The 58,658-nt window shown below is 40.0% G+C and overlaps 1 protein-coding gene across 1 annotated transcript; it reads left to right on the top strand.

Annotated features, from left to right (window-relative positions):
- Positions 1-966: 966 nt before the first annotated feature.
- Positions 967-58,309, top strand: cntn3b (contactin 3b). The gene is made up of 23 exons (XM_088422953.1): positions 967-1,292; positions 8,188-8,322; positions 10,913-11,048; positions 18,044-18,219; positions 22,796-22,894; positions 32,263-32,466; positions 32,659-32,761; positions 33,040-33,224; positions 34,513-34,649; positions 35,739-35,868; positions 36,954-37,104; positions 38,966-39,093; positions 39,720-39,895; positions 43,466-43,583; positions 44,346-44,504; positions 44,715-44,864; positions 45,467-45,537; positions 45,866-46,100; positions 46,487-46,596; positions 49,443-49,629; positions 50,628-50,740; positions 50,832-50,997; positions 53,844-58,309. The coding sequence occupies exons 2-23, from the start codon at positions 8,268-8,270 to the stop codon at positions 53,933-53,935; spliced, it is 3,081 nt and encodes a 1,026-aa protein (XP_088279079.1). The 5' UTR covers positions 967-1,292; positions 8,188-8,267; the 3' UTR covers positions 53,936-58,309.
- The last annotated feature ends 349 nt before the right edge of the window (positions 58,310-58,658 follow it).

The raw sequence follows: 58,658 nt of genomic DNA, 5'->3' as shown, positions 1-58,658 counted from the left end.
ACCGCACTTACTATACATGTATACAATTAAAAAAAAATCATAAAAGAAAATATAGAAAGGAATTAAGTACCTTTATGTGACAAGCTTGTTATGGCCATATTCCCTCCTGATGGTTGCCTAGGGTAGGCTATCTTAGCCTTCTTCGTATTTTCTCCAGTTTCGTTTCCATTTAAATCATCTTCATGCTTTTCTCTTTAACATCACTAGGAATCTTGGAACCCATGGTTCACCCATTCAAGTTTGAATTAAGCAGTAAAATGCACAATAAATAGTTATTTTAAGCACACCGTCAACTCCAGTCCGTAGCATGCCGCCATTTTGACAGTGACGCCAACCAATAGAAGACCAGCATCTGAGTGGTGCGTTGCAGCGCAGGCAGTTTGACGGGACCAGAAAATAAGAGCAATTACCTAAACGCGCCTTAAGATGGAGACACAATAAAACAAATCCAGCCAACCCCAAGGGTCATGACAGTTGTTTTTGATGTAAAGTGGGAAAATACCTTAAAGAGGGGATGAAAAATGGTGCACATCACGTAGTAAGATGAAAAAAAAAACGTAAGGCATAGATGTGGTACCTCAGGGGTCCACTGTATAAATTTTTTCCGAAATTAAATATCTTTCAGACTCAGACAACACATAAAACGGAATTAAATATGTCCTGTACCATTTGACTCACTGACTGGTACGGGCGAAACGCTAGTTGCGGACCCCTGCCCTAATGTAATAAAAGCGAGGCACCTCATGCTTTTTGGGGGGTGGGGGGGTACTTTTTGGGCACAGCAATGTCCTCCACTTTCAATGGAGTGCATGTGACGGGAAGCAGGTGCTGGTGGCGCATTAGGCTGCCGCAGCACACACACAAGCAGCGCATTTTCACGCGTCACCAGTGGGCGCACGTTTCTGCGCCTCGCACAAAGAGAGAGAAAGAAAAGAGAGAGAGAGAGTGGAGAGAGAGAGAGGCGAGTGAGAGAGATCGCGCAGATCCCGCTGTGGGATGCGCGCATCGAGCATCGCCGCTCACTAGCACCGCTGCCTGATTTTTTGGCCGCATCTCGCGGAGTGGCAATTGGAGGAGAAGCTCGAGGAACACGGCGCTAAACTGCGCCAATCACCCACCGGCAGTGAAATCTCGGCGTGGCGGTGGTGGTGGTGGGGATTTCTGGAGGTGGACGCGCGCACCCAAGAGGGAACGGGATAAAGTCAAATAGCGCATGGAATAACATTTACAGCGGATTGTTGGAATTACAAATCCTAGCAGTTTCTTAAAGAGCAAAAGATTGCATCACAGAAGTAAGTATCGATTCTGCGCTTTTGATTTGGCACGTTAACACGTTTGAGGGATGCCAAGTTGCCGTGTAATTTGTGTTGAAATGCAATCACAGGTCATTTCACCTCATGTGATCAACGCGGTGAAATGAATGAGTCTTGCGGCCAGAGTCGATGAGGATATCTTAATGAAACGTTGTTAAATGGGAGGAAGGGGGAGCATCGATTTGGGGTGTGCACGTTGATAGTGCATGGCCACTCATGCACGATGCTGATGATTGCGTTTGGAGACAAGTCTCGAATGGTTTAGATGGTCCTACTGGGATTGGAATGGATGGGGCTCATTTGCTTCATCCAGCACAAATTCCATATGGTACCACGTTACTCAGTCACGCAGACACATGGCAGAAGGTCCGAAAGAAACTACAACTTTTTGTTTTTGAATCACTGTCTTTCTCAATTTTCTTGTTTGCCAGCTGTTCATTGACGATAAAGCCATAATATTCTTTTATATTGTAAAATATAGCCTCTGGGTTTTTCCAGGAATTGCAATGTTATTGCCTAATATAGTTTTCATTGTTATTACACTGTAAAAAATGCCGGACTAAAAACAAAAAGAAGAAAAAAGGCAAATGTTCTTATTTTAAGCAAAAAAAAAAAACATGTTTTGAAATCTGATTCAAGAGATTTTTCTAATGGTTTTAAAATCAATCTGAGAGCAAAACAAGTCAAAAAGTCTACATTTAAGCAAGAATCAAGTCAAATTTAAGCAAAAAAGTTCTCAATGAAAGGTAATTTTCTTCCAAATGTAGCTTACAATAATTACATTTTCCCCTCATTTGAGCATGAGTTTAAGTAAATGGTTTTATAATACTGTTAATATAAGCAACATTTTCTCATGAATCTCAAAATTCATCCCAGTTTTTCAAATTGCATTCAAGCAAACCTATGAGATCTATAAATTATTTAAGAAAATCTTTAGTCATAATTAGAATATTTTTCTCCAGATTATTCCCATTCAAAGCTGCTAATTTTTGAACTTATTTTTTTTATTCGAACAATGACAACAGTACATTTGAGTAAACATTTGTCATTTAAATTACAGAAAGGAAACATAAATCCTAGTTGGTTCTTATGATAAGATTTTAAGATTAATTGAAGAAGTCTTGGTTTTAAAAGATATTTCAAACAATTCTTTTGTCATCTGAAAAAATATAAATTTATTGCGCAGTCATCTCAATTGGAAAATGTTTCATTTAATATTTTTAAATTAGCATTCTTAAGCTTTTTTTTGCTACACAAGTTGTTTTCCCTCTTTAGAGAAAAAAGAAAAAAATATTTCCATTTTCACTTTCATAAAATTGACTTTTTACAGTGTGCTAATTTACTTCAGTTGCTCTCAAGGTCTGCTATTATTTCCGCCTCAAATTTAAATATTCTGGTCTGCAAACTTTGTTTTTACTCATATTACCGACACAGAAAAAATATTCAAATGGGATTATAATCCATCTGCTTGACGTTCCTGTTTATTTATAGTCCTTTGCGCACAATTTGAGAATATCAAGCAGCAGCTAAATGGGAGGTGAAACATGTCTTTGAAGCCATGCAGCAAATGTTTTCATAGCCCAGCAAAATCCAGCATGGCATTGCAGGATTGACTTTTTGCAGCACAATTTGCTTTCAAAACTCTTTGAAAGAAAATGAATGGCAAGAAAAGTGATGATGATTCGAAAGGCCCGGGACTGTCAGAGGATGGAGATTGAAAGCATTTACAGCAAATGCTGAGGTCCGATATGATTTTTTTTTTTTTTTTCCCCCTCACAGACCTCAAATATGTGACAGCACTCCCCCAGCCAGTTCTGTCAGAGTTTGTCGCAAAACTGTATAATGATTTGGAAAACTAGACCAAGATACTGGGGTGGGGGCAGGGTGGGGGGATCAGGGTGTTCTTTGTTGGTCTTAGTTGAGCGCCAGTCATGTGTTTGTGGCAGTATGTGAGATGAAGGTCTGGGGATGTGCCTGGCTGATGATGGGGTTGCGAAACGGATCACTGCTTCGCTGTCTTTTAAGTGCGCTCACTCCCGTTCTGGGTGTCAAGCAGCAGCTGAGTGTTGCAGCCATGCTCAACGCAGGAGGGACACAGCCCTAATACATATATATATATATATATATATATATATATATATATATATATATATGGGTAATAAAGGTTAAAGTGTGATGTCTTTGAATAATTATTTAAAATAAAGGCATATATCATGTATTAATTCATAATATTCACCTTTTTTATTTTGACCGTACATTATCCTTTATTGTCTTATCTTCTTTTCCTATCCCAAACCACGGGTGCTATGTTAAAGGCTGTGCCAGTTGTTATTAGGTCAGTGATCATATCAATGCATGGCGTAGCCTACGCCTGTTCACAGATCAGTGAGGAGACTCCAATTGGTGTGCTGGTGTGGTCAACAGAACATTGCATAAAACCATGTGAAATTGATTTGATTGCAATTACATTTACAGCAGAGCATGACGAGTTTAATATACTGTCCAAAAACCAAACATGGAAGGCAGGCACTAGCATGAAGGCTAATAGCAAATCAAATGCAAATGTAAAAAAAAAAAACAAAAAAACAAAAAAACAAAAAACAAGCCCTTCAAACTTGACAGGCATAATCGTTGACTCAAACTCGTTGTAATAAATGATTTTTAAAGGTTTTTGAATAAACTAGGGATGTCCCCGAAGTCACGCTTGATCACATGAAATATATATATATATATATATATATATATATATATATATATATATATATATATATATATATATATATATATATATATATATATATAGATATATAGATATATATATATATATATATATATATATATGTATTAGGGTCTGTTTTACGTAATGAAAACTCACTTAGTTTTCACATAAAACCAGCTCAAATGTTTGCCCTTCAAATATCGCTTTCATGCGTGTTGAAATAAAAATATCTTTGGAAGATTTATCCGTTGTGAATGAGAGTAGTTGTATTAGGCATGTTGTTGATAGCGTGTCATGCAATTAACTTCTCTGATGGAAACGAGCAAGAACAAGCAAAGTCGGTAATAAGAATGTGTATTTAACCATTTTTTCCAGGCTTCTTAATATTTGATCTTTTAAACGTACTTCGAGAGTAGAGGGCAATTAAATAAAATACGGAAAGTTTATTTCTGAGATCCGCCGAGGTCATAGAAATCCGAATTTGCCGGGCCAATGATAAGGCGCCAGAACGGCCCAATCAATATCCAACAATTACTTCTCGGCTTTTCTTTTTCATCAAGCTTTGTGCTGAAGCCGGTGAAAAAGAGACATTAAAGCCTGCCTTTATTTGTTAATCACTTGAGCTATTTTTCCGTGCTCCCCGGATTATGTGAAATGGGCTGGTGCGCAGGTCCTCAGTCAGAGTAAATTAAGAGGCATCAGTGCACCATTGACTGCGAATCTTCCTTCATAGGCAAAGCGCAGCTGTGCGTTGCAATGCCTGGATGCCGGATGCTTGTTTTGCAGCTTATTTGACACGATGGATGGCTGCATACTTTCAAAGACAACAAGTCATTGAAAGGGAGTCAGTCGTTCAACGGTGATTTGCACAAATTCTTGAGCAAATTCTAAATAAGTGAATAATTGGAAGTGATCATCAGTATACCAAATGGAGGCCAACAACAACAGCCACACAAATCAACAAACCGTCCTATTTACTTTGAGATTTGGCCAGGAAAATGAATCGATTTTAGACGATTACGACTAAACCCAATTAAAGGTTTGATGTTTTTATAGTATACATCCACTGAAAGATATTTGGACAACGACCATGTATACTGATTTTACAGTTTTAACGTTAACTTCATTCATTCAACTTCTAACATTCATAGCTTGTGCGTAGCTTAGGTCTCACAATAAACTCATTCAATTCCAATGACATACATTTACGTATGTCGTATATTTACTTTCATGAATTGAGGCCAGGGGTCACCAACTTGCTGACAAGCGATAGAACATTGTGATTTTCTAAGAATTTTACAAGCGATTATACATATTATATAATTAAGTATTTCAATCCCTAGTCTGGATATTTATTTCCATGCACTCATTTGTGTATTAATTAACACATAACTTGTTTTGTTCATTTTTATTTTACAAACATTACATGCACTAACATCCACCTCACCATGCAGAGGTTGTGGGTTTGATTTTATGGTTCCAGTGTTTCTGTATGAAGTTTGCATGTTCTCCCCGTGCCTGTGTGGTGTTTTGCAAAGAATTCACAATATCGGAAAATAGTAACATGTGTTTCATGTTCCAATTTTCCCTCAATTTGGAAAGAGTACTGTACTTTTTGCCGTCGGGGCCTTTAAATTGTGCTAGATCCATTTCAGACTTATTCAAATCAGGTTTATTTGTATAGCCCTGATCACCAAAGTCTCAAAGGGTTTCACAGGTGAAAAAAAGTGATACAGAGGCTTCTTTTCATCATAAATAGACAACAGCATCCCCCGAACAAAGCTCCTAGAAAGGGGAAGAAAAAACAAAAAAAAAAAACAAAAAAAAACAAATGGGGACAATAAAAAACCTTCAGAAGTGACCCCAGGTGGGAGGAGACCCCTTCCAGGCTCAACAGGTTGAAGTTGAACTTATTATAATGTAAAAGAAATAAATGCTTTGGGATACTACTTCCTGTTCATAATGGTATAATGTTGATAATGAAATTGAAAGACCGTTTATTGAAGTGCAAATCCGGGAAAATTTAACAGCTTTTCTCAGCACTTATTTTGTAAGCTTTACAGGCGTTCATGTGAGGTTCTCACAAATGTGTCAAATCAGCAGAGACATCGTGTCACAGAAAACAAGAAAACATCAAACTTGCAGCCAAAGTATTTCTGGGCGATATTCCCTACTGGAACCTGAGGCTATTTGAACTGATGGCTGAGGAGGATACTGGAGTTGAATCCCTTAGAGAGCGGATGGCAGTTAATACCAAGCCACTGAGAAATCCAGGCTTTTTTTTTTTTTTTTCGTGTATGGTCAAATCCAGAAGCGTGTAATTCAATGTGATGGGTTTTCAGAGTGGCAAAATTTCGAAATACAGCAAATCCACTCTTGCTGTGACTGCATTTACGTCACACTAGGAACGCTCTCCACGACGTTAGTTACAACAGCACGGGCCATTAAATGATGATGGAACTTTTAATTTACTCTCACTGTATGTGTCTGCTCAGCACCCCGACGTTCAGCTCCTCGTTCTCCTTTGCACGACGGCCGGTCGTCTCACGTCAAGGCACGATCCTGCATTTACGAGTTGTGACCGCTGGTATTTTACGTCAATTTGAGAAATTCCAAAAATAGCCCGGGGTTAATCACCACAACCGGGTTATGTTGTAAGGATAAGGGGCCGGGTTGCTTTCTTAATCCTGAGAGGCATATCACTTTCCACTTACTGTGATGTAGGTCAGGGCTTGAGCAAAGCCCCTTCTGTGCCACGGATACCACAATTACACAAGTCAAGGTCCCATGCTCATCCATACAGGAAAAAAATTTGGACTATTTAGGTCATTTGTTGGTAGGTGGGATCTGGTTGATATGTTCTCAATGCTAGATAGACGCAAAGTCTAGCGCGGGAATAATAAATTCTGGCGTGTTTAATGTATTTTCCAGAAGATGAGGCACATTTAATATCCTTTCATTTTCTCAAAAATTGAGATCATTAACGCTTGTGGCCTTATGTTACAAATGATGGAAATTCCTTTGATTTTTTTTAATGATATCGTAATAGAATCACCGGGGGAAAACACGGGAGCTGAAATTTCCAGCAGATGATCAAAACATGGAAAATTTCAAAATGCAACGATCAAGACATTTCTACACGATTGCAGCGGGACGTGTGAGATTTTGTGTACAAATTTTGGACCATATAAAACCATTTTAATGACAATTTTTGAGATGCATTTTGAATTGAACAGAATAAGAAGTTCATTGTGTAGTATTACTATGCATATGACAATAAAATGTTGCATATTTTTTAAATATAGACCAACCTTGCTTGCTGTTTTTGTTTGGTTTTATTGCCTACCTTATTATTTGCTCGATTATGGAATGTAGTTTGCTCGGAGAAGTGAACCGAATAAGAATTTCATTGTGTGGTATTACTATGCATATGACAATAAAACGCTTGAATCTTAAAATTTGCGTTTTCACCAAGTGGTCCCCTCCTATTGGCTCGTATCCAAACACTGGTTTTAATTTATATTGCAGACATGAAATGCCTCTCTAGAGTCATGAAAGTCATTTGTTTTTATAAGCTGACCAGATGTGATTCTTCTGAAAATCATTTTGAGACCCTTAAATGTTGCATATTCTCCAAATATGGACCAACCTTGGAGTTTCTAGCCCATGTTCATTATACTTGGCATCAAAAAAAAAAAAAATACATATACAGACATAAACGGAGTTTGCATGCTCTGCCTTGAACGGCAAACTCTTTGTTGAATTGTGAAGCGGCATTTTGCAGAGTGCTGGTATACACAGTCTGCCAGCTCCTATTAATAGTCAAATAGGGAGAGAGTAAGTATCTTTTGAGGTCATTCATTCCCTTCCTCACTTCGCTTTTAAGCCGGAGATATGAGCTTGTTAGGCAGGATGAGAAACAAGCATAGTAGAAGAAAACACACCCATTAAGCAGCTGTTTCTTCTTCAGTGCCACCTGAAAATTGCATCCCAGATATTTGCAGCTATTTTCCCCAATGTTGCTTCCCGCTTCCTTTTCACTCGCTTCCCATATTTTGACTTTTGGAGTCCTGTAATCACAGTTTCTTTATTTTTATGTCTTGCTGTATTTCTAACTGTCAAATTTTAATCACATCTATAATTGCTTCCCTTCAGATTCAAACTTGTTTTCACAAGGAGAGAATTCCATTCACAAGTAATTGGATGAGAGTCCCATTATCCCTTCGCAACTAAAGATGATGTTACTATGGAAACAAATTGTTCTGCTATCAATCACGGGATGCCTTGCAGGTAAGAGACTTGAACACAGTGTCCTTGTTGCCATAGATTTTCAGATCTCAAAACAAATGATGATTTTTTTTTAAGGGATATTTGTGCTTCTTCCTCAAGGAGTTTCAAATTACAAGTCTCATTTCAAATGTATGGAATATAAAATTCCTAATAAGGTAGAAACCCAATTAGCGCATCTGTAAACAACCCAGAGACATCTCCACAAACAGAAATAAAGTATCCGTACAGCACGGTGTCCTTCGCGTTCCCTAAAGGAAAGCACACATAAGCAGCGAGCTGTCAGGGCCAACTGGGAGTCCAATCACCATTCCTGTTTCATGGACTGTCCAGATCATTATCGGGAGCCATGCAATGAATCGAGCCAGTCATTTAAGGCCTATTCAACTCCGTTTCTCCCTCTGCCCCCGTGGACACTCGGGACTAAAGAGACCGGCGCAAAATAACGAGCTCAGTTCAAATGACTTGGAAATTCTATATGCTTTGCCTTGACTCGTGAAGTGATGAATCTCAGTACGTCAGAACCTCTTGAAAATCACGAAGGCTGAGCTCATTATGGTTAAAATACAGTATATATTGTTTGGCTATGTACTGTATGGAAATGTGAAGATGCACATGTGGAGTGAAAATGTTTCGACACCTTGAAACGCACCAGCAGATAAGTTGGAACATGATTTACAAATACGTTTGAAAGTATAATTGTGTTCTAGTTTAATTGCAAATACGTAAACTACATTGGAAGCTTGGAACATATTTAAGTTATGTTCAAACGTGCTTGAAAATAGCACTCAAATGTACAATTCAAATATGTTTTAAGCTTATTAACAAATATGTTGCAATGTAATTACGTTGAATACCAACATACTTGCAAATACATTCAAGTGCACTTTAAAATACGCAAGCTTGGAGCATATTTTAATATATTCAAAAGTCATTAAAATATTTTTAAATACATTTATAAATACAGTTGAATGCACTCACAAATAAATATGTATTTGAATGCCGGATTTTCACCCCATATCCCAAAAGATAATACAATTTTCGTAGCAGTTGGTCAGTATTGTAAAATTTGAAAATTAAGTAAACATTGTTTTTTAGTCATTTTTATGGTTTTATTATGATGCATTCTCTCCCATAATACCATGGAGGATACACATTTGCAAGTATATTAATAGTGGTGTTACTGGGGGAAAAAAATGCATTTTTTTTCTCAACATTTAGCTGAAAAGTAAGTAGGCTATGCATTTTTTTAAATGAATGGGTGCTGTTATTAAATATTAATTGAAATGGAATGGCATGGAATGCAGCATTGTTATTGATCCAATAAAATTAGCTTTACTGTTTTGACTGTACTCGCAAATATTTGCAAATAAATATTGTCAAACCATGTATATATAAAAAATGCATACTTGACATTAAAACATATTTAAATGCATTCAGACATACAAATACGTTCAAACACACTTAAAATAAATTAAATGAAACATATTTGTGGGCAAAATGCTAAAACTCCTATTTTTCCTAGTCGTTTTCAACATTTTTAACATTTAATTAATTTATACAAATACCTGTAAAAAAAAAAAAGGAAATAATCATTGTTTTTTTGTGGTTTTAATATGATGTCGGATATTTTCCTCGATATTGCCACAGGGTAAATACCCAATGTCTTTATGGGAAAAAAATTCTATGTGTTTTAGCATCTAGCTTCCAAATACTTTTAGTGGCATTTGTAAGAGTATCAAACGGGTTTGCCAGTCAAAAATGTTTCCTCCACATTGGCCGTTCCACACTTCAATACTTTATATATGAATGTTGTTCCTCCTATTAAATATGAGTCTGTCACTTGGAATGGCATGAAATATTTGCTACTAATCTCACACAAGCACGCACTGAACTCCAAGCCATACGCTGCAGCGTGTAAGCAGCCGGACACCAATTAGTTCTACTTTGGCCGCTTGTTTGCGCTGTCTCCATTTGATGCAGATTTTTGTTCCACTTCTCCACCTTTGAAACTCTAAAAGATGAGTACATGCATACAGCCCATAGTTATGTGCATGCTGACTCTGACATAGATGGCATGAAAATGTCTCACTTTGCTTACTTAACAACCACGTTGCTTACAAGGAATTATTTATTATGGAGACCGTGGGCAGTGTTTGCTATTATATTCTTGCGATTACTCACGTGGCGCCTGTGTTCTACACAAATGTACAGTACACACTGGTTCAATTGTACCTAGTGTAGTATTTTCACAGTAATGTAAGCGGTATATGACTTATTGCCAACATTTGTAATCATTTGCATTTTCGTTTTGAAGCACCGTGATACTGTGGAGGCAAATATGTCTGCATATGCAGTTAAAGCTCGAGATAAGCGGGATGCATTTTCCCCGCTGCAAGATAAGCAAATAATATACACACTGCACCATGGGAATAAGTCCTATTGCATTTGGTCTTAGAAAAAGCAGCCAGGTTCGAGAATCAGTCGTGAAAAGTAAAAGAGGCAAAATGAAAAGAAAGTGAATACATGAAGAGTCATTCGTTGTTGTCATTTGGTGTTCTAAGTCTTTGTGGTTTTGGTAACTTTCGTGCAGCCTTTACAGACGATGTCACATTTCAAGGGCCGAAATGGAGGACGGAGCCGGTTGACCTCATTTTGCCCATCAGCTCCCCCAACCAGAAAGCCACCATTATGTGTGAAGCAGAAGGGAGCCCTATTCCACAGTACAGGTAAACGACCTAGAGCGAATTTACGGGCCCGTTTACACAATGATGCTTGCGGAGAAAAATGAAAAAATACTCTATCGAAAGTCATTTTTGTTTAGAAGGTGACGGTGTTTCGGGGGCTTAACCCTTGTGCAGTAGTTTGACCATTTTTGGGTCATAGCTCTAGCCAAGGGATGGCACAATCCTGGTGGTGTGATAACTAAGTGATCGTGCCATGATGAAATTTGACATGTTGTCACCATCTGGGTAAAATTTCACCTTTCAATGCTTTCCCTTTGATGTGAAAATCCCTCAAAGGATCGGAAAAAATACTGCACAAGTGTTAAAAATGAAAACATTGGAAACCAGCCTACAGAGTGGAAAAGTTGAACACACTCCGCTATGGGCACAGCCGAAACGCAAAACTCGGCTTAGACCTGCTCATATATATATATATATATATATATATATATATATATATATATATATATATATATATATGAATCATTGTCCATCTACAGTACTCAATGACATGTTTAGCATGATGGCTGTTCGCTGAGGTGAACAGAGTAAGAATTTCACTGTGTAATAAAAAAATTAAAACAAATCTTTATAATTTACAATGTATGTGTTACATGACAAACAAGATCCATAGATTTGCAGAATTTGATTGGCAGGACTCCCAGTCACTGCTGTTTTGTGTTTTGTTTAAAGTCTCTATATTTTAACCAAATATGTGTTTTTTTTCAAGTGATTACAGTATTTGCCTAACCTTGACTAGATTTGATCAAAAATGCAGAGGCTGCCATCTCTGAAATGAGACAAGGCTAATGCTATTTATTGTAATTCTCCAAATATAAGACACGGCTGTGTATAGAACGCACCCCTAATTTGGGGGTTGAAATCTTTTATTTTCTATGTTAGCGTTTTTAAGACTAACTCTCATCTTCCCAAACCCTTCAACTGAGTGGAGACAGAGATCCTTAAAAATAGATCAATCTCGGGAACTGCAACATTATCCACACCGGCTAATCAATTTGCCGAAAACTTCCAAACAGATTGAGGTCGAAGACTGTGGTGGTTTGGTTTTGTAATCAACATGACCTAAGAAAAGGGCTCGTTAGTCGACTTTGAAGCTCATGTTCGGTAGTATACTGCAAGCTATTTCCTGCTTTGGGATTCTGCCGAAAAAGATGCCGTGGCGATGTTGTGGTAGATTGTGTTTCGGTGCTTGGTCAGCACCACGTAGATGCACAGCTAGCAGGAGAGCGGGTGCAGTAACCTTGCGAGTGACATTACTTGAAACCTAAACGTATCGCAAGAAATGTGCTGTGAAAAAAAAACAAAAAAAAAAAAAAACAGGACCATGATACTTTTGGAAAATTTTGTTACACTCCACCTATCAAAGCACTGTAGTATATGCACATTTTATTGAAATTATTAGTATTTTTTATGGTTTGAAAAATGGCCTGGGAAATGATCACAGGTTACCATTATTTTTCATTCTTACCATATTTTTCAGACAATACAACACACCCGGTAATAAACTGCACCGGGTTATAAGACGCAAACAGGTACAGCAAATAAAATAAACTTGATTGAGAAAAATGATATTTTTATTTGATTTATTGAACATATAAACAGAAAACAAAGGGGAACAAAAACAAATAAAAATAGAACGAAATGAAAAAAAAGCATCAACGACGGATAAAGTATTTTAATTGTTCAAAGGAGTAGGAAGAAGTTGAAGACTTTGTCAGTTCCTACCCCTTGTTTTCGCTATAGTATTACATGGCATTGAAATAGTAGGTACATTATATACTGTAAAATAAAATAATGTCATACAGTAAATAAACCAAGCAGAAATACACCTTTGAATTCTCCATTTCCTACAGAATATCATAGGCGATTCATGTATTTAATTAACTGCTTTCAGAACCTTTCTTTGAACATAGTACTGTATGTTTCACATTCTTTCAGATCGATTCCATAATTATTCCATAAATGAACACCCGAGACTTCAATTCTAAATTTAGCCCCATCAAGATTGTATTTTTGATAACGTGTACCCTAATCGTTTGTAGACAGATGTTCAGTAAAGTACCATATTTTTCAGACCATAATAAGAAAATAAACAAGATCGGAATAAAAGATGACAACTTGAAAATACAATAATTAAACTGTATTTAACTATAAGCTCTAAATCAGTTTGAAGAAAAAAAATATCTTGTCTAAAAGCCAAAACAGGATATGCCCAATATGGATGTACCATTTCAGTAAGTGAAGGGATTAGGCGCACAAAAAAATACTAACTACCCTGCACCCACACACAAACATTTTAGCTTAATCGTACTGTATAATCAAAAACTTCATGCTTGTTACATTGTTCGCTGCCAGTTAAAAAAAAAAAAAAAAAGACTATAGCTCTGCTTACCTTTGGCTTTGAGCTAGTGCTTCAGCTGCCACTTCAAAATTGTCTTTTTTTTTTTTTGCTATTGAAGTTCAGCTAACCAAGTTGAAGTACTGTGGAGGAAAAGGGTTATTATTTTAATAAGCTGTCTTATAATAGTGCAGCAGCAGTGCAGAATATCTCACTCAGACATTTTCAGAAAGAAACAGTTAAATCGAGATTTAATTGGTTGCTAAATTTCACACTTGATGGGTCGGCAGACACTCCAGAGACATACTCCAACGTGTTGTATGCAAGATATTAAAGAGTTTATTTCTACGAGAGTGGTTCTCAGCTTTTTTTCAACCGAGTACGCCCTGTCGAAAAATCAGCATTCATATCAAACTTCACAAGATGAACGCATACCCTCTAAACACTTGGGTTAAAAATAACCAAAGGATGTGTCTAACAAGAACTGACCCAAAATTTGGGCCAAATTGACCCAACTTTCTGGGTTGTTTCATTTAAAACAATCCTGCAAAGTTTGTCAAAAAGGTCAGACATTTTTTGATTCAATTTGACCCAACTCTCTGGGTTATATCGATCAATAGCTAGCTAGCTAGCTCATTAGCTTGATATATATATAGCTTGATAATTAGCTAGCTAGCTAGCTAGATAGCTAGCTAGATAGATAGATAGATAGATAGATAGATAGATAGATAGATAGATAGATAGATAGATAGATAGATAGATAGATAGATAGAGAATATTACTGGTGACTAGTAATTTACAATAAAGAAATTATGAATGAGTTACTTCATGTTCCAATCTATTTGTTCTTAATTTGAAAAGACAGTTATCACAAGAATTGCATTTACGTACCCCCATGTGACACAATTTGTTCGATAATATCCCATCGCTACAGTAATCTATTACATCATCTATTACTATCATTTTTTTAGCCAACACTGGGTTTCAAAACTATTGTTGGAAAATGTCAGGTCAGAATCCAAAGCTACTAAGGTTTCTAGAAATATCGAAAGAGTGAGTATACAGTAATTGCTCTAGGAAATATTGTCGCTATTACAAAATGTGACAGTGTAAGCTACAAATAATGTTTGATTGGATGTCAGATAAATTTGGACATTATATTTCGTTGAAAGATGTTGCGTTAAGGTTTACAAGAATTATCACTCTATCACAATCCAAGCTCCTTCTTCGCAAGTGCAAAGGCGAGGAGCCCTGACAGAGTCTCTTTTGATAAATAGTCCAGCGAAGCCGCGCGGCACACTGCGGGGCTGCGAGCCGGGCTTTATGAATACACCTGTCACTGTGTTTACTGGGAATCTGCTGTAACACAAGATCAAGGACACAGCAGTGATTGGGAACCAAAAAAAAAAAAAAAAAACTGGATGGTCCGCTATCATGGAATGCGACTTCAAGCAGATTAATGACTTTGGCTGTGTTTATGGCTCTGCACCAGGCATAATTAGAAGTGAGGGTGTGTAAAGATGAAGATGTTTGTTCGGAATCCAGTCACAGCACTTGGGCAGAAGACAGAAACTCAAATTATATAACCCCTTGAGAGACCGCATATGCGCAAAATTAGCTTATGTTTGCCGATATGACTATTTGCCTGGACTTGAGTAAGTGGCTAGCACATTAGATGTTCGCAATCACGAGATTATTGAAGTTTTGTTTAGGTTGACCAGATGTCACGGCTTAACGGGGGACAAACCGGGTTCCAGCCTTGTCTCCTGACAGATTTTGCAACGCCTTTTGTTTTGTCTCACTTTTACGAAGTTGCGCCTGGATTTCACCTTTTTTGTTCAGTCAGGAAGGTAATTGGGTGATGTGTACTGTATGTCAGTCACACAGTTGTCATATCAATTCCTATGATAAACTAATTAACATAGGTGGGCAATTTACATTTTTTTGCCGGTCCGTCATTCATCAGAGCCCCGCCCCCTTCCCGTCATCACTGAATCATTTTATATTCTTGCCACTCACCGCCGTAATAAAGTAATCGTTTCTCTCCTCGTTCCATAAGTGAGGCTCTTTGTTCGGTCTGAATTTGGGCCCGTTTGTTTATCCCGCGAAGGAGAACTTAATGTATTCAATTAAGCTCCTTAGTAGCGGTGACTTTTTTTGTTTACCTCTTTTGCTCTGGTGCATAACAGTATTGTGTAGCGTATTTTAAGTACTTTCGTATTGAAAATAACTAATTGTTTGTAGTTGGAGCATGCTCAGAAGACCAACTTATGTTTCAGTAACCCAGGCAGTAACCCAAACGTGTTTGCATTACCACATATGGGGGTTAGAAAAGCGGTAACATAAGAATATAATTCGGTATATGAGCCTGTACGGGTAATTGTGCGCATTTACATTGCATTTAAAACCCGAATATTGCCAATATTGAGAAGACCAACTGTCAACGAATTGCACAATTCCATTTAGTGCCAGTTCATTCCATGCTCTGCTGTTTATGGCCTTACATTAACCGTATTTTCCGCACCGTATGGTGTGGTGTATTAATATGTATAGTCTCGATTATAGGGTCTATTTTGATACCAAAGTAAGGAATCGAAATCAATCTTTCATATGATACCAACAATATTTACATAGACATAGCACACAATATTCTGTCGGCCTTGAACGATGAGTGAAAATGGTAAATATGGTGGCCCTCTCGAGGTTTCCTTTTCCAATAACGATTGTCACTGAAAGAGTTAAAATGGTGCATGCTCAAACATACGGTAAAAAGAAACCAAATGTAAGTTCTCTGAATGATTTATTGCTTCCTGTATGTTTATCGTACAAAATACATGATGTTCTATGACCAGTTTATAATTCAAGAATTATTATCGGAAAATAGTTATCGGAAAAGGAAACCTCGAGAGGGCCACCATATTTACCATTCATATTCCGTCCCCGTGTCAAAGGGAAACTGTCCAAAAGTCAGTCAAGTTGAACTCCTACGAAAAAAAAAAAATCCAGATTTTTTGGCTCAATGCACACACAATAAGAATTGTGCGTGTACCATATATTTTTGATCAAATGAAAACCTTTTATTTGCGCGATATGATACTGAAAATACGGTATCTTAAAACATGTTTCCTAGTTTTCATAGCACAGCAATGATAATCTCAAATATAAATGAAGATCCTAAGGAGCAATTTTGAATTAACGATCTGTGTGTGGAAGTGCACGATTTATGGCATGAGCAGTCTCTGAGGGTATCTGGCCTAAAGGAAAGCCAGATGAGGCAGCTTTATAGTACAGTCCCCAGTCTATTTGATGAGACTTCATGCAAAATGTATGTGAAACCCAAGGTTATGGAGAGGTCACTCTTCAGAATCGGGTCTGGCTGTGTGTATGACACAGCTCAAAGAAAATAGGACTGTTGGACTTATTGTATTCTCCTCTCGCACAGAAGCTGTATTTACATTTGAGTTTTATGCTCTTTTACGTTGAACATGTACAAGAGAAAAGCTAATTGGTTTTCCCGTGTTTGAGTGATTTAATCCGAGGTTTCAGCACAAAATATGGAATCTAATTAAACACGTATAAATGTCAAAATGTGTTTTACTTTAATGTCATCTTTGTGGACAGATATTTTTAGAACTGTAACTTTGCTATGACAAGAGGGCTTTTAAAAGTAATATCGTCACTGGATTATACAAAAATCGGGCAGATGACGGGCCTGCCACAGACTTTTGGATGAATCGTGCAGTCATCAAGATGAAAGACAGATGTGTCTTTTGTAGTCGGTCAGGCAGGAAACTCGGCGAACGTTGACGGGGTTTAAGTCAGCGTGAAGCATCGTTCTAACTGCCTGTTAGTTTGCCTGGGAGAATGAAATAAAATGGATTCTTTTTATTCTAAATGGCAGTTGAACAATTGTGACGTGATGCCTCGGCAAATATGAATATTCACACATCAAAGAGTCATATTTTAGCAGCAAAACTGCAGTTTTCTATTCAGATCTTAAAAAAAAAAAGAAATGCAATTATTCCAAAGACCACCAAAGACAGCATTTTTGTTCTTTTAATATTGTATTATCAATGCCCTTCTGGGATCTTTGTTCAGAGGATGCCGGTGTAAATTTGTGATGTTTTCTGTGATTTTTTTTTTCTTTTACTTGTGAAGCCCTTTGAGAACCTGTGGTTATTAAGGGATATACAAATAAATTTGACTTGACTTGATCAAAGAATGTAAGCCATTTTCAACACCAAGGACTGGATAATAATTTAGAAAAAAGGTATGGACTGTGAAAGATGTCCATACTGCCAAACAGATGCAAGGGTGTGTATATATATATATATATATATATATATATATATATATATATATATATATATATATATATATATATATATATATATATATACTGTATATATATATATATATACATTGTTGTTGTTGTTTTTTAAGTAAGGGAAATGTATTCCAAAAACACTTTACACAAGTTATGAAACGTACGTATGTATTCCAAATGCCAAGATGCTCTGAATTGTACCCCAACTTGTCTGTTAACTGTGGGCAGAGCAAGATATTGATCGTTGTGATAAATACTGAGTGTGCATCTCCCGGGGACTCAGCTACTGATTGTGTTTGCGTTTTTTTTCAGATGGTCACTCAACGGAACACTCATTGATCTGGAGAATGACTACCGGCGTCACATGTCTGGGGGCAGCCTGATCATTAGCAACCTGGACAAGGACCAAGACTCTGGGATCTACCAGTGTAAAGCTTTCAACACAAGGGGCTCCATCTTAAGCCGCAAGGCGAGCGTCCAATTTGCATGTGAGTACGGAAATCTCTGGCAGGACTCTTGACGCACTTCATCTGGGTATCTCTTGCAGGTCGACCTGACGTGCATGTAATAGGCTTGTGGTCTACTTTAATTTACTATTTAGTTTGCCCGGGAATAGATTTTCGAGCGCCTGATGGTAATGGAATGAAATGGCAGATGCAACAAACACTGCGGGAAAAGCAGCTTCTGAACTCCATTGATTGTAATTAGTGCTACCAGATCTGACAGCATGGGTGCTCAATCTAAAGTGACACTTAGTTCGCCAAGTAATAAGAAAGACACTGTGATCCATACTTTCAAGGAGACCATCTCAAGTCATGCATTTGTTGATTATCTCACATTCAGTCCCATCTTTCGGTGTATTCTAGAGGGCACGTCTTAATGATAAGCTCTTTATTTTATCCCTTGTGCAGTATTTTGTCCAATCTTTTGATCTGTACAACAAAGGCATTTTACATCAAACGAAAAGCTAGGCAGCTGAAATTTCACCCAGATGGTGACAACATGTCAAAGAGCACTTAGTTATCACATTACCTGGAGTGTGCCATCCTTTAGCTAAAATACTCTGAGAATGATGTGGAATAAAATGACTGCACTATTATTTTACCAATTATGTGAATTCAATGTTTTTTTTTTATGATATCATTTAGGAATCAATGGGAAAAAAACATTAGGGAGCTGACATTTCTAGCAGATGATTAAAACATGTTAAATTTCAAAATGCAACAAATCTGACATTTCTATGTGATTGCAGCATGATGTGCGAGATTTTGTGCATGAATAGTCATTGTCCAAATTTTGGATCATACAAAGCCAATATATTTACAATTTTTGAGATGCATTTTAATAAGATTTATTACGTTGATTTTTCTGCGATTTTTGCCATATTCCAAACTAAGTCAGCAAACAGAAAATTCTTTGTTGACTTGTGTTTCATGTCAAGACAGTAGGTGGCAGTAGAGACCAGCTATGTCTTTATCACGTCAAAGACTACAAAGACAAACCATACCATGTTTCAATTTTTTGTGGGTGTTAATAAATGTCACCTACGTATGTATGGATAGAATAGAGGTCTCTGAACGATTTGAGTGGTTGAAGGAAAACAAATATTCCTAAATAAATTTATCACGCCTTTTAAAGTATTTCCAAAATTAAGGAAAAAGTACAATGTGTATAGTTTGCAAAGTGTGTGTGCAAGGGTTAAATAAGGCGTTCAGAAAGTGAAGTCATCCTCATCCTGATAAGCATCACAAAGTAACCTCTCCTCTTGATCAAGATCTCTGACTATTGATTATGTCCCAAGGATGATGACCCTTTAACTTCCTCTCACGAGCGCACCTGCCATTATCCACATGGTCCTGTGATGAATCGTATACAATATGCGTGGGCTGGATGAAAAGGAATGCTGCTTGACATTTATTGTCAGCCAAATGTACAGACGGGGAGGTGACAGAGATCACCGTGGCTGATGCAGTTTTTCAATGTAATGAGGACATTGTCCTCATGTAGGAATGTTGTGGCTCCTCTCTACCGTGCCCTTTTGAAAGTCTCAAAACCCAGCAAACATTACCGTAATATTTGGACTATGAGCAGGATTTTTTTCTCATGATTTGAGCCCTGTGTCTTTTTTTTTTTTTTTGATAGGCACCAGGAGACAGTCCACCCGTAAATCAAATGTATCTATTCAAGATGTCAACCTATGGAACAACTAATAATTAGAAATGAAAAAACTGTACATTCAATGGCTGTATTCAAATAGAGTTTTAAAATGATAGTTTAGATATAAAAATTATGTATAAAATGATAAAGATCATTCATATAGGTTGGTATGTATATATATATATATATATATATATATATATATATATATATATATATATATATATATATATATATATATATATATATATATATGAAATTAAACAAAGAGAGGCAGAAGATGACAGTCGAAGTATTGATTTTGAGTTTGAACTGACATTTAACTCTGCAATATTCTGCTGTATTCAGTCGGTGTTAGGTTGAAAATATACATCCATCCATTTTCTATTAATATTTTGGTGCTAAACATGCAGGTATGTTCAATCTGCTGAAGGAAGGATTTTTCTGTTAGCCAGCAATTAAAAAAAAGTATTTCAATAAAAATAAAAAATGTCCAAAATTTCAATATACCTTTAGATGTTGATATTTTATTATAAACCTTTCAATTCTAAACACTTCCAATCTCCTTTGAATTTAAATGATCCAAGACTAAATCAACAAATGTGTCGCCTATTTTGCATTTAGAGGAGTACTACATCAGATGTCTTTTTGGTGAAAAATGTGAAAGTCCGCGATGAAAAATGCTCAACAGCATGAGGCTTGTGTTATTTGTGATTGACTCATCCAATGTTCTGCCTTGTTTGTGTTCAGATCATTTTGGCTGCTGAGTCAAGTTAATAGCTGTCACAAACAATTCTTGAATATTCTGCTTAACACTGGAGTGCTGGATGGCTCCTGCATGTACGATTGCTTTTGTTTGTTTTTTTCCGTCTTTGAGGAAAAGAGATTCTTCAAGGAATCACTGCAACTACTGCGAGGTTAGCCTCAAGCAGATACAGTGTGTCATCAGTTCACTCAAGTGAAGACCTACAGCATATTTTTTCCTGTTCTGAAGCCCCAGGAAATGGTCGGTCTGTTATAAAACAACTCTACTCTTTTTTGACAGGTTTATGCTTAATGAAATTGTTAGAAGTTTTTCAATTAACAGTTCTAGGGGAAAAATAATATTTACAGCGGAGAGGCATTCACATTTTTTTTTTGTATTTAGTTACTTTTTATATTGTTAGCATTTTACTTCAATTATGGAGTTGCTTTTGCTAAACTCGGTAAAAAATAAGACAAAAGAAAGCCTTATTAATGGGATTATAAAGTGAACTGTCGATTTGGGCAAATTAAGGGATTTTAATTACTGTATATAGCCCGAAGAGTATATAAAAAATAATAAATGACTCACGGCTAAAGATATTCTAATCCTTTTCTAAGCCCTTTAAATATAAGATGTGCATGAAAATGTAACACTAACTAAAATTTCACCTACACTTGACTATATTTGAAATGTGTATACATTTTAGAAAAATACAAAAATCATGTTTTTTTTTCCTGATTATTTCAATTGATTTTAACAACAATAGGGCTGTGCCAATCCAATCAAATTGTCCAGTTATGGCCATTTAAACATAGGACAAAAATAATCAGTCAAAAATACCCGCAGTAACTGAAATCTGTGAAATAGCGAACGTTTTTTTGTTGTTGTTGAAAAGGTAAATACATAAAATCTATATGTATATTTTTGTCTGATCTGAAGAAAAATAGCAAGGTAAAGCTGCAAAAGATATGGTCATAAATGTAAACCCATGAAGTGGATGTTTTTGATTATTAAATAAATAAAGTTAAGTTTTTGGGGTAGGGTGAAACCGCAATATCCCAACCACGGTGCGTTAAGAAAATAATCAATGAAATCAGCGATAGAATAATCATCTCTAAAGTCATCCCATCGTGACAGCTCTCGAGCCAAATACTCTGGACGGAAAGAAAATAAAAAACGGATTTACCGCCAACGGAAGCCAAAATCTTCCTCGGTCTTTCAAGAAGAGGGCAGTATTTTGCAATTTTACAGGCCAAAAATGTCATATTCATGGTCCGTTTTCGCTATCAGCTGCGTGTGTGACTCTCACCGTTCCTCATAAATGAATATGTGATGAACTCATCACGACAGTCAGCCCAGATCACAAGGAAGTCACCTTTGTCTGGATTTGGAGTGGGCCATCTCCTCCTGTGACCCGGGTGTCCCGTCGTGACTTGGCACCGTTTGATTCCACCGCGGTCATCGGAGCGCCTCTCATTAATCTTACCCGTGCTCTGTCCCACTTCTCGCCATAATCTTCTCCCTCCTAATTTCCCTTATCGGTCACACTGACTTTCTTTTGTTTATGTTTGGAAGGCTCGCACCAGTCTGTTAGCCAGCGGGTGCAGGCAGATTAGAGAACGGACAGCGGCGGCGGCTTACCTCCATCACTCACAAAAGTCAGAGGTGCTTTATCATCGCAGGTTGGGCTTTTGTCTACCAGAAAGCGCTCGTTAATTTGAAAGGGATAAGTTGTGCTGCGAGTATGGATGGGGGAGCTCATGCTTTTAAGTGCAAGATTACACCACATTTAATAATGATGCTACTTATGGCTGCTGGCGGCGCAAACTCATTTGTCATGCATGCTCCCTGGTGTTTGTTCAGTCCGCGCGCTGCCTAATCTTCTCCTTGTGCAAAACACTAAACGTCATACAGCTATATCTCTCTCTTTCATCAGCACTCCAGATGCTTTGAAAGCATTACAGGCTGCCAGGAGATGTCCCAGGGCAGCCAATGATGTCCTATTAAAGTCCCATGGCTCAAAGTGTAACATCAAATACATGCCTCAGTGAATAAGCAGAAGCTGGGGACACGCACGTGATCCCCAGCAGATAGTCCGATACTGTTAGCGATTTCATATTTCGGAGCTGCAATCTAAATCTATTTTTACCCTATTTCCTCAGATCTGGATAACTTCAAAACGCAAACGGTGAGAAGTACCGTCAACGTCCGAGAAGGTCAAGGGGTGGTTCTCTTATGTGGACCACCGGCACATTCTGGAGGTAATTTTTTTTTCAACACACTTTTAGCATTTGTAATTTTCCCTATGGCTGCGTTAATCCATATACTGTAATTTTTTTTAACTACGTTTCTGCAGTCAGTCAGACAAAGTATTAGGATGGATGGAATGTGGGTTTTCATCAGTAATTGTAATTGTCACTCACCGGTAAAGGCATGGTGGGCTAGGGTGTGGAACCAAAGGCAAGGAGGGAGACATGAGGGGTGCGCCCAAAAATAAAAAAGATAATAAAAAGAAAACCAAAAAAAAACAGGCTCAAAGGGAGGACAACGAGGAACTGACATCAACTATGACGCAACATCGACAACAACACGGACTCAACAATAACTCAAAAAGAACTGAAAGGAAACAGGAAACTAAATACACTCAAATCTGACGAGACAACGAGGAGCATCTGGACAAGACACAATTGGAACAGGAAGCTGATTGGTCAGCACATGGGAAATAGACACTGACACGGGGGGATGAAAAACATGAACTTAAAAACATGAACAAAACCCCATAACTCAAAAGGACAACCGCACCAATAAAAGCCCAAAACAGAGGGAACAAAACATCCCAATACCAACCCACAGACAACAAATACCAACAGAACAAAGGACAAACAGCAAACCAGCAAAAATATGTAGCGGGGTAATGACAGCATGGGTGAAATAAAAGGATGGTCTGATGGACGATTACAATTTAGTTGGTGTTGAAAAGATGTCAAACTGATGATCATTGCTACTCGCTTACATTTCAACCACTAAATCTCAAGTACTTTTGCCAAAAAATGTGTCATTGCCTGACAAATGAAAAATCAAATGTGATCATAGTGATCTATGGCTTTCTGAGGAAATGAGGAACTGCTTTCACTTCAGAGCGAGCAAATAATGACAAAGGCGTTGATACACTGCCCAGTTAGCCTTCATTGACTGATTGCTTAATAGGTTAACATAATGCTAATTAGTCACCTATAACGTGACCAAAAACTTCATCTGAAGAAAATGTGCTTCAGTTGAATGGTGAAAAAAAAAAAAATCTGATTTTGCATTCACTTGTAATAGTTAATTTACTACTCAATCCAAGCCAGCACTGATTCACTCCATGCTCTAATATATATATATATATATATATATATATATATATATATATATATATATATATATATATATATATAGTATAGTATAAGTATTTTCTGTCATAAAATGCGTTCTGCATGATGCGATATGCCATCCGAAGAGAAAACAGTCCACTTTATTTGGGCTCAGTCACATTGCAGTTCCCAATGTCAATGTCATGCATGTCACTGCCCTTTTTCCCCTCATGTTCTAAATGGTCATACACCCATTCTCACAAACTTACTGACCTTGCAATTCCTGACTGTGCTTTTGTGTGTGTGTGTGTGTGTGTGCGTGTGTGCGTGTGTGTATCATGCTATTTGGCTGCTGTCTGTAGTTTTGTCTTCTGGAATAAGTTAACTGCAATAATTCACCCTATAAAAATAAACTGTTTACACCATTGTTTCAGAAAAAAGGCCAAAAAGTATTTTTTTAAATGACACGCCAAATAAAAATGCAGTTTTTTTTTTTTGTCACCCGTTCTCTGTGGGCACCCGAGCGCCGTGAACAATGGCTGCTGCCGAGTTTGTCTCTGGCTTCATACAGTAGCTTGCACATTGGAACACCAATTTCCCACACAAGAGAAGCGTTTGTAGAACGGCGCATTGTACAGCTGCTCTATGGGATAATGGGACAGAGGAGCCTGTGTGAAATACAGTTTGACAGCTTTCTTCTCTGACACAGGATTCTGCACAGTTGCCTGCTCTAACCAAAGCACTATTCTGGATTCTCACATTTTCAAAAATGAATGAAAAGCAAACTGTGGTAGCTCGCCGATGCTTTCTTTAATTGTCCGCGGCTTGCCGCTTCTAATTCGCATCTTGAATGAAGTGACGTGAGGGTAAACTTTATTTGACACCTGCGATGCCTCTATAGATGGTGCTCAGGGATTTTTAGTGGGCTGATACAATGTTGAATCAGGGACAATTTCAATTATTCGGCATCATTTATTGCACAGTGAAGAAGCCTAACGACAGTTGGTCAAATTGTTGTTCAGTTTCTGACCAGCGTAGATGAAACATGTTTCAGCTTAAGATATGTCTGACGGAAAAAGATGTGTGAATGCTGAAAGCAGTTGTTCTGCTTCTACTCCCACATAATAGATCTGATTCACACCACTTACATTTTGACATATTGCAAAACAACACAGCAATCAGTGTATTACTTTTCTTTGTCCACATACCTATTGCCTTCCCACAATTCAATATTTTACATAAAAATCATCTCCATTCGTTTTCATGGGGCCATTCTTTCTACTTTAACTTTCAACTTCAGTTTGATGCTTTTAGTCCCAACAAGTTTTAGAGCTTCCTTTTGTCAAAGTGTTGAACACATTTTAAAAACATATGCTGTATTTTCCGCACTATAAGGCACACCAGATTATCAAGCGCACCTTCAATGAATGGCCTAATTTAAAACTGTTTTCATATATAGGGCGCACCGCATTATAAGGCGCATAGAATCGAAGCTACAGTAGTGGCTGAAATTGTGTTATGCATCCATAAGATGGAGCTGCATTAAAGGGAATGTCAACAAAACAATCAAAGAAGTCAAACTTTATTTATAGACAATCAAATTAAGAATGAAGATGATTTGTGGAAAGTGCGATTAAAAATGGGGAAAAAATACCTCTTGATTGCATTAAAAGCCTGTCCAATGCCAAGATGAATCGATATACTTATGATTCAAATTATAACCTAAAATCTTAAAATGTATTGTTTTGTTGATTTAAAAACAGTTTCTGCATTTATTTTTAAAAATCCAGAAACTGTTATTTTGCGCCTGTCCCCATATAAATTGCTTCAAAATTGGAGTATATACAACATTTCAAAATTTCAAAGTGTTAGAAAAAAACAACTGTAAAAAACATATTTATAACTAAAATTCGGAAGTAAAAAATTGAAGAATTTACTTGTTTTCTTTTTACTCCCCCAAAAATGAAAACTCACAAATTATAACGCATTCTGTCAGCTTTTGAGAGAATTCAAGGCTTTAAGGTTCACCTTATGGTGCGGAAAATATCATAAATAAATACCTAGAATTCACTGTCTGGGTTAATTAAAAAAAAAAAAAATAGAAAACATAAGAATATGTCTGCGGTTGACTGAGTTCATTATAGTTCAAGTTTCCCACTAAAACATTGTCAACCGTTTAAATTACTGTGCATTTACTCATTTAGTGCACTAAACTCTTACAATCCGGGTTACTTGAAGAATTCACCAATCAAATCAAAGTCATAATTATGAAATATGAACTAAGTGACACCCGCTTAGCAACTTCAAGAGCGCATTGTGTGTTAAACTGCAACCACGTCGAAACATTCACTCCTCTCCAAAGCCTTTCTTTTGAGACTGAGCCTGAGATTGCATCAGGTGATTGACAGTTATTTGGGAGCAGTTTTGACTCATAACCTCTCACTTCAAAAGTGGTAGACTACACAGAATTTCTCTACCACGGTAAATCCGTTCAGGGTGTGTCTCTTCGAATTATATATTTATTCAGCATGGCAGCACTCTTTTCTTATGATTGAACTACCGCTTGTGAACAAGCATGACGGATACTACTTGTCTCTATCGCACCATCTATCTCTGGTTTTATCTGTCTGGCTCCATGGGCAAATCGCTCAGTGACCTTTGACTCAGAGCTCACGGATCACAAAAATGCGTCTTGATGAACGGCCATCCGGTTTGTTTTTCTACCATTACGTGGCTGCCTGTCACGGGGGTGCACGGCGGGTGTGAACGCCGGCGTGGTTGCGGAGGACCCAAAAGCAGGGGAGCGTCGGGACAGGGGGTTGATGAAATCCATGTTTATTAATACAACGAACGGGAACAAAAAGCGGGAAAAACAGGACGGCAAAAACTAAGGGCGCAGGCAAGCTGGAAAAACGGAAAACAAACACTACGGGCAGGCTGGCAGGAATACACGAAACTGATGGGCGAGACGAGACGGGACTACAAGACGACAATGACCTGACACGACAGAGACAATGATCCGACACGGGCTGTAACAGACACTAGGCTTAAATACATTCACAAACTAATCAAACTAACACATGGCAGCTGGGCAGGGACAACAGGCAAAGGGAGCAGATTGGAGGACACGAGGCGCAGGTAACAGACAGGTGGACTAAATCAAAACTAACGCAGGCAGACGCGACAGGGGCAGAAACCGGAACTATAAACGTAAACAGAAACAGAACCCCTCAAAATAAACCCACAACCCAACAAACTATGACAGAACCCCCCTCTCAAGGGACGGATCCCAGACGTCCCAAAACAAACCGACAAGCAACCAAAACCGAGGCAGGGCGGGCGGAAGGGGGACCGGAGGAGAGCACAGAAAAAAAAAAAAAACAAAAACAGTCCAAAAGCACCCCATGTGCCATACGGGGTACACCTGAGGCTGAAAGTCCGGAGGGCGACCCAGTCGCCAGTGCAGATGAGGCCAGCAGGGAGAGTCAGGCGGGCGACCCGGTCTCCAGAGCAGATGAGCCCGGCAGGGCGAGTCAGGCGGACGGGCCGGTCGCCAAACAAGAGGTGCCCTGCGGGGCGAGTCAGGGGAGCGACCCGGTCGCCAGACGAGAGGTGCCCGGCGAGGCGAATCAGGCGGGCGGCCAGGACGCCAGAGCAGATGTGCCCGGCGGGCCGAGTCAGGCGGGCGACCTGGGCGCCCGATGGCGAACAGCAAGCCACCCCAGGTAGGCTTGTATCCCGGTTGCCCCTGGAGATCGGCAGGCGGGAGCGTCGGCAGGGCGGCGTCAGGCGAGAGCGGGGGCGTCGGCTGGACACCGTCAGGCGGGAGCAGAGGCGTCGGCCGGACGCCGTCAGGCGGGAGCGCAAGCGTCGGCCGGACGCCGTCAAGCGGGAGCGGGAGCGTCGGGTGGACGCCGTCAGGCCGGTGCGGAGGCGTCGACTGAACACCGTCAGGCAGGTGCGGAGGCGTCGTCGGGGTGCCATCAGGGAACAGCCACTGGGTGCAGGCCACAGACACGAGTGAGAGCACAAGACTGACCTGGGACAGGGGCGACCACAGGGAACAGTCTGGCATCTCTGTCGTCTGCGGCAAGGGTGGCATGGCTGACAGCTCAGGCGACTGCGGCTGCCGCGCCGAGGCTGGCGGCTCAGGAGGCTGTGGCAGCGGCGCAGAGGCTGGCGGCTCAGGAGGCTGAGGCGCCGTGGCTGGTGGCTCAACAGGCTGAGGCTGCGGCGCCGTGGCTGGTGGCTCAGGAGGCTGAGGCAGCGGCGCAGAGGCTGGCGGCTCAGGAGGCTGAGGCGCCGTGGCTGGTGGCTCAACAGGCTGAGGCTGCGGCACCGTGGCTGGCAGCACTGGGAACGGCAGGCTGGACAGAGACAGCCACTGGGGGCCAATCAGAAACGGCGGGGATGCCAGGAGACTGACTTGGGATGACTGAGGCAGACGGGCGACTGGCTTTGGAGGCAGACGGGCGACTGGCTTTGGAGTCAGACGGGCGACTGGCTTTGGAGTCAGACGGGCGACTGGCTTTGGAGTCAGACGGGCGACTGGCTTTGGAGTCAGACGGGCGACTGGCTTTGGAGTCAGACGGGCGACTGGCTTTGGAGTCAGACGGGCGACTGGCTTTGGAGTCAGACGGGCGACTGGCTTGGGAGTCAGACGGGCGACTGGCTTGGGAGGCAGACGGGCGACTGGCTTGGGAGGCAGACGGGCGACTGGCTTGGGAGGCAGACGGGCGACTGGCTTGGGAGGCAGACGGGCGACTGGCTTGGGAGGCAGACGGGCGACTGGCTTGGGAGGCAGACGGGCAGGGTTCACAGAGCCTGGGGTCCGGCTCGCAGGGTGCACAGAGGCCGGGGTCCGGCTCGCAGGGTGCACAGAGGCCGGGGTCCGGCTCGCAGGGTGCACAGAGGCCGGGGTCCGGCTCGCAGGGTGCACAGAGGCCGGGGTCCGGCTCGCAGGGTGCACAGAGGCCGGGGTCCGGCTCGCAGGGGTCACAGAGGCCGGGGTCCGGCTCGCAGGGGTCACAGAGGCCGGGGTCCGGCTCGCAGGGGTCACAGAGGCCGGGGTCCGGCTCGCAGGGGTCACAGAGGCCGGGGTCCGGCTCGCAGGGGTCACAGAGGCCGGGGTCCGGCTCGCAGGGGTCACAGAGGCCGGGGTCCGGCTCGCAGGGGTCACAGAGGCCGGGGACCGGCTCGCAGGGGTCACAGAGGCCGGGGACCGGCTCGCAGGGGTCACAGAGGCCGGGGACCGGCTCGCAGGGTTCACAGAGGCCGGGGACCGGCTCGCAGGGTTCACAGAGGCCGGGGGCCGGCTCGCAGGGGTCACAGAGGCCGGGCGCCGGCTCGCAGGGTTCACAGAGGCCGGGGGCCGGCTCGCAGGGTTCGCAGAGGCCGGGGACCGGCTCGCAGGGTTCGCAGAGACCGGGGACCGGCTCGCAGGGTTCGCAGAGGCCGGGCGCCGGCTCGCTGGGACAGGGGCGGTCTGCCGCCTTGGCGCTGGGACAGGGGCGGTCTGCCGCCTTGGCGCTGGGACAGGGGCGGTCTGCCGCCTTGGCGCTGGGACAGGGGCGGTCTGCCGCCTTGGCGCAGGGACAGGGGCGGGTAGCCGCCTTGGCGCAGGGACAGGTAGCCGCCTTGGCGCAGGGACAGGTAGCCGCCTTGGCGCAGGGACAGGTAGCCGCCTTGGCGCAGGGACAGGTACGGGTAGCCGCCTTGGCGCTGGGACAGGGGCGGGTAGCCGCCTTGGCGCTGGGACAGGGGCGGGTGCCGCTTCAGCCCGCCGGCAGGAAGTTTGGGGAACAGAGACCGGTGGTACAGACGCGACAGGAGCTTGGGACAGGGTGCAAGAAGAGGGTGGTACAGGACAGGAGGAAGTAGGCAGGGCGCGGCAAGAGGGGGACACAGAGACAGGAGGGAACGGATCGGAAGGCTGAACAGATGGGTTCTGGTGGTCACTGGGGCGGTGGCCTTTTCGCGGGCCCCTCCACCGGCGGCCACGAAATGCCAACCGGGAGCCCACGAAAAGGTCACGGTCAAATAGGGGCTCTGAATCGGAGTCTTCGGACGAACTGTAAAAGGACTGGCCGGACTGATAGTCAAAATCTGAATCAAAATCATAATCAGAGGTGCACGGGCTCGAATACGGAATATGATAAAAAGTGTTGACGGAAGAGGGACGCGGGTAAACAAAATCAGGACCGGTACTGGAACGAAACGTGACGAAGGGAGGGCAATCCTCGATGTCGGAAAAATTAGACTCTAACGTGTAGTGAGGAGCGCGAGCAGGAGAGGAAGAGTGATCAGGTGGACGGACGGAAGGTGAACTACGCAAATCAGCGAAATCGGAACTACAAAAAACGTGCGGGGACAGAATCGTGTCGTAAGGGAGGTCGGAGGAACACGAGGGAAACGCGGAAGTGACGGACGCGGGGGACAGATCAGAAGCGGGGACAGGCGCGGACTCCGAGGGGAAAGACACGGAAGAAAAAACAAGAGGTCTTACACTGGGGGAACGGGGCTGGCCGGCGGGCTGAGAGCGGATGCGGACGGGGCGGCGGCGTCGTGTCCGCCGCCGCGGGCTTCCCGCTGGGTCCTGCGTTGGTCGGATCATTCTGTCACGGGGGTGCACGGCGGGTGTGAACGCCGGCGTGGTTGCGGAGGACCCAAAAGCAGGGGAGCGTCGGGACAGGGGGTTGATGAAATCCATGTTTATTAATACAACGAACGGGAACAAAAAGCGGGAAAAACAGGACGGCAAAAACTAAGGGCGCAGGCAAGCTGGAAAAACGGAAAACAAACACTACGGGCAGGCTGGCAGGAATACACGAAACTGATGGGCGAGACGAGACGGGACTACAAGACGACAATGACCTGACACGACAGAGACAATGATCCGACACGGGCTGTAACAGACACTAGGCTTAAATACATTCACAAACTAATCAAACTAACACATGGCAGCTGGGCAGGGACAACAGGCAAAGGGAGCAGATTGGAGGACACGAGGCGCAGGTAACAGACAGGTGGACTAAATCAAAACTAACGCAGGCAGACGCGACAGGGGCAGAAACCGGAACTATAAACGTAAACAGAAACAGAACCCCTCAAAATAAACCCACAACCCAACAAACTATGACAGCTGCCTATCCCTTCGGCAAAGATTCCAAAGGACATTTGTTAAGTGTCAGTGTTTTGTGCAAAGCAGCCAAGGGTTCTAATGACCAAGTACGGGCTATATTGGAGATTTTGCCGTTGTAATCCATCTGAAATTCATTTGGGTCTTTCATATGCATTTTCTGCCCAAATACTGTATGTGGTTTGCATTGTAACCCTTTGGCATCTGTCCTAACGCAGAATAATCACTTCTGCTGGAAAATTGGAAAACGTTAGAAGAAAAAGTTTTTTTCTTCTGAATTAAAGACGTTTTTTTTTTCTTCAAGAAAACATGGAGGTGGCAATGTGATTCAGCTGCTGCTTATTGCCGGGGCTGATCTATTTTAGTGGGAAGAAGAGCCGTGGGCAGCCCAAAATTTTAAAGCAACTATTTGGTTTCACCTTTAACAGAAAATTGTGATGTAGCCATTTTTCAAAATGACTTTGATATATGAGTAAGGTATGATTGCTTCTTCTTACCTTCTATTTTTCATAATATGGCCCTTGAATCAAAAGGTTTGGATCCTCCTTGCATTCTTAAGCCGCTATCCCACTAAGTCAGGGGTAGTGAACTCTGATTCCTCCAGAGCCATATCCTGCCTGATTTTGATGTGTCTCACATTCAAACATGCCTGATTGAAATGATCAGGATCATTATCAGTCTTCTCGCTGATGAGCTGATTATTTGAACCATGTGTGAAAGGCGAAGGAGACATTGAAAATAGGCGGGATATGGCTCTTGAGGAACCAGAGTTCCCTACCCCTCCACTAGGTGGTGAACGTTGCCGGGTGCCGGCAAAGGTAGCAGCGCTTTTGTTCTCGTCAGGGTTTGTTCGAGGTCAGAAACGTTTGGCAAACGTACTCCTCCGTTCAAAATTTCCTTGCGACAAAACAATATAACTGTCAGCGAATGATTGGAAACCCTTTGCCAAACGTTTGTTACCTGGAGGAGAACAAAAGAGCTGCTACGTTGGCCCAAACCCGTCAACATTTCCCTTCTGCGCTGGGACCGGATTGAATTGTAAGCAGGCTTAACCGTATGGTAGAAATGTGGGGTCATAAAACCTCCAAAAAAAGCAAGGCTCCATACAATTTAGGTAACGTTTTTTTCTGCTCTTCAGAACTGACATTTGCATGGATCTTCAATCAGTACCCCTACTTTGTCCAACAAGACAGCCGTCGCTTCATTTCGCAGGAGACTGGAAGTCTGTATATAGCCAAAGTGGAACCTTCGGATGTGGGCAATTACACTTGTGTGGTAAACAACACCGTCACAAAGCAGAAGGTGTTCAGCTCGCCGACACCGCTTGTCCTAAGAAGTGATGGTAAGTGGCATCATTTGCCTTCACTTTATTTATATATATATATATATATATATATATATATATATATATATATATATATATATGTGTTCTCTGAGCCTCTAGTCCTCTAGTGTCATTGCTCTTTCTTTGATCAAATGTGTGTTTTACGGTTGCAGTTCATTATTGATGTTTAAAAATTTCTCCCTATTGTAGGAGTAATGGGAGAATATGAACCCAAAATAGAAGTTCATTTCCCTGACTCGATTCCAGCTGCGAAGGAATCTCTTGTGAAACTGGAATGTTTTGCTCTGGGAAAGTAAGTCAGCATTATTGTGGCTCTGACATAAGCTCATGCATGCATGGATTAACACGAGTCAAAATGATTAAGGTTGCTAAAAAGTCACAGTATTCATTTTCATATTACTCAGATCTTTTTAGAGCTTTAGAAATTTGAAATGATCCTGGAAGCAAATAAGCACTTTTTGTCAAATCGGTTTGATGAGATAAAATTGTACAGTAAAAGATAAAAAGAACACTTTGTCCGCGTCAACAAATAGTTGTCCTGATAAGAACAAATGTTCCCATTTTTTGCAGCCCTGTCCCAGAAATAAGCTGGAGAAGAACAAGCGGCGTCCCTTTCCCAAGTAAAGTCAAAATGAAAAACTCCAACGCCGTCCTGGAAATACCAAACTTCCAGCAGGAAGATTCAGGGACCTATGAGTGCATTGCGGAAAATCGACGGGGCAAAAATGCAGCCCGAGGTCGTATTTCATTCCATGGTCAGTAAACATGCTGCTTCTTTTGGAAGACGCTTAATTCAACAACAGAAAATACCGCAGTCAGGGATCAGTTAATGACCAACCGCTGCTCACCTTTTTTGGCATTTGATCATATGACACAAGCTGAAAAACAACGTGGGGCCTTTTACGCCAGTGATTGGAAGCCTGATAAAAACACTCTAATATTTGACATGTTTACCAAGTTTTACAGCCATATTTTCCCCAGGAGAATTACAATGCTCACCTTTGACAATCCTACTGAAACTCAACCTATGCATTTGTGTCCACTGTTGTTCCCATTTTGTCTTAGCAAGACAGAAAAGTGAAATGCACCGCATCCAACATGAGACAAAATTGGAAAGGCCGGGATGTCTGTCTGTCTTCTGAAAACAGTATGACTAAGGAGCTAGCGCAAATGAATCAAACTATATAGACAGAAAACAAACATCCAGTACAATGGACACAAATTATTAGGCTGGGTCACAGAAGGACAATAAAATAAATTGCATCCCACCCAAACAAATGAGACATCATTGGGAAGGCCAGGATCTCCTCTATTGAGGACACTATGATTTATTAGTGTAGCTAAAAAGATATAAACATAAAAAAAAAAGTCTACAACCATGGATGAAAATTAATAGGTAGGCTTTGAGGATTCACTACCGCTATAGATATAAAAATACAGTGGACCCCTGTGTTACAGCGTCCCTGGCTTACATTTTTTTTCATGTTGCGATGTGAAATAATTTTTTTCGTCCCCTCTTTACGGTATTTTCCCCGCTTTGCGACAAAAAAAAACTGTCATGACCCGACCCTTGGCTGTGTTGTTTTGTCTCCATCTGCAGGCCTTTTTAGGTAATTGCACTTATTTTTTGTTGCCATCATTTTATGCATGTATATTATATTTGCGTAGCACTTACTATATTATTTTGGGACCAATTTTTAATATGTATGTACAATTTTGATGTTTTTACCTGGGGTTCTAAACGCAATAGCCATTTAACATAGGTTTGGATTGCCCACCATACGGTGAATTGGCCTTACGAGCCCAACCGTGGAACGGATTTATCTCGTAACACGGGGGCCCACTGTCATAAAATCTCTTCTTTTTTTAAACCATAACATTTAACTAGGAACTTTACATGTGTATCTTATAAACTGCCGCTGTAGTACAAAAAAAAAAAGACTTCAACACGTCTGCTTTTAGAGCTTTTTGATGTCAGACTAATCCAGTGCCTTGATACTGTAAACACATGTTTGTAAAGTTAATCCTCTCATTTATTTCAAGCTAAACCTCACTGGTTCCAGACAATGGCAGACACAGTTCTGTCCATCCACCAAAATCTGTTCTGGGAGTGCAAGGCTAACGGAAAGCCAAAACCATCATACAGCTGGCTGAGGAATGGAGAGCACCTGATCACAGAGGTAATTAAAATGGTTGGGATTTTCATGCCAATATGAAGTGGGTTCAATTCAGGGGGATAATTAAAGAAATGATGCCAAATTGCGATTTGATTAAAAAATACGCGCCTCATACAATATCTCATTTTACTTGACTTGCTGAAAGAAACTTGGAATGCTGGAACTCCATGATGGCTTAGTGCTATCCAAAAAGCGGCATGGCGAATGCCTTGTGGACTTCACCCAACCCTGAGTGCCATCAGCATTAAAAAAATATGGATGGTTAAAAGGACCTACAGTAGGTCAGTGCTTCCTAACCTGGGTTCGATCGAAACCCAGGGTTTTGATGAGCCGGTTTCAGAGGTTGGACAGAGGTCAGGCCACACAGTGTGTGGGTGTGTGCAAGTCCATAAAAGCGTTTTCATACTGCGTTTAGCAGTGAGAAATGTAGTTTTCCAATTACATAGGTTTGGTGAATATGAATAAGAAATTTGAGGGGTCTGATATCTCCAACAAGGTTAGGGACCACTGACCTAGATCATGGTATGCATTGTTTTTAAAACCCTCCACCTGTATAGAGCTTTGCTATCGGCTTTTTCTAACAATGAGGAGTTGTAACTACCGCCACCTGTGGTATGGAGGGGTATTGCGACTCAGGATCGCACAAAAGATAATTTAATAGTCAGTGTCGCTGTATATCCGTTGGGCGTAGTTTCCGACATGTTCCTACGGCAATGTGCCGACGGCCGGGCCGGCTCTACGTGGGTAACATTGGTCACTTTGGGCTGATGTCAGATTGGCGGATCTTGGCCTTTAGTCTGCGCCATCTGTCACTTTAACCTGAGCCCGCAATATCCACAACTTATTTTCCAACGTGCAGTTGTGTCCTAAAGTATAATGAGAATGCAGGGGAGCAGTTTTTGTGACTACTGTCTGTTCTCATGCTTTCCATTATGAACATACGTGGAATGCCACGGGGCTCCTTAGGCCTTTATTTCTCCTCTCCTGCTGTCTCCCTCCCTTCATGGTGCACAAGTAATTGCTTTTGTGCCTTCGGACATAAAAGGCTGCCATTGCAATGGATATGCGCAACTGTTTGTTTTTCCTCCGCAGGGCCGGATACAAATCGAAAACGGGGCTCTGTCCATAGCTGCGTTAAACCTGTCAGATTCTGGAATGTATCAGTGTGTGGCTGAAAACAAACATGGCATTATTTATTCCTCTGCCCAACTAATGGTGTTAGGTAAGATTGCCTCCTTACTTGAGCTTTTATGCTGCTTATTCGTCTGTGTGTTTGATCATCTTCTGAGATAAAAAGCAGCAGGCATCCGCATCTCTCCCCTGCAATCAGTCTGCCGACTCAGTTGACGCACTCTGCCAGCTAAACATGAATCCATACGAGTGTCTCATGTTCATCTCGCCCGTTTCATCGTATTGATTTGGAAACGGCAAGAAACACATGCATGTCGATGACGTAGTGATTGATTTACAGTCTTGGAGGACTTTCATCCGACTGACTACTGACTGTCTAGATCTCCCACGATAGATAGATAGATAGATAGATAGATAGATAATAGATAGATAGATAGATAGATAGATAGATAGATAGATAGATAGATAGATAGATAGATAGATAGATAGATAGATAGATAGATAGATAGATAGATGTCAGTGTTGTCTGTGCCATTTAGTTTTGGAAAATACAGTATAGCTCTCCAATGAAAGACAAGTCTATACGTATCACAATATACAGTTCAGTGAACAGTTGGGTTTAAATTCAAGCAGTCTAGAAAAAAAAGATTTTTAGTTCAAACAGTTTTGCGTTACACCATTTGTTATATTATGAAAAGATATATATATATATATATATATATATATATATATATATATATATATATATATATATATATATATATATATATATATGGGGTGGGGGCATCCACAAAAGTCTCTTTTTGATATGTGAGGGGCAGTTTGATTCAATGAACAATTCGATACAGTTCTTAGGAGAATTACCATTTGATTCAATATAGTATCACTCAGAATGAGAGGATATTATGAAACGACATTTTGATGTTGTCTTTTGAATACATTTGAATGAATTTGTCAGCAGTGTAAATGTTGCATTACTTTTCATGATCTATCCCTCGAATAAAATACTGTTGATATGTATCTTAATTTCAAAATGGAACAATTCTAAACTATTTTTCTTTAAATCAAAAATGGTTCAAACCATAACCCAGCATGTAGGTAGCATAAGTGTATAATTCAAATAGCTTTTTTGTTGGTACTGACCACTGATTTTTCCCTCTCTTCCCTCCCACTCAGCATCACCTCCAAGTTTCTCCAAAAGCCCATTAAAAGCCCTGCTAAAAGCTCGCTTAGGTAGCGAAGTCACTCTTGAATGCAAGCCCCAAGCCTCGCCTCCAGCAATTAGCCTGTGGAAAAAGGACAATGAGATGCTGCAGAGGAATGAAAGGTAAAGGAACGGCGCGTCTTCCTTGCACATTTCATTCACAATCATTGTCGGTAGACATATTTGAGTAGTAAATTTGGCATTTGTGCAGATGCATAAGGAAGGCGCTAATGAGGAAGAATGGTAAGTTAATGAGGACTGAGAAGAGGGAGAGCAAGGCGCCCTTCTGGGAAAATCGCTCGTTGCTAATACTTGACGACAGCACGCGACACCCGTTTTGAAAAGTGCCAGGAAGTCGGTGGAATCTGAACTCGCTGCCTGAAATAGCCAACAAGATAAGCGAATTAACTCGCTCCTAAAGATACATGCCAACCGCTTGCAGATTAGAGTATTAAAAAGTTACACAGAAGCTATTGCACCTGTAATTAGATAGGTAATTGTGTTGTGCTTTATCGTGACATGCAAATAGTGTTTGAGACATATAATCACAGTGATTGCCGACGCAAAGGCCTTGTTGGAGATAATAGTAGCAGGCGGCATCTTGGCAGATTATTTACTTCATGAAGAAACCCACCAATTTATTTTTTTTTTCCAAGTCTGATTGATTATTGTCAACAGAATTCTCTTAATTTGACCAAGTAAGAGAATGTCACGCTCAAAGTAGGCAAATGCAAGTAAGCCTGAGCGGAAGCATGAAAATAAGTGAACGAATCGAATATGCAAATTTGTCTTTGCATACAGAAAATGGATGGATAGATGGGAAATGCTTTTAAGCGGAGAATTCAAACACACAAAGGCTAAGAAGTGATTATGAAATAGTCAAATGGATGACTGAAAAGCCTAACAAAGCATCTTGTAAGAACACCACTGATGCTCTTTTTGCCGGCTCCATCGGATGCCAATGTTGAAAAATCGCTACAATCCCCAAGATGATTGACATTTAACACACTATAGGAAGCCTGAGCAGTATTTCAAGGTACATAAAATGTGCGCAGGCACAAAATGGGATTTTTTTTTTCTAAAAGGAAAGGTCTTTGCACTGCAGGGAGAAAATCAGCTCTTGGACCACAAGCAGTGAGTCTGAATAAGATAAACAATGATGTTGACTCAACTAGGCATTACAAGATCAGGATTTTGGAGTACTTAATTTAAAAAAAAAAAATCACCAAGGCAGTCAGAAGATGGGCAAATCAATTGAATCTATAAAACATATTCAATCCCAAAGACATTTTTACGTTTTCTTTTTTTTTGAGTGCAGACATTCAATCCCAAGTACTTTGTTGAAGGAGGGTCTATTATGGTCTTAGCAAGTAATCTATTACCATAAAGAAAGTTGAAGTACTAAAGGACTGAGGTAATCAATTACTTAGTAAAGTAATGAATTAATTGACTGATTAATACCACCTATGTTAAGACACTCATTGAAAAAAAAATAGAATACTAATAGAAACAAACAGATTTTTTTTTTAAGTAGCTGGATGTCTGGACTCTTAAAAAAACATTCTATACACAAAAAAATAACTAGGGGTCCCACACTTTAAAAAATGATAAAAGTATGAGAAAAAAATGTACTTTTAAACACCAACTAACCTTGAAGAATTGACGAGTGAAGATCAGCCTTATTTCAAGGTATCAGTACTCGCAACGACAACTGATACCAGTACTGGCCGGGATGTCCTTTACTGGACTAAAATTTAGAATATAAAATTTGACAATTTCTTGCTGGTAAATTGTTATATTGATATAATTAGCCTGTCTTTTTTTAGATGAAGCACTTGTTCAGCTATCAGTCTGACAAAATAATGGTATTGTGTCCAAAGTGACACAGTTAGGAATCCAACACACATCTTCATCATCGCTTGAAGCACACACACCTTATACAATATGCCGTACTTATACCTTATCTGACTTCGTTACTCCACAGAATTACACTTTTTTCCAGTGGAACGTTAAAGATTACCAACATAACCAGAAGTGATGCAGCCAGCTATACATGCATTGCTAAGAACCAGTTTGGGTCAGCAAGCACCACTGGAAGGCTGCTAGTTACCGGTAAGTCTCCTTTAAAGAAGCCAGTTGGCCATTTGCATGGTTTTATTTTTACAAGTTGCTCAACAGAAAAGTAACCAAGTTCAAGAATTGAGAAGACTGTAAGAAAAACATTGCCTCGTCCGCCTCACAGTTGTGGAGTTTTCGTGTTCTCCCCGTGCCCCTGCGGGTTCTCTCTAAGCACTCCGGCTTCCTCCCACTCTCCAGAAACATGAATGGCAGGTGTATTGGACACTCTAAATTGTCCTTAGGTGAGATTGGGTGCATAAATGGCTGTTCTTTTCTGTGTGCCATAGACAGCTGGGATAGGCACCAGCAGGCCTGTGGACCTAATGAGGATAAGCGGCTATATATATATATATATATATATATATATATATATATATATACACAGTATATGTGTGTGTGTGTGTGTGTGCGTGTGTGAAAACAATGTGCAATGTGGAAGTGTTGTTCAATAGTCCCACAGACTTAGAATGTAACGTATTGTTTGTGAACGCACCCAACAATAGGTGTTACTTTTGTTCCGCACTACACAGTTAGATTTCTGCTGTAGGTATCTCGGTAGCGTTAAAGGGTAGCGGCGGTGTAAATAACAAATGTTCAATGTCATCTGTTTCCCCGCTCAGAGCCAACCAGAATCACTGCGAGGCCCGCAAACATTGAAATTATTGTTGGCGAGAGCATCGTGCTGCCGTGCCAGATTGCCTGCGATCCAGCCCTGGATGTCTCTTTCTCATGGGCATTTAATGGCCAGCTCATCGACTTCCAGCAAGACAGCGATCATTTTGAGAGAGTGGGCGGGGTGAGTCAGCCCAAGCATTAAACTCAGATACTGTCAGGCTATTCCGGGATTAATTGGGACATACAGTGGAGTGTGCAAGGGGTATGCTCAACAGGCCCAGAGAGGCCAACTAAGATGTGAATAATAGCTAAGCAAAGCCGTTATTGAGGCAACATTCCGCGTGTAGCTTCCATATTTCATCAAATCCTCAATAAATAGAAATAGAACAATAAGATTTGCGACGATGAGAATCTGTTGCTTTTCCTGCCTCCGTATTACTCACGCAGGATACTTTCCATCTTTAGACGTATGCTTTTTCTTTTAACGCGTATTCCTTTGCGATAATTGAATTTGCAGTTCTATTTATGGATGTTGCGCTCCAAAAGTAATGAGCTTGCCGGCATGTATAAAAGCTCTGACATTTTCTTGCATAAACATAATACATGAGAAATCCGTTGTTAGACATCGGTTCCTTTTTACCAAGGGCATTGTCAGAAAAATTAAAAGCCCAACAGATTAATCAGTTAATTATTTAATCTTTTAATATTTACGTATTCTAACCATTTACATCGGTTGTGCATAAGTAACACTGTTATAATTATTAAATACATATTAATATATGACATAACCTTGTATCCTTAAATCTACATAATGAACGTTGGTGATGATGTAATATTGCAGACCTGTTATTCAAAATAAAGCAAATCTTAATTCACACAAATAATGATGCGGTGAACAATGCAAATATGCTGTGCAAAGAATTGATGGAGATGTGACTGTACAATCTAGTCATAGTTCATAAAATTCCCATTGTAACAGAAATAAGCATAACTGTGCTAAAAAAGACCCCAATATAACCACACACTCTACAAGAATTAATGTTGTCATTTTTTTAGGACTTTAGCAAGCTCGGTGACAACAAAGCTGGTAAACAAATGATCTTTTTGGGAGTCTTTGAAGCTCCAAAGACCCAAGTTTTAACAGAGCAGTTTAGTCTGTAAGAGATTCTTAAAATGATTCTTAAGCCTATGGAAGAAGAAATTAATTACAAGACGGGAAGCAAAGACAAGACAATGATTTATATGTTTGTGTTGAACTCACTTATCTACACAGAGAGTTCTTACATATGTTAAGTGAAAGGTTCTTTGTTCAAACCTAACAGGTGGTCACTAAACAACAAAACGTTATGATGAATACTTATTTTCCATTACAATGAATTCTGCACACAATGTATTCTGCGAAGCCAAAATGATTTTGTTATCACAATATATTTACTTTTGACTGCTGTTATTTGTAGGGAAGAGAAAGCAAGTTAATAGTGAAAAGCATATATTTGACATCTATTCAAATGCATTGGTATTTTGTTCAGTACATTTATTTTATTTAATCAGCCAACTAATCTCTAATTCTATATTGTTCAAGCCCTAAAAATAATTAACATAATCATCTCCGTAGTATCTGCATGCCTACCACGGCCAGGCAGAAAGTGGTTTTCGCAGAAAATCAAAATGATGTTGTTATACTGCACAGTTTAGTGGGAATGCCCATCTTTGTGAATACCAATGGAAATTATTATTGACATGGAATTCAGCATGGGGCTGTAATGAGATAGTTTCATGTTGCTCCTGTCCAGAGAAATTGCCAAACCCTTGCTCAACAGTTTCTGGTGAATTCATTTACATAATTAAAGCAAATCTGTCTGACTTGCTCCCTTGCCAAGGCGAGCGATGCCTTGCTTTCAGCCCCCGGCTCTCAGGTTGGCCAGGTGGCCGCTGACAGTCGAGATGGAATCAGACGGAGATGTGAGTGAGGCTTAAAAAGATGAGATGAAAAAGAGGTGCAAATGGAGAGGGAGATTTAGCCCACTACTGTTCTCCTCGGCTCGATGAGGTGGCGATCTACGGCTTATCTTGCCGGTTCTTCGAGAGCGGATGCATTTCTGATGAATCTCTGCTGGGGGTTAGGACGGCTGATATGAATAGTCAGATCCCATACCGGGCTCGCCCCCAGGTGATTCCCTTGAAAAGCAATAAGCTTGTTTTTTTCCTGTTTTAAATTCTACAGGAAGATGCTGCATTGAAATGAGGATACAATAAGCATAAAATGTCTTATAAAAAGGCCAAAGAGGATATCTATATTGCAAACATGGTAGTCATTAAGTACGGAAAGGTAGAATAAACATTTTGGACCAGCAAACTCATTTGAACCTTGAACATACTCACAAACTAAGTCAAACGAACACGTTAGTACATATTTGCAATTCCATTCGAACATATTTCCCAATACATTTGAACAAAAGCTAAATGCAAAAAACATCTCTTTTTTTTTCTGATGATGCCATGGGTTATTTGAGTTGCGCAACATGAATGTCCTTGCAAAAACATTCCAAAGTATTTCCAAGTACGTGCAGTTGCAAATCTATTCGAACATATTTGCAAATATAATGAATTTAGAAATAAATCTGAACTGCAGACTCAATCAAATAGACTTGCAAATATGCGAGAACATATTTGCAATCACGCTACAAAGTGTTTGTAGGCTAAATGCTAAAAACGACATTTTTTCGTATGATGTCATCACATTTTGGCTTATGAATGCACGTACTTGCAAGTACATTCGTATGTATTTACTACGTTCAAACGTATTTGCATGTCTGTTTGAATGGTTGATCAGCTCCAAGTGTACATGTAAATGAATTAGTATACATAGGCCTACATTTGAACGCAGCTGCAATTATATTTGAATGTATTCGAGGCTAAATGCTAAAACTAGCATTTTCACCCATAATGCAGACTGATGTATCAAGTTTACTTTTTTTTAGTTTGTTTTTTTAAACATTGGCATAATTTAGGTCAAATGATTAAACCTCCACTTGTACAAATAAAAAAACCTGTGGATTTATGGGACAAAATGCTGTTTTTTGTATTTACCCTCCAAGTATTTGAAGCACAACTTTGGTATTGATATAAATACCTAGTTTATATTTACACAATTAACATAAAAACCAAATAAATACATCAAAAATATTTTGTACTGCTCTTTAACCGATTACTAAAAAAATAACACAAAAACAAACGCACAGTAGTGCGTACTAAATACAAATATTTCCTTTGTCTGGATACATAATTTGCTTGTATCTTTACAGAATTGAGGTCTTTTTTTCAGTTATTTTTTTTGTAGCCATTAACAGCACACAGCTAATGTAAAATGATGTTTGCTTCTTTCACTGTACTCTTATCTTGCTCCTGCTTACGCAATTACAAGCTAATTAGGACTAGCTTACCAATTAACTAGCCTGTGTTTGCTTTGTGTTTCCTGTGTGGCGCTTGTAGCTGTTTGCGGAGATGAGAAGCTGCATGGTGGGATAAAACCTGAAGGCTAGCCAAAAGCTTTATGTGTGCTGGCTACATCTGCCATGTCTGCTGTTGTTGTTTGAAAAGATGAAAACATTTGGTGGCCTCGAGAGGCGAGGATTGTGCAAAGTGTCATAAATGTTAAAACATTCCCTTATCCAAAAACTGAATGATGAAATAAGACATAATCTCTTTCTGAACACATGTTCAATATTCATACTTTTTTTTTCTTTTCTAGAGTGTATCAGGGGATCTGATGATTCGCAACATTCAACTGAAGCACGGAGGGAAGTACGTCTGCATTATCGACACGGAGGTCGAGAGCCTGTCCACCTCTGCCGTTCTGGTCGTTAAAGGTAAACCATCCATAAACCGGAATTTGTTTGCGCGATTTTAAATCATATTACCAAAAAAAAAGGGATCATTTTGGGGAGAATTCCCTTAGGCTTGCTTTGAGCGCACAGTGAAGAAATTGGAAAATTGGATGCCGCCTCGTTCCGACGTACGGTGGTTTCTTTTTACATTATGTATGTGCTGCTGAACGAGGAAAAAAAAACAACAACAAACATGCCTGCATGAGTGACTTGAGGCCCAGCTGAGTTTGCCTCATTGGTATGTGCTCAGTGTATAACGCTCATGTGCCGGGCTATCTCCAGTGATTTACATTGGTATTCATGCCCTTAACAAACGGTAATAGCTGTCCCAGGTGCTTTGAGGAGGTAATGTTTATCATTAAAAATGAGTCTAATTGGTTCATTTACACATCAGCGCGATATTACGGAAAACATTTGAATAATGGAGCAGCACATCAAACAACAACAGCGGCGCTGTCACACCAGAGCGTACGACCGGCGCTCTCTCACTTGTGCTCCGTATTTCCGTCCTCACCGTTCCCTCTTAACTCATCCACTTTCCAATGAACGCTCCTCATTCAATATCTCTTTTCATTCCCGATAATCCGTTTAGTCCCCCGCACATCATACATAACAAGTCCCTTCATGCGCACATCAAGGACAAAGCTCTTAATTAAACGTAGCATGGCGGCCTTGATGAGTTTGACGGGAGAGCTTCTTGGAATGAGATGGGAGCTCACCCTGCTCGTTGTCTCATTGATTTAGGTCCACCAGGGCCTCCAGACAAAGTGACAGTGGAGGAAATCACAGACAGCACGGCGCAGCTTTCCTGGACTCCAGGAAGGGACAATGGCAGCCCCATCACCGGTTACATCATCCAGGGTCGGACGCCGTTTACCGTGGGCTGGCAGGCTGTTGAGACGGGTATCTTCAAACAGCACCCACATTCTCTATTTAGGAAGGATTTTGGATTTAAAGTCCATGTAAAGTGAATCTATATCGTTGAAATTGAGAGGAGTGTCAAAAGAACCCTTTCAAATGTTCAATCTTTGCCGGTATTCACTAATTATCTTCAAACGTAAAATGGATGGAGGCCTTAACGTTCAATTTCTGTTCTACATTTTTGAATTGCAGTGCCGGAAGTGGTCAATGGTAACACACTGACAGCAACGGTGGTGGGATTAAACGCTTGGGTGGAGTATGAGTTCAGAGTAGTGGCACGCAATAAGGTGGGCCTTGGAGAGCCCAGTCCAGCCTCAGCCAAAACCAGGACAGAAGATACCAGTAAGTAATAAGAACCACACGTATCTACTGCATACCTACGGGATTTCACAAACTATCACTCATTCCTGCATTGTTGTTCGCAAACGTACTTGCAGATGTGCTCAAACGTACCAGCTGGAACGCATGTGCATTTAGCATACATTTGAACTTGTGTCAAAGTATGTCTGTATTTACTGTGCATAATACACTTGAACTTCCTTGCATATGCAGTACAGTCTGTACAAACATTCATGCATATACGTTCAAACATATACGCATATTACCTTTGAACGTATCTGCATACACGTTCAAATGTATGTGCATATACCTTCAAACATATACGTGCGAATGTACGTGCATTCGTCTTCTAATGTATATGCATACATTTGTGAATGTACGCACATATACTTCAAACGTACACGCATATACGTTCAATTCTATGTGCATTCACCTTCGAACATACCCACATATACCCTTGAATGTATATGCATGTACGGTGTGCGAGGTATTAAATAGAAATGTCTACAGGCGGCCTGTCATGAGCTTCTGTGTACCATTGAGGAGTTTGTTGTATTTTGGGAACCGTGTTCTAATTGCTCCCCTCCGGGTTATCCCACTTTCAGTTCCTGATACAGCTCCCACTGATATCGGAGGTGGAGGCGGCACAAAGTCGGAATTAGTGATAACATGGGAGGTAAGTCATCTGTCACATTTTACTGTTCTTGCCATCGCTGAATAATAGCTTTCTTAATGTGCAGATTGAGCTGTACGGTTTTATGACCCATCAGTCTAAGACGCCGCGTCACTCATACGCTTGCCATAGCCTCCGAGTGACATTTCTCCTTCCAAATGCGGGGTCAGAGAGCATTAGCTTCGGAAAGTCTACAACGACTTAGACATACAAGGCTGCTAAGTGTCCTACTGACTTATGTATTGGTTGAAGCTCAGCACAGAAATGGGTCTGCCTGTTCCTCTGTCTGTATGCATTTTAATATCACTGTAGTTTTGTGTTTTGCTCCCAGCCTGTGTCGGAGGAATTGCAGAACGGCGAGGGTTTCGGCTATATCATCGCCCTAAGGCCCGTGGGCACAGTTACGTGGACGCGAGCCATCATCTCCACACCCGGCGTTGCACGTTACGTCTTCCACAACGACACCATCCCGCCATTCTCGCCTTTTGATGTGAAAGTAGGAGCTTTCAACAATCGAGGGGAGGGGCCCTTCAGCTCTATCGCCACAGTGTATTCAGCAGAGGATGGTACAGTATCCACCAACAGCATATCAGTAGCGAGAGATGCTTAGATATGCGCTATCTCCTCACGACCCGACCTTGAATACGAATCTTTTGACGGTTTTTACACCGCGGTTGTTTCCTTCCCCAGCCGGGCTCGGAAATGTCAACCTTCTATTAGTTATCATGCTGGTAGATTATGGGAAAGCCTAGCAGACACTTAGCCCAGTGTGTAGTCAGGGAGGTATAGTGTTAATTGAATTTGCAGGGCAGCTGTATTCCCTTACGTCAGTTACAGATCCCATTAAAAGACTCGGGGAAATAGCTTTTTTCAGTGAAACTACAGGTCTGTTCTGTGCTTTCGACTTATTGCTGAGACTCACACATTCTCACTATGTGCTCTATTTCTGCAGTCCCCAGTGTATCACCTAAGAGGGTTATACCTAGGATTGTGTCTGCAACACAAATTGAAGTGATCTGGGAAGCTGTTCAGGCCATCCCCGAAAGAGTGCTGGGATATGAGGTATGTTGTAACTTGCTACAAAGTCGCTACAGTAAAACTCCTCTACAACGGAACCTGCATGTTCGAAAAAACCCGCAGTATGAAAAAATCTCCATGCGTTGAAGTCTTTCCCTCTTTCTTACTTCCCCCAACAACAAAAAAATCCCCCCCTTGCATAATGCGAATTTTTTTTTCTCTGCATTTACCTTGCACTGAAATTCACTACAGCAAAAACAAGCCTGCAGAAAAAGCCTAGCTTGATTTATGCTTGATGCCCCGGCACACGTTTTGCAGCACTTTAGACTTAGTGTGGCTTTCCCCCGCAGTCAGACTGCCATACTATGTAAGAGTAAATGAACTCTACAGCATACAAACACTACTAAACAGCAGAGGTAGAGAATCCAATGGATTCAAATGATCTAAATTCTGCCAAGCGTTTTTAACAGACTCCCCATCTCTCCCCAATGTGGTGCTCGCCAGGAGTCGTTTACGGTATTTAGGTCACGGTAGTCCTTTTCAGCCGAATCATAAAGGTGTTTGTGTTGGCAAATTTCACTAAGCCGCCATGTTTTTCGCTCGTAAATAAATGTAAAAAACAAATAAAATCTGGCCCACGCAGAAGGGCGTGGTTGCCGAAACATTGTCATTTAGACGCGTGGAGCCGCACAGAGGTCGAGGACATGCTAATCTTAAACCAAGCTTAATTAACACTTGAAGACACCATAAAATAAATAAAGATGACAAATGGATGAAGCAAAATGAAAGACAATAAGCAAGAAATTGATGAAAATGAATAACAGATCGGTAGAATTGGTAAATGGTAGATTTGGAAATTTCTTTCTTTCTTTTGTTCGTATTTCTTTTATTGCTGTGATTAGCCTGACTTCCATTTCAATATAGAGAAATGTTTTTACTGAACCATGCTTTGTTTATTTTGTTAGTAATACATTTTTTTCTACTTGCAAAAATCCATGTCAACAAAAAAAATCCTCAAGACCTTCAAAAATGCAGAGATCTCAGCTATGTTTTCCATTTTCTTGGTTTTCTTTCAATATTTGTCACCTCTTGCCCTGGTTGCAAACATCTCCAATTGCCATAGCGCTGGGCATGTTGTCCTTGTAAAATTAAAGCTCTTTTCTAGCCTTGAATCATATTTCAATCTTGAATCTTAATGTGCCACCAGCAGCGGGGGGCCAAAGATTTGAACTGCACAAGTGTGATATTCATCGTTTAATTAGAACGGCTTAGAATTGCAATGTAGTTTTATTACTTATTAACGTATTGCCCACACGATTACTATAAACTGCATCCCAGTAATAATCGCACAGCTTTAACCGATTAAATAAAAAGTGAGCTGAAAGAATCCCTGAGGAGGACTTCAGATTTCAATTCTGCTAATCGCCAACAGTGATTATAAATATTTCATTTAATACAAAAAAAGACTCTTGAGGTTGTTTTAAAGCAAGCAGATTTTATTTCAATTTTTCAGAAGCCTGACCTTGTTCATTTCAATGAATGCAATACTCCATGATTTTTATTTTAATGTTTAAAATAATTCACATGATCTGTTCTATGATATGTTACTACGCATATGACAATAACACTCTTGACTCTTGAATGGCATGTCTATGCAGCTGGACGTGTGGGATTTTGTGTACAAAAATAATCATTGTCCAAATTCTGGATCATATAAAAGCATTATAATTACAATTTTTGAAAGGCATTTTCATAGGATTTAGGCCATTGATTTTCCTGCAATCTTTGCAACATTCTATTGAGTGGCGGCCAAACTGTCAGCAAAGAGAAAATTCTAGGTGGACTTGTGTTTCACCTCAAGACAGTCGGTGATGATAGAGACCAGTTAATGGCTATTTCTTAGAGTGTTATCATGTCACAGACTAGACCGTACCATTTTTCAATTTTTATCGGGCGTTAATAAATTTAACCTACATATGTATGTATAGAACTGATGCCAGTGATCAATTTGAGTGGTTGAAGGAAAAAAAAATATTCATATATAACTTTAACTAATATGCCTTTGAGAGCATCTACAAAATTAGGGAAAAAAATGTAATGTGTATAGTTCGCAAACTGTGTGCACAAAGGTTAAGAGGAATATTTTTAGAACATTGTGAAGGGAATCATATATTAGGTTGTTATCATTATGTTCTTAGTTCATTGTTACCCATTTATGCAATCCTAGTTCATCTTGACCCTGTCCTTAGATAGAACTGTTGACGCACGAAAGTGTGAGCCGGGACCTTGGCCCAGCTGCCGGTGGCGCCCGGCTGGCTCTTTTGTTGTGTCTTGTAATCTGCTATGCTTCTATTCAATAAAAGCCGGGGGGAACGGCTGGGCAAGTGGAAAAACTGGCGTTGGAAGACCCACGAGTTACATTTGCTCAAGCCTTTTTTCCCTACGCCGGCGTAGAAAAGTCAATCTTGGCTGGTCTGAGTTACTCTTTTTGCTGTTTAAGCAGCTAGGCTTGTCCTAGTCTTCTTTTCTGAGATTTCTCTGACAAACATATAGCATGTTATCGCAAAATTCTGATATACAGTTTAGTGTATGTCCTTTTTTTTCCATCCAAAAATGCTTGGCGCTGGTTAGGGTGTTTTTTTGCTGAAAAAAATTGTTCTGAAAATGCACATTTATTACAGGATCTTTTCTTATCATATGATGCACTCATGCCAAGAATGATGTGAGTGTAAAGGCAGGGAAGAGACGGATTTGCAACTAATCCTCATGAGATCTCTTATACTTATCATGGCTTTCTCAGTGTTTGTAAACACAATTGAATATTTCAAAGCGGAATATTGATTTGAGTAATGCAAATCTGTCTGTCTCTATGGCCTTCCCCTCTTTAACAGGTCATGTATTGGGAGGACGACACCAAGCCTGACACTGTCGGCAAAGTACGCACATCAGGAAATGACACGGTCGTTAACATCACAGGGCTAAACGCGAATACGGCGTACTATCTTGCCGTGTCCGCCTGCAATACGGCCGGCCCCGGCCCGCAGTCGGTGCCGATCAACATCACCACGAAGAAACCGCGTAAGTAAAACCCCCTGGGGATGCTGGACTAATTTCTTAATAGTTGTCATTTGTGAGCAGGACCCTTAGTGTTTGTAATATTTAAATGGAGTTTCAGCAAATCTAATGTAATGGTTTTTAATGCAATGACAACAGTTTTTTTTTTTTTTTTTTTAAATTAAGAGCAAATCAACTGGGATATTACACAACTTATTTCTAAATTGTATTAGTGACTCTTTGGAAATTGTGGCATGCCTTTATTTTGTTAAATTTTACAGTATACAGACGCACACTGTCATGAGTGATGCAATTTCCTGGCAGATGAGCCAGAAATAAAACAAATTTTACATCTAGTTTCTGGAGTCGCTCAATAAAATATGCCTAGAGATACCGCAACAATATGTAGTTCCAGAATTTTAAAAATCAGACGGTACATCACTGTTTTACATTTGTTTTGTCTTTTTTAATCCAAAAATACCTTGCTTTGTTTCAGGGGGGACTGGTTGAAAAAAAATGTTCTCAAAGCGTATAACTCTGTGAAAAATGTTAGAGGACCACTAAAATATATAAGATGAATTTAGCCCCCTTTAAAAGCCAAATTCATTTCACTTTTTAGTAACGCTTATGATTTTGTTTTTGCACATCCAATAATGGCATTCACTCAAAAAAAAAATGTCGCCCTTGAATTTGTTTTGATGTGTGCCGTGTACCCAATGATCACATGGAACATTCGGTGTAAAACCTGTGATCAAAAGCTTTCAGTATGTTAGGCAGGATTTTGTTTATTGCTTTAATATTTTGAAATATTCAATGTCACAATGTTCCCATGGTTTTTGGAGCGATAATATAATATAATATAATATAATATAATATAATATAATATAATATAATATAATATAATATAATATAATATAATATAATATGGAGCTGAACGTTATATGGAACGTATGCTTCATTGAAGCTGAAAAACGCCAATTGTATAACGAGTGATTTAACACGGGCGCCTGCTCTTTATCCAGCCCCTGATCGGGCACCTCTCAACGTACAATGGTCAATGATTGGGTCCATTCTCTCACTGCACTGGGATCCGGTTGTATCCACAGAAAAAGAGTCAAAAGTCACTGGATATTTGGTAGGTCTCATTTCCTTGCAAAGACGGTAATTCTTGAGCGTCAAAGGCTGGCGCTCTTCTTTGCATTCATCTGTGGTCTCCCCCGCTGTAGGTACTGCTGAAAAGACACCGGCAGAACGACATGAACTATTTTGTCACCAATAAAACTTCGGTGGAGCTCAGCCTGTCCAGCAATGACAACTATCTCATTCAGATCAAGGCCACGAGTGAGGGTGGTGAAGGTCTAGGCAGTGAACCCATCCACATCCACAAATTAAGTGAGTTTTACGGTTGCGCTATCCTTTCAGACGTCTGACAAAAACTGCCTGAATAATTAAACATTACATTTGGCCTTGATACACTCCTTTTCAAGCGTGGCTTATAGGCCTGTTTCTGTGCAAGTAAACTATAAAAGTGAGCTTTTTAGGAGCGTGGGATCCTCGCCATCCAATCACGGCCATTAGGTTATTTTTTTTCCCGGTTGACTGGCTAGACGCCCCTTCGGCATGAAATATACAGCAGTTCTGCTCTGTCAATGTTTCTGTATACCTTATTTTTTGCACTACAGTCTAAGAGCGTGTGCCATATAACCGTTTGCACCTTATTTATTCACGGGTACTGTCTTTGGGGCTGAAACGAGTACTGTAATTTCCGCACTATAAGGCGCACCGGATTATAAGGCGCACCCTCAATTAATGACATATTTTAAAAAATGTTTACATATATATATATATATATATATATATATATAAGGTGCGCCGGATTATAAGGCACACCCTCAATTAATGACATATTTTAAAACTTTTTCAATCACAATACAGTAATACTCAAAGTAATAACAATAATAACTCAAATAATAACTCTAAAGTCTCAAACGCATAATAACTCAATGTCAATATGAGCAACCTTGTTCAACTGTAAACACGCAAAAGAAACAGGTAAAGCTTACTTTATAGCTTCATTCCCCATCTACCAATCCCATTCTCAATTTTGATCCATATATATGGCGCACCTAATTATAAGGCGCACCATCAGCTTTTAAAAAAAAAAAAAAAGGCTTTTAGGTAAGCCTTATAGTGCGGAAAATACGGTAATTCAATTGATTCAAGGCTATTTTTTCTTGCCCCGAATGCCATCATTATTACTGTACACACCAGAAAAGAATGTGTCTCGCAAATCATAGCAGCGATTGTTAATGCTCTGCAAGACGGTAAAACACGGCAGAAACACGGTGAGAAGATATGCCTCATTTATATCAAATATCTGGCCACAAATGCCTAGCTAAGCTTTAATTTTGCAGTTTATTCAAAATTCAGGGTGGTAACAAACAACTTATTTTCACAAACATTGACATTCACTACCGATTGCTCGTGTTGACCAGTAGATCGAGCCCTGGATTGCTCCATGTAGGTTGGCATGATACACGTAAATAACTCTGTACACTTTCATGCTAACTACCTGACACTGTTGCCGTTCCAACTGATCACATGGGGAGAGATTTGGAGGAGGTAACTAGTATATGTTGATCATCAAAAAAATTATCAAATTTGGTCAGCCATAACCCGTTGCTGTTCATCGGAATAGGGGCGGGGTTTAATAACTTGAGCCTGGACTTAATTGCCTTGCATGCGTTGTTCGCACCATTTCAGGTGCTACATTTACTCTTCGGGGTTTGCTTGTGTAAGCTTTTGCTACATTCCGCAAAACACAGAAGACAGAAAGAGCTGACCAGCAAACACCACCAACAACCTAAGGGCAAATCAATGTTCCCCAGCCGTCAGAGTAATCTGGTGTCACACAACAATGCCGGGACCTTCAAGGACACACTGCAAGATTGAAGACAAACTCTAAAATAGTATCAAAAATAATGATAATATTAAAAAGGATAAGACGAACAAACCCGTGTTATAGTATTGTATATGTGAGTTATTTTAACTATTCTGACAGGCAGAATATTTCTCACCTAAAATTGAAACTACAGTATTAGATATTTAGAAGCGTGTACTGCAAGTGCGTATTCAGACCATGATTAATTTCTGATCCACTAGCATTTTTTTTACTAAAAGTCTATATCAACTACAGTATAGAATACAGAATGTTTAGTAAAGAAATGTCTAAGTTATGAATAAAGAGCTCTATCGTTCCAACTTTGCCTCAACGTATTACCATAGCTACTTTATTTTATTGCCTGTTGTGGTTCTAGGCAGTGAAAGACAGCTCTATCTATAAAATACATTTGCTTGTTTTAAAGGTTAACATTTATAAACAAAGAACTCAAGCTCATTTACTTGTAAGTTGAGTAGATGCGCTGGTGGCTAGCTAATGCCAAACTTCGGCAGGATTTTTAACCCCCCTGCAACATGGTACCAATGTGGGACCTTTTCGAGGATTTTTTTTGTGTTTGAGGATTTCTTTGTGAAATCAAAAAGCATTGAAAAAAAAACACTGGGGGGTTGAAAATTGACACTAATTATATAATCATGTAAAAGTTCAAAATACAACCATGCTGCAAACTCTAAACTGTTGCAGCTTGTCGTACTAAATAATTACGACGCATATGTTCATTGGTACCAGGTTGGACATACCCACACTACATTATAATCCACCTTTTTTCAATGGTTTTTTTTTCATTTTTTATTTTCATTAAACCTCTGCGTTATATTGCATTTCCTGCAATTTTTGAACCAAGCTCTTTAGCGGTGGTTGAGCTAGGAAAACAGAGACATTTCTGAAATGACTCGTGGGTAACATTTTGAGACAGGAGGTGGCACCGTTTAATGGTTATTTTTTGTCAACACCTACACGAAAACACCAACTTGCTTCAAACCTGTACGAATGCCCTTCTAGATACTCTGTATGAGCTTGACTCACTTTTTCAAGTTGTGTATTTTGCCTTGTATTTTATAAAAACTAGATGTATGGATAGAGCTCATGCCACTGAACATTGAGTGGTTTAAAGAAAAAAAAAAATCATTCAAAATGTTAGTTTTCCCGCCCTCAAAAGCAGGTGCAACATTGGTACAAAAAACGTGAGAGTTGTATTTTTAAAATGAGTTTTCTGAATCTGGCTTTTTTTTTTTTTTTTTTTTTTCATAAGCTAAGCATCCGCTCTTTTTCATGACAGGTATGGGAGCACGGGGATCGGGGGCATGCTGTCTTAACCCGTCCAATCTCTCCGCAACTCTCATCAGTGCGCTGCTCTACTTCATCTGGTGAAGTCTAATGAGAACTTCCACGGCTCCCAATGGTCCGTTCAGCCTGCCTGTCCGAATGTTATCCCTCCACTGGAGGGCCCGGGGTTCAGCGAGAGGACTTGGGATTCCTTAAAAGGCACAACTGCTAAAGAGTGCGTTTCAGTGGGAAAGAAAAAAACAAAGAAAAAAAACTTCGGGACAAAGATATAACAATTTGAGTGCATGATATCTTCCAAGATTTCATTTGGACTTTTAAGTGCCACCATGCTAATTCATTTTAATGGTTTTTGACATGGCTTATCCAGCGTGTCTGTAAAATATATATCTGCCTTAAAAATTAATTTTACACATGTAAAACGAGGCAAGAGTACGACAAAGAAAATCTCAATGACAAATTGTCCATAAAAAATAGTCCATTGTCATTGGTAGCCTGTTTAAACACGACAACAATGCGAGTGTATGCTTTTTATTTTTTTCACTGTCAAATAAGCGGCGAAAAAAAATCTGTAATATCATTTTCCGAAACGCGGCAATTGTAGTGCTAATCGATTTGTCGTGCCCCTCACCAACAAGCTCCTGCATACTTAAAAAATATTCAATCTGTTGTCCAGCCGCAGCCTTGTGCGCCTCGGGCTCTCTCTACAACACCGCGAAAGATGTTACTACTTTCTCTCCATCTCATACCCTTAAATAATAAATGTCCATCACACTCGGCTTACTCAGTCAAGTGAAAATGTTTGTTTTTCACTGAGAGATGCGCTACGGTGTCAAACAAAGCCCATGCGTATTGTTCTTTTACTTTGAGATGACCTACAGTATGTTCGATGTTACACAACTAGCATATCGCTGGCTTCTTAAATGGGGATGCACCAAAATTAGGATGTTTGGTCGAAAACAAAAATGAGAAAGGCTTGGTGTTTTTCTGACTGAGTTTGACTGAGGTCGACCACCATTTGAATGCACCATGTGCACTGCATACATAGTTAGCAGCTCGCTAACGCTGCAGATGTGTGCCGTATGATACAATGATAGCGTAAATGATTCAAGTTTCACTTGGATCCTTAATCAGCGATTGAATCAGATTGTTTCTTTTTTTAATGGAAGCGTTTTGATGTTGTTAAAGTCGTGATGTAATTGCAATGAAAATGGAGTTGCAAGTGCTCAAGCTAGCCACTTTGCTAACAGTCATGAAGGCAGACTTCAAAATACAAACCTATTACCGGTATTATCGTTACTGTATTAGTTGACCATCACAACATGATGTTGGGGTGCTTTGTGATATTTTTCATCTTCTTTAGTAGGCTTTGTTTTTGGCTAGCCCACTGTCCCAGGAAAAAAGCGGATATTTAAATGCCTCGCAGTAGTTAACTACCAAAAGACGCCCCTCTCTTTTTTCTGTGTGCTTGCGTGAAATTCACAGATGATAGATTATTACACTTTTAATTGTCCTTTAGCTGAAAACCAAAATTTTTTTTGCCACTTCTAACTTTTTCAGTGGCTAAAAATTCAGTGCATCGCTATTATTAAATACCCATGTTGGAAGTGCACAATTGATTAACAACTAATGGATTGTCAAAGTAATTGATGATTTATATCTGATGATTAATTAATTAAATGATGATGCTAGCGATATTAAAAAAATAATTTAAAAAAAAAACATGGACGTTTGCCTGGCCCAATGCACAATGGACTATACCAATGACAGTGCCTTCACCTGAGCTCCAACTTAAAAATCTTTCAGTTGCTCAGACCGGACATTAACATTGCAGAAAAAGACATAATCCACTTTTGCTTTCAAATTTAGCATTCTGAAGAGAGAACACTTGGAAATTGTATAAAATATTGAAATTTACTGAGGGATGCCCAAAGGGGTTGCTTTATTATAGCTGTGGGCAGAAAATGAAGACAAAGATCATTTGTTTCCATGTATGCAGGGATCCAATATATTCCGCTGTCCTCCTGAGGCCCAGCATAGTCATTTCGTCCACTGTTGTGTGTGTGTGTGTGTGTGTGTGTATATATATAGTAGGGTATCTCCATGAGTCAAAAGATATAGACCGAAAACAAACGTCCACTACAGTGGACACAAATGAAGAGGCTGGGTCTCAGGAGGATATAGGACGCAAGGTGTGAAATAAATCTACAATTGGTAGTTAAACGCATGACTGCTCACAGGAGAAGAAGTTGCAAAACAAAAAAAACAAAAAACAGCAACTTTGTTTAAAAAGACATCTAAATGGTCGCGATGGAGTCTTGATAGTGCCCAGACGGAGGTGGAACAATCCAAGCACCTGCTCGACATTACCGTGCCTTTGCTGAACATTGGACTGTACGCAGTCATCAGATAGGAGGTTATCATCATCATCTGCAGTTTCGTACTCTCCCACCACTCCCAAAGTCAAAGACAAGCACAAGCAGTTGATGCAAGGTGACTGCATGTCCCCACTTAGCCGTCGGAACAGGTGCGCAGGCCTCGGAGGCCTCGTAAAAAGTCCTAAAAGGCTGGAATAATCACGCCTGACCTGTCGGCTACCTGACTGGTTTTATAAAGCTGTGCGCTTGTTAGTCGATGGAATATTGATTTTTCTGTTCTATTATTATAGCTGTCATTTTTTTCAGTTACCTGTGCGGCTGATTGATGGCCTTCTTCTTAATATACTCCTTCTGTTACGTTGCCGTCAATGATGTCTATCACAAGTTCACTAGCTGACTCATATAATGTCTGTTTGAGTGTGTGCGAGTGTGCATGAGTGTTTGTTATACAATAAATGTTTTCTTGAAACTTTTTGTTAAAGGACTTGTAGTGCAGTGATTTAGTTTTTCCAGTTCAGATGTGGGCAAACGATGGCCCCGGGGCCGTATGCGATCTGTTGAGCTTTTTAATTCGGCCCGGCAAATTTAAAGAAATTATCAGTGAAGAGAAAAATGATAATGTTAACATCCTGAAGGATTTCAGAACGATCAATGCTTTAAAATAGTCATTGTCACCACTTAAAAACACAAAAAGCTTTATTTTCTTCATTTAATTCTCAGTTGTTAAGAGTCATTTTAACAAAAGGTTAGTTAATTTTCTATTGAAATCTCCCACTTTTTTTCTATCATATTATTGTATCATCACTGAAATATTCTGCTCCTGGTCCGACCCGTCTGTCAAATTTTAGAACCCTTTGTGGCCCTTGAGTCAAAAAGTTTGCCCACCCTTGTTCTAGTTCATTCAATGTTACAAGTAGTCATTCAAATACCATTGCAACACACACAAACACACACAAACACACACAAATATATATATATATATATATATATATATATATATATATATATAAAACTCACACACATGGTCACATGGTGTTGGCTTGCGGCTTCGCGCTTCATATTTAGCATTTTCAGTACTTTGCAGTTTTTCGAAAATATATACATTAACTGTCATATATCGATAAAACCGTATATGGAGTGTTTTTTGACACACGTTTTACGTCAATGCTTTACAGCAGCGTCTACCCACTGTACTGCAATAAGACTCCCACGCTCATTCTGATGGGAAGTCTGAAGCAGTATAACAGCCTGTTAATATTGGATCTTGTTCAGCCGGATCTAAAAGCACTTTGCGTAAAATTAAACCACTGCTCGCCTTTCAACATCCACGAAGTCATGGCATTAAACACGAGAATTATGAGCCAAAAGAATCAACGGCGAAATGAAGTACAACTGTGCTGTCTTTGAAGAGAGAGCCCTCTAAGTTGTCTGCTGCTTACAAGTGTTCGTTTCTGGCTTTGAGTTTTGATGAATGTGAGGTGACTATCGTAAAACAACAAAATAACTTATTAAGCTACTGTATGTTCTCTTTTGACATTTTTGGTGTATACTGTAAAATCTTGGGTGAGAAGGTTACCATGGAGATTACCAATATGTGACATTGAGGCAATCATGAGTTACTGTCTGTCAATTTTTAGAGTAAAGTGCGGTCTTCTGGAAAAGTCCATTTTTTGTGTTTGTATGTAGTACAAAAAGTTTGTAGTAAGCCTTAAATCAAAAGGTGATGGCATACATCAACAGAAAGTGTCCTGATTTTCAAAAGCAGCAAATCAATTTGTTTTCGCAAGAATGATACTGTCGAAGTGCTTGTTGCTTGAAAGTGTATTTCCTAGTGTAAATATCTGCATATATTTTTAAAATAAGGCCAACCAAGACAACCTTATTACTACTCTTATATAGTGTGTTCTCCAGCCTAATACATCTGTATTAATCAATGATCTCTGTGAGATACTGACATGTAGATTTGGATTTTCATATTGAAAAGTAACTGTTTTGTCTTGTATACTAAAACTGTGCATGGTAATCAGTGTTTGTGAATTTGTGTTGGATTTTTCTAAAACATAACTTAATAAAATTGTTTATTCCCGGCAATGTTGTGTTCACCTTCTTATAGTTAACTTTCATTTGATATTATTCATATATATATATCTATATATATATATATATATATATATATCTATATATATATATATATATATATATATATATATATATATATATAAAGATAGATAGATAGATAGATAGATAGATAGATAGATAGATAGATAGATAGATAGATAGATAGATAGATAGATAGATAGATAGATCTTATCCTGTACTGCAATAACACTCCCACGCTCATTATGATGAAAAGTCTGAACCAGTAGAACACCCTGTTAAAATTGGATCTTGTTCATCCGCATCTAAAGTCACTTTTGCATAAAACTAAAGCA

This window comes from Hippichthys cyanospilos, chromosome 9 (assembly GCF_059441005.1).
Source record: "Hippichthys cyanospilos isolate Australia breed blue-spotted pipefish chromosome 9, RoL_Hcya_1.0, whole genome shotgun sequence".
Lineage (NCBI taxonomy): Eukaryota > Metazoa > Chordata > Actinopteri > Syngnathiformes > Syngnathidae > Hippichthys > Hippichthys cyanospilos.
This window is presented reverse-complemented; position numbering and strand designations above follow the sequence as displayed.

Coding starts and splice junctions, on each gene's coding strand:
- cntn3b (XM_088422953.1), top strand. CDS start 8,268: ATGATGTTACTATGGAAACAAATTGTTCTGCTATCAATCACGGGATGC. Junction 32,762..33,039: donor GAATGTTTTGCTCTGGGAAA/GTAAGTCAGCAT, acceptor CATTTTTTGCAG/CCCTGTCCCAGAAATAAGCT. Junction 44,865..45,466: donor AACCAGGACAGAAGATACCA/GTAAGTAATAAG, acceptor TCCCACTTTCAG/TTCCTGATACAGCTCCCACT.